Source organism: Miscanthus floridulus, chromosome 1, assembly GCF_019320115.1.
Source record: "Miscanthus floridulus cultivar M001 chromosome 1, ASM1932011v1, whole genome shotgun sequence".
Classification (NCBI taxonomy): domain Eukaryota; kingdom Viridiplantae; phylum Streptophyta; class Magnoliopsida; order Poales; family Poaceae; genus Miscanthus; species Miscanthus floridulus.
The window spans coordinates 2,552,278-2,624,366 of NC_089580.1; the positions used below are offsets into that span (position 1 = coordinate 2,552,278).

Consider the following 72,089-nt stretch of genomic DNA (forward strand, 5'->3'; position numbering starts at 1 on the left):
GACCAATAATTCCCTTCAGAGCCTCGGTAGTTAGCTTCAGGGGCTCGGCAGCCTGAGGATCCATGCCCGCCGAAGCCCCACGATGGCTCGGCCTCGGCATCTGCAGAGCCACGGCCCCCTACGACGTCATCACACGATGACCAGCACGTCGCCCGCCATGTCCTGCGTCAAGCTGTACGGGAGTCCCACTATGCACAAAACCGAGTACGACCGGCGCGTCACTTCTGCACGACAAGGACGGGGGCACTCCATCGACCATGCCACGAACAGTGGCCGGCTACAGGGCTCGGACACGCCAACCCTGTTAATAAAGTGCTAGGTAGTAATATGTGTACGTTCCGGCTTCTCCCTTAGAGTATAAAAGGGAGGGACTGGGGCCATTTCTAGGAGGGGGAGGAACGAGCAGAAAGACGAACACACCGATAGAACTACACACCTCTACGCTGCTTGGGAACAACGTCTCAAGCAGCCCGCACCACCCTCGCCGAGACCTGGGGCTAGCTCCCTCTCTCACCTAGCTTGTAACCCCCTACTACGAGCACTCCGGTGCAAGGAATACAAGATCGATCTCTCAGACTGGACGTAGGGCCTCGATTGCCCGAACCAGTATAAACCTTGTGTCTCTTTGCATCACCATCCGGGATTAGGGGCACGTAGCACAAATTCACTCGTTGGTTGAGGGACCCCCGGTTCCAAAACACCGACAGTTGGCGCGCCAGGTAGGGGACTCTGCGTGTCAGCTTTGTCATCCTAGCAAGTCCCGGATGGCAGACCCCGTACGACCATTGCGTCTCGGCACCGTAGTTTGGTTCGGGAGCCTGGAGTTCATGTCTCTAGGGCATGAATACGACATGGTGCTCCTCACTCCTCGAGCCCCACCGTCCAATGATGAAGTCACGCCCCGGCAGCCCAGGCGTAGGCGGCGTCCGGGCGGCCGCTCTCGCCGCGCTCGCCAGGCACGACGCGAGCAATGCCACCCCGACGCTACGCGAGCCTGGGGCGGCACGCCACTCCCCGCCGATACCCTACGACCAGCTGTTGGTACGGGGTCCCTGACTGGGGACCTGCCTGGCCTGAGCATGGACGAAGGAAAATCGCCGGTGGCTCGCGCCGATGCCCAGTCATCTAGCTCCGCTCCACCACTCTCTGAAAAGCCGACCCCGGCGGGGCAGAATATGGAGACGGCACCGTCCCCATACCCCTTTGGGTTGAGAAATGCCACCGCCTCTTACGCTTACGCTTACGCTGCTGCTCACGAGCACCCCTTGGAACGCTGCCAGCGCTTCACTCTCGACCTGAGCACCCACTCCGACCCCTCGGACGAGGACGAGGCGTGGCCCGGGGTGGATTTCTCCAAACTCCACAACCCTGGGGCTTTGCGCCAATTCTTGGCCGCAAGCGACTACTGCCTCGGCTATTCCGACTCCGACGACGAAGGGACTTACGATCCATCCCGTGAGTGCTTCCACGTCGGGCTCGGGATGCCAACGGCGGGCGAAGAGGAAGAAAGGACAGGCAACCATTCACCGCCCCGGGCGGGGGCGGGTGATGCCACACCTCCACGTCTCGAAGCCCCGGCAGCATGGAACGAGAATCCCGTTCACGGGGGGCATCGTCGCCCAGACCTGGAGCAGCTCCGCGAGCTTCAGGCCAAGGTCGAACAGGACCGACTCCTTCTGCAACAGCTCCGGGACACTCTCGAGCAGGAGCAGCGAGGGCGCGGTGAGGGCGGAGGAGCCCGAGGGAGGGCCCGCGACGTCCATCACCGCATCAACGACAATGAGGGGGGAGAGCCACCCCCAATCTTTAACCGCGCTAGCCAGAATGTCACAGCTGCTGCGATGCTGGTCCGAGCGATGCCCGAGCCCTCCACCACCGAAGGGCGACGGGTCCGTAGAGAGCTCCACGACCTCCTCGAGACCGCAGCAGTGCAGCAGGCTGAGAGTTCCGCCTCCCGCCGGCGCGGAGGCACTTCGGAGCAACCCACAGCGCAACCTCGCCGGGGCCAGGATGCCTCGGTCCGTCCCGAGGCCGCTCGCGCACCGACGGTCGATAGGGCCCCCTCGGTGCGCGACCGACTTAGGGACCAACGCGAGGCACAGGGCAACCACGAAGTAGTTGGCAAGCGATGGTGCCACGACGACGGAGCCGCCCGAGGCTACCACCCACACCGAGGCGGTCGCTACGATAGTGGAGAGGACCGCAGTCCTTCCCCTGAGCCGCCAGGACCTCGGGTCTTCAGCAGGGCCATCCGCGTTGCTCCTTTCCCCGCCTGGTTCCGACAGCCGGCCAACCACAAGCTAACCCCACCCTGGGAAGGGCCCGGCGCGTCCAAAGCCGGGACCTGAAGGTGGGCGACCTGGTGCTGAGACTAAGGCAGAGCAACAAGGGCCGCCACAAGCTGACCCCACCCTGGGAAGGGCCGTATATCGTCGCTCAAGTGCTGAAGCTCGGGACCTACAAGTTAGCCAACGAGAAGGGCGAAATCTTCACCAACGCTTGGAACATAGAACAGCTACGTCGTTTCTACCCTTAAATTTCCAAACGTTGTTTACATTGTTTCTCGAAATACAATAAAGAAGCGTTCTTTAGTTGTTATAATCTTTCGAGGAACCCCCTTATAGACAAATCGATTGTATAGAACCTAAGGACCGAAAGATCGTCTCAAAGGCGAAAAGGCCGGCCGAGCCGTGAGAACGGCCTATGCCTCTGGGCTACGGTAGCTCCCTCACCACCGTTTCGCCCAAAGGACAGCTTAGGCTCCGAGGAAGTTCTTTGCAGAGAGGTTGTCTATCGATAGGGGCTCGACGTCACTATAACGCAATAAGGGAGACTTGGCTCTGCCTCTGCAAAGTCGAGCCTCCCTCGGGGGCTAAAAAGGGGGAACCCCCCTAAGTCCCGGACACCATTTCTCAACCGTTTTCCGAAAATTTCCACGCCAAACTCTCTCGCGCTCCGACGGGACCTTCGCAAGAAACCCAGAGACCAAAAGCTTGTCTGGAGGCCAAAGGGCCGGCCGAGTCGTGAGAACGGCCTACGCCTCTAGGCTACGGCAGCTCCCTCACCACCCTTCGCCGAAGGACGGCTTAGGTTCCGAGGGATTTCTTCGCGATCGAGACAGAGGGCACAGACTTAGAAATAGAATGGAAAACGGTTAAGAAACACACATACGCAAATACTTTAAGGGCCTCGACGGCCACAAAAAACGTCACGATTCGGCAACTAACTCAATCCGGTTACATGGCCCCTTTTGGCCCAGGTCAAAGCTCAAGGATCGGCGGCTGGCGCGGGAGGGACCACCTCTTCTTTGAACAGCTTGGCCAACGCAGTGCCAGGCGCCTCGGCCGCCTCCAACAGCCTCACGACCTCTGCATCAGCTTCCTCGTCATCTTCTGGCAACACATAGCCATCGCTGACAGCCTCGAGGTTGATGGCGTAGTGCGAGGAGACGACGGCCAGGGCGCGCTTGACACCCATGTGCAACACCCCTCGGAGTCTCTCGCGGACGTGGCCGCTCAACGCGATTAGGCGGCTCCCAAGGGAGCTAGCTGATTGGACCTCCTCGACGTCCAGAGCCTCGCAGGCGGTCCGGACAGCGCTGCGCAGCGCCTCGTGCTCTCGGACCTCGACATCCAGCGCTGCTTGCGCTGCGACGGAGGCCTCAGCCGCCTGGGAGGCCTCTTTCTCCAGATCTACGTCGCGACGAGGGGTCAGGAGTCAAACGCGAACCAGAGCAAATGGAGCGAGGAACATGGTTCAGCGGAACTTACCCTCGGCCTTGCTCTTCCAGGCTAAGACCTCGACCCGAGAGGCCTCGGCCGCCTTGGTAGCCTCTGCCAAGGCGACTTTCGTCGCCTGATGCTCGCTCTGCTCCGCACCCAGCTGCCCGGCTGTGACCTTAGCAGAGGCCGTCGCTTCTTGGGCCCAAAGCCTGAAGGAGTCTCGCTCCTCCTCCAGTTCCTTGATCTTGGCCACCAGAGGGGCGGACTGCTCCTTAGCCATGGCCAACTCCGCCTGAATATCAGCACAACGAAGGCGGAGGTCCTCCACTTCCGCACTCCGCGCCGACAATAGCCCCTGGGCATCGGCAAGCAGGCCCTTTTGGCGCCGGAGCTGGTCCCAGATATCCCTCTCATTTCGCAGGAACACCGATTTCCCAAGGGATCGGGTCTCGAGCTCCTAAGGAGGCAAAACAAAAAACGCACGTTAAACACTGCGAGGGGGCTCGGAAAGAAAACAACGCGGCACGAAGGAGGAAAGCACTTACCTGTGTGACACCGGGCAAGTCCCGCCCCATAATAGTCATCGCTGTCTCCAGCGACCGCACTGCCAATTGGCGGTACTGCTCGAGGGTGTCCCAATGCCCCCCCTCTGCGACATCTTCAAGGGCGAACACGGGCTCCCCCTCGGGGTCAGCCCGGTTCCGCCAGAAAACCCGCGGGAAGTTCCACCCACGGGGCTCGGGCCGTAGCCGGGCAAGGGCCGAACTCCCCTCAGCGGGATCCGGGACTGGCTGCTCCACGGTACTAGCCGCCTCGACGTCCGCCGCCTCCTTCCCATGGGTGGAATCATCAGACGAGATTGCCTGAACCAGGGGCGGCGCCAAAACTTGCTCCGTCTCCATCTCCATCGCCTCGGTCTCGACGGACCCGGGGGCTCTGGCCTCCGCCATCTCTACCTCGATGGCCCCGGCGTCCACCGCCCTGACGTTGGAGGTCTCGGGGGCTCCGGCCTCGCCCTCAAATGGCCTCGGCAATAGCAGACGCCCCAGCCTCCTTCGCCCCAAGACCCACAACATCGCGAGGCATGGGCTCCTCCTCCTCCACTCGCTCCGCGGCCGCCTCGGCCCCCTTTTCCTAGGCAGCCGCCTCCCCCGAAACGGCTTCGCCCGACGCCGCGCCGCGTCGCACGCCAGCCTGCGCCTCCGCTGCCTGATGGGCGGAGGAGCTAACGTTCACCTTGAGCGCCTTACGGGGCGCCAAGGGAGGATCTTCCACCAGAAGCGTCTGGCTGGAAGAAAAGACACTCCCAAGGTCAGCATGCAACCAAGGGGCAAACAAGAAGTACTACGGAAGACGCTTACCGCGAACGGGGATGCAGCCGCTTCGACACCGCCAGTCTCCTCTGCAACGGCGGCGGTGGTGGTAGCAGCGCGGCCTCAGTGTCCACCAGTGCCAGCTGGCCTCCGTCGGACCCCGGCACCTCCTCGACCCTTCGCGGAGACAATGGGGTCGCCCCCACCGTCGCCCGCTCCACCGCCACCGACGAACCCATCGGGCTGACGGCACGCTCCTCCGACACCCGCACCTCGGGTGTGTCGGCCCCGGCCCCGGGACGGGCCGCCACTGGCCCCAGGACATCTCCTCCTCCTCCTAGGGGCGTCAGGCTCCTTGCCGGCGCCCCAGGCAACAGCTCCCTAATGTCGGGGAGGTGTTCCAGACAGGCCGTCCCCACCTCACGCCCGCCGCCGTCGCTCGAAGAATCTGACACCGACGACGAGGGAGACGGCTCCAACGGGAGACCGTCGAGACTCTGACGCCGGCGACGGGCGTCCAACTTTTCGCGCGCGAGGAGCTTCTTCGTGCGCTTTGCCTCCTTGGCATCTTTCTTCTTCTTCGCCTCCTCGGCGCGCGCCCTGTTCACGGATCGCCGCCGGGCGTCCTCGGGAATGGGCGGCGGGGAGCCTCGCACGTCTCTTATCCCCTGTGGGAACGACGAAGTAAGCCGACAGTCAAAAAAGGCGAAAAACAAGAAGGCCGCGAGAGCCTCGACAACATCCAACTTACCAGCGAGACATACCCCCGCGACGGGCGCATCGGAAACGGCACCAAATCGTCAATCTTCGGCTTCCCGTCTATCGCCTCTCTCACCCGACGCAGGGTCTCGTCGTCGAAAAGAGCGAAGGCGGACATCTTGACACCGGCGATCGAATCGCCCGGGGTCATCTCGAACAGCCACCGCCGCCGGGCCATCAGAGGCAACACCCTCCGGCGGTGAAAAGCCACCACAACCACGGCCGCCGAAAGGCCGTGGTCACGCAGCTTCCCCAAGGCCCTCAAGAGCGGTTCCAGCCTAGGCTGATCGGCCTTGACAACGCCGTATCCCCATTTTTCCGGTTGACTCTCTACAACCCGCCCGGTATAAGGGGGAAGTCCTCCGCCGTCGTTGCGGAGGTAGAACCAGCCGTCATACCAACGACGGTTGGACGTTGACAGCTGGGCCGGGATATAGAGGGACTGCCGGTCTTGGCGCACGTGAAGGGTGCAGCCGCCGGCCCTCTGCGCCTTCCGGGCCCCCCTCGTGCCCCCCGGCTTGGTGGTGAACGTCGCCCGGAACAAATGGAGCCACAACTCCCAGTGGGGAGCGATCCCCAAGTACCCCTCACAGACGGCGACAAAGATGGCCGCCTGCGCGATGGAGTTGGGACTGAAATTCTGGAGCTCCACGCCATAGTAGTGCGGGAGCGCCCGCATGAAGCTATCCGCCGGCGACCTGAGGCCTCGCTCGTGGAAGACGGTGAAGCTCACCACGTAGCCGTCGCGCGGCCTCGGCTCTGACTCGCTCCCCGGAGCAATCCACTCCGGCTCGTCAGGATCGGTGATCGGACGAAGAAGACCGGCCTCCACGAGCAACTGCAGCTTCTCCTCGGTGACATCAGACCGCTCCCAGGGATCCGCCGGAAGGATGATGGGACCACCTGCCATTGCGCGGTGGGGGACGCTGCTACAGCGGTAATCTCTCTCTCTCTCTTTCGTTCGCTCTCTCTCTCTCGCCCTTCTCCTCCCCGCTCTATGCTCTCAACGATGGCACGGAGGCAGCAAAAGCGAACGCAGAAAAGGTAAGGAGGGGGAGGGCGAGGCTGTTTGCGCATTTATGCAGGGACGAGTCGAAACCGACGAGCGACGAAATCGGGGAAGTTTTCCCAAAAAATCCGCTGCGGTTACCCAGATCCGGTCTTACCGCCCACACGCCCACTCCCTCCTCATTAATTGCGCGTGCAGTTACGTCCCGTCGACTGACGCCACGTCGCGCCCAACCGCAGCAGCAGCAGGCGCCGTTTCACCTCCCCGAAAAAGCTACCTCAAAAGGCGCGCCTACCGTTGCTAACCGCAGGGAGAGAGGTAACCCCCACCCGATTCCTTTCAGGCAAAGGAACTGGGCACCGAGCCTACTACGGTCCAGGGGTTCGAAGGCTGGGCCCTCAGGGGTTTCGACAGCCGCCCCAGGGCAATAGAGTCAGGGGCGACTACGGGCGAGCCTATGCGAGGCCGAGGCCCAAGCAAGCGAAACGCTTGGGACGCCCTGTGTCGTGTCCGAGACCGGCAGGGAAGTCTCCAAATGGGATCCCACCGTAGGGAGGCACCGAGCCACCGAGGCCCAGCGAACGGCCTTGGCACCCACTAGAGAAACCCTCCGGTACTCTTGGAGCGCGTCTCTGGACCGCTAGCCGACCCCCAGCGAACGGGGTACGGGCCTCCACTCGGACTTACCCGATAACAGCTCACCGGAAATGCCGTCGCTCGCGCCCACCGAGGGTAGCGTGGCATCTTCCACCCCTCCTTCCGAGCGAAAAGGAAGCGTGAGGGTCGAACAAAAAGTCAGGAGAATCCCTGACGGCCCTCTTGCTCCGCGTAGAGGCTAAGGGACTCTTCCTGCGAAACATTGCCGAGTCCCAGCGACTTGGGCTCGCACACGAGGGGGCTCGGCAATACAAACCCTCCTTCCGAGCGAAAAGGAAGCGCGAGGGTCGTTCAAAAAGCCGGAAGAACTCCTGACGGTCCTCTCGCTCCGTGCAGAGGATAGGGAGCTCCTTCCGCAAAGGACGCCGAGACCCCGCGACCTAGGATCGCACCCGAGGGGGCCTCGGCCGACAGACCCTCACGCGCGAGGGGCGAACCAAAAGCCAGGGGGACCTCTGACCGCTCTCTCGCTCCGTGCGAGAGACTTGGGGGCTCCTCCTGCAACTTTGCCGAGACCCAGCGGCTCAGGCTCGCACACGAGTGGGCTCGGCAAACAGCCCCCGTCCGAGCGAAAAGGACGTGAGGGAGACGGACAAAAAAGCCAGGAAGACCCCTGACCGCCCTCTCGCTCCGTGCGGAGGCTCGGGGGCTCTTCCTGCACCCGAGATAAAGACAAGCGACCCAAGCCCGTTACGGTCCAGGGGTTCGAAGGCTGGGCCCCCAGGGGTTTCGACAGCCGCCCCAGGGCAAAAGAGTCAGGGACGACTACGGGCGAGCCTGTATGAGCGCGCCCTGTGTCGTGTCCGAGACCGGCAGGGAGGTCTCCGAATGGGATCCCACCGTAGGGAGGCACCGAGCCACCGAGGCCCAGCGAACGGCCTTGGCACCCACTAGAGAAACCCTCCAGTACTCTTGGAGCGCGTCTCCGGACCGCTAGCCGACCCCCAGCGAACGGGGTACGGGCCTCCACTCGAACTTACCCGATAACAGCTCACCGGAAATGCCGTCGCTCGCGCCCACCGAGGGTAGCGTGGCATCTTCCACCCCTCCTTCCGAGCGAAAAGGAAGCGCGAGGGTTGAACAAAAAGTCAGGAGAATCCCTGACGGCCCTCTTGCTCCACGCAGAGGCTAAGGGACTCTTCCTGCGAAACATTGCCGAGTCCCAGCGACTTGGGCTCACACACGAGGGGGCTCGGCAATACAAACCCTCCTTCCGAGCGAAAAGGAAGCGCGAGGGTCATTCAAAAAGCCAGAAGAACTCCTGACGGTCCTCTCGCTCCGTGCAGAGGATAGGGAGCTCCTTCCGCAAAGGACGCCGAGACCCCGCGACCTAGGATCGCACCCGAGGGGGCCTCGGCCGACAGACCCTCACGCGCGAGGGGTGAACCAAAAGCCAGGGGGACCTCTGACCGCTCTCTCGCTCCGTGCGAGAGACTCGGGGGCTCCTCCTGCAACTTTGCCGAGACCCAGCGGCTCAGGCTCGCACACGAGTGGGCTCGGCAAACAGCCCCCGTCCGAGCGAAAAGGACGTGAGGGAGACGGACAAAAAAGCCAGGAAGACCCCTAACCACCCTCTCGCTCCGTGCGGAGGCTCGGGGGCTCTTCCTGCACTCGAGATAAAGACAAGCGACCCAAGCCCGTTACGGTCCAGGGGTTCGAAGGCTGGGCCCCCAGGGGTTTCGACAGCAGCCCCAGGGCAAAAGAGTCAGGGACGACTACGGGCGAGCCTGTATGAGCGCGCCCTGTGTCGTGTCCGAGATCGGCAGGGAGGTCTCCGAATGGGATCCCACCGTAGGGAGGCACCGAGCCACCGAGGCCCAGCGAACGGCCTCGGCACCCACTAGAGAAACCCTCCGGTACTCTTGGAGCGCGTCTCCGGACCGCTAGCCGACCCCCAGCGAACGGGGTATGGGCCTCCACTCGGACTTACCCGATAACAGCTCACCGGAAATGCCGTCGCTCGCGCCCACCGAGGGTAGCGTGGCATCTTCCACCCCTCCTTCCGAGCGAAAAGGAAGCGCGAGGGTCGAACAAAAAGTCAGGAGAATCCCTGACGGCCCTCTTGCTCCACGCAGAGGCTAAGGGACTCTTCCTGCGACACATTGCCGAGTCCCAGCGACTTGGGCTCGCACACGAGGGGGCTCGGCAATACAAACCCTCCTTCCGAGCGAAAAGGAAGCGCGAGGGTCGTTCAAAAAGCCGGAAGAACTCCTGACGGTCCTCTCGCTCCGTGCAGAGGATAGGGAGCTCCTTCCGCAAAAGACGCCGAGACCCCACGACCTAGGCTCGCACCCGAGGGGGCCTCGGCCGACAAACCCTCACGCGCGAGGGGCGAACCAAAAGCCAGGGGGACCTCTGACCGCACTCTCGCTCCGTGCGAGAGACTCGGGGGCTCCTCCTGCAACTTTGCCGAGACCCAGCGGCTCAGGCTCGCACACGAGTGGGCTCGGCAAACAGCCCCCGTCCGAGCGAAAAGGACGTGAGGGAGACGGACAAAAAAGCCGGGAAGACCCCTGACCGCCCTCTCGCTCCGTGCGGAGGCTCGGGGGCTCTTCCTGCACCCGAGATAAAGACAAGCGACCCAAGCCCGTTACGGTCCAGGGGTTCGAAGGCTGGGCCCCCAGGGGTTTCGACAGCCGCCCCAGGGCAAAAGAGTCAGGGACGACTATGGGCAAGCCTGTATGAGCGCGCCCTGTGTCGTGTCCGAGATCGGCAGGGAGGTCTCCGAATGGGATCCCACCGTAGGGAGGCACCGAGCCACCGAGGCCCAGCGAACGGCCTCGGCACCCACTAGAGAAACCCTCCGGTACTTTTGGAGCGCGTCCCCGGACCGCTAGCCGACCCCCAGCGACCGGGGTACGGGCCTCCACTCGGACTTACCCGATAACAGCTCACCGAAAATGCCGTCGCTCGCGCCCACCGAGGGTAGCATGGCATCTTCCACCCCTCCTTCCGAGCGAAAAGGAAGCACGAGGGTCGTACAAAAAGCTGGGGGAACCCCTGACGGCCCTCTCGCTCCAGGCGGAGGCTAAGGGGCTCTTCCCGCAGCATCGTCGAGGCCCTGCGATCCGAACTCGCACCCACGGGCCCGGCAAACACAATGTAAACCCCTCACTCAAAAGAGAAAAAAACCCTGGAGAAGTGAAATCACTCCTCCAGGGCCTCGGGGGCTACACCCGGTGGGTGCGCTCGCGCGCACCCACCAAAACCTCGAGTATGAAACACCATCCCGACAGGAACTATCAAGGGCCGATTCTCGTCAGAACCTCAGGGGGAGTGCCTCCACTCCCCCCAAGGCTCGGGGGCTACTGTCGGATACCATAAAAAGGGGTACCCTAAGCAGAAACCAAAAAGACAAACGGGGTCTCAGCCAAAATCTCCGATTCGCCCGAGGCCCCCTCGCCGAGGCCCCTTCGCCCGAGGCCCCCTCGCCGAGGCCTCAGAAGTAGTACCTATTCTCCGATTCGCCCGAGGCCTCCTCGCCGAGGTCTGCAATTCTCCGGTTCGCCCGAGGCCTCCTCGCCGAGGTCTGCAATTCTCCGACTCGCCCGAGGCCCCCTCGCCGCTGACCTCAGGCGACCCCTTACCAAAGGCCTCGGCCGACCCCCTCTCTCGTCGCAGGCCTCGGCCGGGCCACCGATCCTCCGTCTCGCGCGAGGCGGGCACGGTAGCACTCCGCTGCCTCTTCCTCCTCCCGTCCCTCTGACAAAACGTCGTGTCGTATTAACTCAGCCAACTGCTGCCCCTGACATCAGCCGCATGCTCGGCACAGTACAGCAGAACGACTGACGGGATAGGAGGCAGGACTGGGCAGGGGTTACCCGCCACTGTGCTAACCACCATGCACATGATTGATGCCCGTACCTCACTGTGCTGCCAACTCCCGCTCCGAGAACAACGCGGCGTGGGGAACCACATCTGGGATACTGTGGCCTCGGAATCAGTACCTAGGACCTATAATTCTCTCCAGGGCCTCGGCAGTTTGCTGCGGGGGCTCGGCAGCCTGAGGATCCATGTCCGTCGGGCCCCCCCGCGATGGCTCGGCCTCGGCACTTGCAGAGCCGCAGCCCCCTACGACGTCATCACACGATGACCTGCACGTCGCCCGTACTGGGCAGGGGTTACCCGCCACTGTGCCAACCACTATGCGCGTGGTTGACGCCCATACCTCACTGTGCTGCCAACTCCTGCTCCGAGAACAACGCGGCGTGGGGAGCCACGTCTGGGCTACTGTGGCCTCGGAATCAGTACCCAGGACCAATAATTCCCTTCAGAGCCTCGGTAGTTAGCTTCAGGGGCTCGGCAGCCTGAGGATCCATGCCCGCCAAAGCCCCACGATGGCTCGGCCTCAGCATCTGCAGAGCCACGGCCCCCTACGACGTCATCACACGATGACCAGCACGTCGCCCGCCATGTCCTGCGTCAAGCTGTACGGGAGTCCCACTATGCACAAAACCGAGTACGACCGGCGCGTCACTTCTGCACGACAAGGACGGGGGCACTCCATCGACCATGCCACGAACAGTGGCCGGCTACAGGGCTCGGACACGCCAACCCTGTTAATAAAGCGCTAGGTAGTAATATGTGTACGTTCCGGTTTCTCCCTTAGAGTATAAAAGGGAGGGACTGGGGCCATTTCTAGGAGGGGAGGAATGAGCAGAAAGACAAACACACCGATAGAACTACACACCTCTACGCTGCTTGGGAATAACGTCTCAAGCAGCCCGCACCACCCTCGTCGAGACCTGGGGCTAGCTCCCTCTCTCACCTAGCTTGTAACCCCCTACTACGAGCACTCCGGTGCAAGGAATACAAGATCGATCTCTCAGACTGGACGTAGGGCCTCGATTGCCCGAACCAGTATAAACCTTGTGTCTCTTTGCATCACCATCCGGGATTAGGGGCACGCAGCACAAATTCACTTGTTGGTTGAGGGACCCCCGGTTCCAAAACACCGACACTAGGAAAGGTCCATAGCCGACAAGTCGACACATGTATCGATCGATCAACCATACACTCTGCAGAGGTTTTACATAACCACAAGATCTGCCTTCCTCGCTGGCCGTCGTCAACTGGGCTGATTCCGGCCGCTTGCTAGCCTAGGATAATGCCACTCTACCATTCAGCCCTAGTACACCCCAAGTCTAGTCTAGGGTGGCTGAAACTGTGAGTCATGAGCCGGGTCCACAAGGTCTCCATGAAGTCTCGAAAGGGTGTGGGGGAAATCCTCCGCACCCCGTACCTCCCTCGCACTATCCGCTATCAACCTAGCAGTAGTGGCAATATCCTACCAAGTAGTCCGGCTGTCCCGCACCATATAGGGTGAGTGGTACGTAAGGCTTCCCGATGAATCTAAGTACTAGTAAGTCCTTAGGGTTGACTAAGCCAGAATGTCTTCATCAGGGTTTCCATTTACCGTGCCACCACAGCATCTCCATCCTAGGCTCCCCCCATCATAGGTTCACACCCAGGACCACCTCATATACCCTTTACCCACCACAGGTATCCATTATAGGGGTGCCCAGGTAGCACCCCATGGCAAGACTTGCCCCAGGCTCATCGTATACTCCAACTTGGTCGACACAACCCTCACCCTCCACGCACCCAAGTCACACATGCAGCACTCTCCTCATAGTTCAATTATCACTAGTTTTCAACACGCATCAATGTAGTGTAAGCGTTGTAAAAGTAATAAGCAAGCATGTGACTAGCCTAACAGCAGGGTGAGCAGGGGTAAGGTTGCGTCAAGGTAAAGGCCATTAAGAAAGCATACTACCATGCAAGTCCTACCATAGTGTGATCATAACAACAAAGTAAAGCACTAGCCTTTCTATTTTAGCCATGCGTAATAGGTACTATGAGATTGGGTGGGATGTGGCACCTTCAGTGTAGTCATCTCCATACTCCTCACGGTACTCATGATGCTCGTCTATCTGATTCTCCTCTGAGTCTACAAACGATCGCATTATAGTCGCGTTAGCGACGTCTATAGAATAGCACAAAGAAGCAATGAAAATTCAAAAGAGCCAAATGCACTCAAACATGAGTTCATTGTGTATAGCTTGATTTTAGATGAATTTTGGTCCTAGTTTCGTATTTTTCTGAGGTCATATGAATTAGTTATGAATTTCCGAAGTTTAAATCTATTTCTAAAAATGGAAAAAGGCTGAATTAATCCTGGGCTGACACGTGTCACGCAGCGACTGGTCCACGTGGCATGCTGACGTCATCATCTCGGTTCTGAGTTGATAGGTGGGGTCCGGCTGACGTCAGCATGACGTCAGTGTGATGTCATCAACGTCGTCAGTTCCGACAGGTGGGGCCAGAGGCTATTGGGTCACTGACAGGTGGGTCCGGTCAAAGTCAACGTCAGTCAACAGTGGGTCAACAGTCAACGGTCAATGGTCATTGGTCAGGGTCTCTGACATGTGGGCCCGGGCTGCTGACATGTGGGTCCCATGTGACGTCAGCGCCTGACGTGTGGGTCCAAAGTGTCCGTGTCACTGACATGTGGGCCTAGGTCAACGGTCAACATTGACCAGTCAACGGTCAATACGGCCGGTTCTCAAATGGGCTTCAGGTTGGGCCGGTCTGGGCTGGGCTGGGCCGAACACGTGGCGTGCTGTGGCGCAGCCACGTCACGGCCATGGGCCTCCACTGAGCCGTGGTCCACGGTCCACGGTGGATGGATGCACCGGTCTACGGTGGACCGCGTCTTCTTCCGGTGAGCCGCGTCCACCCCTCTCTTCCTCTGTCTGTGGTTCACATGCACCAGGTTTACGTGCAGGTGGCCGGCGAGGGGGTGTTCCCCTGTTTTTCTCCCGCGGTGGTGCTCCTGCCGGCGGCAAGCTGGCTGTGAGCCTTCGTGGTGGTGCTGGTGCCCAATTGGGGAGGGGAAAGGCTACCCCAGGCTACGATGACTGCGATGGTGGGGGCTAGGTGGCGGCCAGGGCTCACCAAGGCACTAGCCACAGCGAACGGTGGCTCGGTAGTGCTCACCGGTGGCGAGGTCGCATTTGCAGGCTCTCCGGTGGCTCGACTAGGCAGATGTGGGCGTCAGCGGATCCGTGGGTGCATGGCGAAAGCGTCCAGGGCTCAAGGTGGGGCTTCAGTTTCAAGGTGGCCATTAGGGGCTCCCCGGTGGCCACGGCGACCATGAAGATGACAGCGAGGCACGCGGGTGCGCTATGGGGCTCCGGTGGGGTGGTCACGGTGTGGTCTCGGGTGTGCGCGTGGGTGCATGAGTTCCTACAGACCAGAGACGGCCCTGGCCTTTGCGCTCTCGGGGTGGAGCGCCATGGCAGACAAGGTAATGTCCGGCGGCGGCAAGGGGGAGACCGGGAGGCTCACCGTTGGTGGTGTGGAAGAGTGGATGGTGACGCGGTGGAGAGTCACTGCCGTGTAGCTCCGGAAGCCATGTAGTGCCGCGTTGCCCGCGTCAGTGATGAAGACGATGGCGTCATCTTCGGCTCCGGTGATCTCCTCCCCCCCCCACAGCGGCTTCGGCGCTTCCCCCTCTCCTTCCCCTTTCTCCCTCCACCCTTGGTTCGGGTGAGCAGTGAATGGCCACCAAGTGGCGGTGGGCAATGGGACGATCGCTAGGGCAACCGAGGCCGTGGCTTTATAGCCGGAGCTCCGAGCTCCAAGGCGGACGGCTGGGGATTGCGTCGAGTGCATTGAGCGGCATTGCGGGGCGTGGGTGGTTGGCACAGAGTTTGCGTGGGCGCGGCGCCAAGGGGGGCAAGGCCATGGTCCAGGCGTGACCCCCTGGCCCGCTCTGCCATCGCTATTGGCCTCCGGTCGGCTAGCGGTTGAGCGTGAGTGTGAGGAAGATGAGCAGGGGACGGCTGTCATGCGGGGTCCGTTGGCAATGACTGCGGGCGAAGAGAAAGGGGCGCGCGGGTGAGCAGCGCTCGGCTGACGTGCGGGGCCCAGTGGCAGCGATAGCGAGTGAAGGCGGGGAGGCACGGGGCGTGAGCGGTGTGCGGGGCTGGCCGCTGGGCCTACGCGTGTTGGGCCGGCTTGCTGCGCGCTAGTGGGGCTATGCTGGCGGGCCGAGAAGCTGGGCTGCGAGGCCTGAGCTGCGTGTCCTTCTCCCCTTTTTCTTTTCTTTACTATTTTCTATTTTCTTTTTCCTCTCCTTTGTTTGAATTTAAATTTGGTTTGAAATTTGAATTCTAATTTGGTGCACCTTATTCATTGGAGTCTTTGGATATGTGGCCCACTTCATTCTCTTTCATATATTAGGAATTTATTTAGCTATTTTGTATAACAAGAATGTGGTGGTTTTGTTATACAATAAATAGGATTAGTTTTTCCTTTTTAAATATTTATCCTTTGGTTTGAGTCATAATTTCTTCATGGTGTTTTCTTTAAAGGAGTTTTTAGACATGACATAAAATAAATGAAAATCCAAATCACTATTTGAGTTGACAATGTGAGCTATGTTTCATTTGTCAGTAATTAAATACACTTGATAACAAATGACATGCCATGCTCATGAAATTGTCTAGTTGGGTTACTTCTAAGCCAACACTTAGGGTTGGCTCCTACAATGTCACTCATCACCACATGGGGGTTTTTAAGAAAAATTTTGTAGTTGTGATTTTTGGTGTGTGCATTTTTGGGTTGTTACAGTCCTACCCCCTTAACAGAATCTCATCCCCGAGATTATAGTGTAACATACTCTTTGAAAAGATAAGGATAGTGTAGCCGGAGGTCAGACTCTTTTTCCCATGTTGCTTCTCTCTCTGTGTGATTGCTCCATTAGATCTTGCACATAGGAATAGTCTTGCTACGGGTCTCTTTGGTATCTCTGCCCAAAATTCTGATAGGATGTTCTTTATACTCAAGTGTATCTTGAATGTCAAGTGTATCAGTTGGAACTACTTCATCGGGTACTCTTAAACACTTGCGTAGCTGTGAGACATGGAATACGGGATGTACACCCATCAATTCCTCGGGTAGCTCAAGTTCATAGGCGAGCTTTCCAATCCTCTTGCAAATCTTGTATGGGCCAACAAATCTAGGGGCAAGCTTTCCCTTCACATGGAATCTGACAGTTCCACGTAGTGGGGACACCTTGAGATAGACGAAGTCCCCCATATTGAACTCAAGTTCTCTTCTCCTTTTGTCAGCATAGCTCTTGTATCGACTTTGAGCAATTCTCAAGTTCTCCTTCACTTGAGCAACTCCTTCTTCGGCATCTTGAATCTTGGCGGAGTCAAAGAACGATCTTTCTCCCGGTTGAGACCACATCAAAGGTGTCTTACAAGGTCTGCCATACAGAGCTTCAAACGGCGACATCTTGATACTGGCTTGGTAGCTATTGTTGTAAGAGAACTCAGCATAGTGTAAGCACTTCTCCCAATCAGAGCCATAGTTCAGTACACTAGCGCGAAGCATGTCTTCTAAGATCTGATTTACTCATTTTGTCTGTCCATCTGTCTGTGGGTGGTAAGCGGTACTGAAATCAAGTTTGGTTCCAATGGACTTGTGCAGAGCTTCCCAGAATCGGGACACAAATTGAGGACCACGATCAGATACAATACTAGAGGGAGCTCCATGCAGTCTGAGAATATGCTCAATATATAGATCTGCTAATTTTTCGGCATTGGTCTTGGTCTTTACTCATACAAAGTGAGCAATCTTGGTCAAGCGATCAACAATCACTCAGATGGAATCATTGCCTTTCTGTGAACGGGGCAATCCAACTATGAAATCCATGGATATGCTCTCCCACTTCCACTCGGGAATGTCAAGAGGCTTTAGCAAACCTGTAGGCCTTTGATGTTCAGCCTTGACTCTATTACGGGTGTCACATCGTGCCACATGTCCTGCAATGTTTGTCTTCATGCCTTTCCACCAAAAGTGTTTCTTCAAATCTTGATACATTTTTGAACCTCCAGGGTGGATACAGTACTTAGAATCATGAGCTTCTGACAGAATTTCCTCTCGTAGCACTGGGTCAGATGGAACACAGATTCTGTTCTTGAACCAGATGGTTCCTTGTTCATCTTCATGGTGGTTGGTCTTATAGCCTAGTTTCATCAGACCATAGAGATATTTGATTTCTTCACAATCTTTCTGAGCTTGACAGATGCGTTCTGTGAGATCATACTGTATGCGGAGCTCATTCAACAAGCCGTGTGGTAGTATCTCAAGTTGGAAATCATTAATCTCTTCCTTGAGCTCAGGTGGTACGGATTCAGTGATCAAAGTGTGACAGTAGCTCTTGCGACTAAGAGCATCTGTGACTACATTAGCTTTTCCTGGATGATAGTGAATTTCCAGGTCATAGTCCTTGATCAACTCTAGCCAACGGCGTTGCCTCATGTTCAAATCTTCTTGAGTGAAAAGTACTTCAAGCTCTTATGATCTGTATAGATACCACACTTGTTGCCTATCAAGTAGTGTCTCCAGATCTTCAGGGCATGCACAACTGCTGCTAACTCAAGATCATGAGTAGGGTAACAGTTCTCGTGTTCTTTCAACTGTCGAGATGCGTATGCTATCACTCTTCCATCTTGCATCAATACACAACCAAGTCCTTGACGGGATGCATCATAATAGACTACAAAATTTTTGCCGATATCAGGCAATGCTAGTATAGGAGTTGTGGTAAGCTTCTGTTTCAATTCTTGGAAGCTTTGTTCACACTCGAGCGTCCATTCAAACTCCTTGATCTTCTTTAGAAGATTGGTCATTGGACGGGCTATCTTGGAGAAGTTTTCGATGAATCGGCGATAATATCCAGCCAATCCCAAGAAACTTCTAACTTCTGTCACATTACGGGGTTGATCCTACTCTTTCACAGCTTCAATCTTGGCTAGGTCAACTGTGACACCTTCAGCTGATAGTACATGGCCTAGGAAGGCAACTTCCTGTAGCCAAAACTCACATTTGCTGAACTTTGCGTAGAGCTGATGTTGGGCTAATTTCTCAAGCACAGTTCTCATATGATGTTCATGTTCTTCAGCGGTGGGTGAATAGACAAGGATGTCATCAATGAATACCACCACGAACTTATCCAGTTCATCCATGAAAACCTTATTCATCATGTTCATGAAGTATGCGGGAGCATTCGTGAGTCCAAAGGACACCACAGTGAACTCAAACTGCCCATACCTAGTCACAAAAGCTGTCTTCGGGATATCACTTTCTCGAATCTTCATCTAATGATAACCAGATCTGAGATCAATCTTGGAGAAATATTTGGCACCTCGAAGCTGATCAAGCAGATCATCAATTCTTGGCAGGGGGTACTTGTTCTTGATGGTGACTGCGTTCAAGTTCCAGTAATCAATGCACATTCTCATTGAGCCATCCTTCTTCTTGACAAACAGAACATGGGATCCCCAGGGTGAAGCACTGGGTCTGATATATCCCTTTGAGATGAGCTCATCAAGCTATTTCTTGAGCTCCGCCAGTTCATCAACTGACATGCGATAGGGTCTCTTGGCAATGGGTCCCGTTCCCGACAATAGATCAATGATGAACTCTACATCACGGTCTGGTGGCATACCCGGTAATTCTTCAGGGAATACATCGGGATAGTCTCTGACTACTAGCACATCATGAACTGTCTTCTCCTCTTTTTGTGATTCTGAACTTGCTTTAAGGGCACATAGGATAGAGGTGGACTTTCCAGACTGGGGTTCACATCTAATGACTTGGCCTGATGGGTGGGTCACTTGGACATATCTAGGTGAACATGATATGATACCTTGGTGAATGGTTAACCAATCCATACCTAGGATGACATCTAGGCTAGTGGAAGGTAAAAGGGTTAGGTCGGCTTTAAAGACAAGACCCTCAATGGTAAGACTCACTCCCTTACAGATGTGGGTGCATTTTAGGTCTCCTAACGGTGAACTGGTGATGATAGGCTTTTCACGTGGGGTTACAGGCAGGTCATGCTCTCGTCCAAACTTGGATAATATGTATGAACAAGTTGCTCTAGAGTCGAATAGAACTGATGCAGTGTTGTCATTAACTAAAAACATACCATACACTACGTCAGGGGGCAGCTTGTGCTTCCTCAGCGTCCAGATGGTTGAGACGTCCACGAGTAGCAGATCCCTTGAGCTGAGACTTCTGAGCAGCTGAGTTCTAAGGGCACTCAGTGGCTTTGTGACCTGGTTGGCCACAAGCAAAATAGGTGAAGGGCGTACCGCCTGTAGGGGTTGGCGCAGGTGCCTTCCATTTTCCAGTGCCTGGTGCGGAGCGGTTCTATGCTGGGCGTTCATTCGCTGAGCGGGGACGGTTGAAACGGTTCTGAGCATAACGGTCCTGGGTGTAACGATCCTAAGTAGGGCGGGAGTATTTGGCGGTGTAGCCTCCACTACCCCTACTCAATCTAGGGTTGTCATCCCTATTGTGGCGAGAGCGTTCCCTGGATGGTGCATCTCTGTGGAACCTCTTGCGATCACGACCACGGAGAGACTCCTTAGGCTTACGCTTCCTCTCCCTATACTCTTCTCTAGCTTCAGCACGGTCCTTCTCGATCTAGATGCAGCGATCCACCAGAGCACTCAATGTGTTACTCTCAATACCGCCAAACTTCAGCTTGATGTGCGGGTTGAGTCCCTTGCGATAATAGTATAGCTTCTCCTTCTCAGAGTTCACAACGTAGGAAGGTGCATAGCACAGAAGATTGGTGAAACGAGTAGTGTACTTAGTCACCCTGTCCTTTCCCATCTTGATGTTGTGGAACTCCTCAGCTTTGGCCTCCATGACACCCTTGGGAATGTGATACTCAGTGAATGCTTTGGCGAACTCATCCCACGAGATGTTGGCAGGGTCCTCATGGGAATCACTGTAACTGTCCCACCAGGCACGTGCTGCACCTGTGAGCTGGTGTGTGGCTGCTCCAACACACTCATCATCAGTGAAAGTAGTGAGATCGAGCTTCTTCTCCATCTCCTTGAGCCAGTCATCGGCTACAAGCGGGTCAGGGTCGGTGCCATCATAGGTAGGTGGCCTTAGCTTCAGGAATCCCTCTAGCTTCCTTTGGAAGTCATTCTGCTAACCTCCCTAGTGACGGTTTGCTCCTTCAACAAGAGCTGCTAGAAGCTAGGTCTGTTGTGCCATCACTTCTGCCAGGTTTGGTGGTGGTGGTGGAGGAATGTTCTCCTCAGGCGGCGGAGTATTCTCCAGGTGGAAGGGTATCCCTCCACGTCCACGGCCATGGCCACGGCCACGGTTGTTGCCACCACATCCCCCCATTGGGTTCAACTGGTTCAGGGGTGGGCGCACATCCTCGATTCATTAGGCGATTAGAACGGCGGTTCAGCATCTGCAACACAGATCATAGAGAATTTTAGTGCTTGTGCCATTAGTGCTTATAATTTCATATGATTACATGATTTTGATGATTTAAAGAAAAACATTTATGCTATCCAACACTCATTACAAAGAAGCAATAAGATTCATAAAGATGCAATAAGATCCGAAACATTCATTACATGGGTTTTATTACATAGCATCATCTCCAGTAGCTACACTTGAAGATGTGCGAGAATCGTTCTACGCATAGTGTCTCATAATACATCTCATAAGGGGTACATCATGGGGTACAACTTACGGAAGCTACTGACATGACTCATGACCACGCAGGGTCATCTACTCTAACTCGTACACCGCAGCTGGGATACGACTGTTCTCGATCTTGATCTCCTCGTCAGACTTATGAAGTCGGGACACGTACTTTAAGGCCTCGGCGAGCTCCTCAGTAGGCTTGGCTCCAGGTAGGGTAGGGTAGGCATCTAGGTTGAGGTGAGTCAGGGCTAACTCAAACTCCTCTATCCTAGGCTTCGTCTTGCTGCGAATCTCCTTGGGTAGCTGATCCCACATACCCTTCATCTCCCTAAGGCGCTTCCTATCAGACTTCTGCCAGGCCTATCGAGTCCTCTCACACTTGTCCTATAGGTACTCGTTCTGCCTGAGTGCCTCGATCAGGTGACCCTGGTTGCGAACGACCTTCTTTCTAAACTCTTCTAGATCTTGAGTCATGGTCTTGTTTCGAGACTGGATCTTCAGCATGTCAATCCCCTTGGATCTCTCTCTGTCTCCTCTGCGGTTGAACTCGGCCTTCTTGTCGTCCAACTCTCTCTGCAACTCTAAGACCTTACTATCGAGGTAGCAGTTCCTGTTGCCTAGGTCAGCGGCTTTGTCCTGTAAGTCGTCGACCTTGGCTCTGTGGATTTCTTCATGGCGGTTGAGCTCATCCTGTAGCTTGGCAACTATCTCAAGTAGACTAGTTCGCTCCTGTGCTCTCTACGAGTCTCGCTCCTAGTACTCCCACTGGAGGGCCTGGTCCTGACGTCTCCTCTACTCTAGCTGGGTCACGTACCTGTCCTGCTCTAGCTGGTGGATAGCTGAGACGCGAAGGCATCTATCCTCCTCGGCAAGGATAACTCTGCCGGCTGCGAAACTCTACTCACTAGGGGTAAGGCTGAGGTCGAGGGCCTAGGGAAGTAGACGGAACTCTATCGTCTTTAGGTGCTCGTAGTGGTCCCTCATCACTCTGCGAAGTGCCTTGTGCGAGATAGCTCGCAGTCCCTCCTCGACGGTGTCCTCTATAGTCAACTCGGTGGAAGCTGGGACAGAAGGTAAGGTAGTGCTAGCTGGGAACTCCACTGAGGTGACAATTGGTCCTTCGATTCCTCCTTCCTGAGCTGGCTTCCCGGTGCAGGTGACCTTGACAAGCTCGTTAGGGACACCTAACATGACGAGAACTCTGCAGAGGGTCTGTGCAAAACCCCCGAGCTCACGTAAGTCAAAGGTAAGCTTGGCGTGGTCCAGAGGTAGCAGTCCTAGAGGCGGCCAGTCGACGTTCGTTGCCATCTGCATGTTTTAAGGAACAGGTGTTAGCAGGTCATTAATAGATAAGCCTTGCATAAAAGTAAATGCAGGGTCGGTATATAACCGAAAGAAGGGCTGTTCATATCCTATTCTATCATCCATTTCTATGGGTTTCGTCCTATGGTCAAGTATGGCTCTGATACCAACTGAAACAACCCCAATTTCCGTGAAGAGAAATCCACAGAGTTGAAGTGTAATAAGACCATGGTAGATCATATTACCCAAATTCCAGTCGAATATCACATCCATACAATGATATTATCAGAGTACAAATAGTGCAGAATTATATAATTTATTACATCGCCGCATTGGCGGAATCAAAAGTAGCATTCATTCAGAACAGCTTGAAGATAAGATCGCCAAACTCGAGCGTAGGCACGAACCCCTCAACCATCAAACTCCTCGGAGCTATACTCCTCAGCAAAACATGTATGCCAAAATTTATCAGTACGATTTGTACTGGCCACTCCTAACCCTATGAGCATTGCTTTGTGGAAATTGGATGCAAGTTGGATATAGTCAAAAGGAACCTATAAGGCTGGGGTTTCCTATGTTATTTTAGCATATCAAGTATATAACAGTATAGTCAAGTTTTAACACCATTCCCACACATATTCCACCCATTCCCATTCCAGATCCAGGTTTTGATCCTGGGAATCAACATACCACCATCTCCACACCATCACCATACCATACCATCGCTCAGTCGACAGGCCAACTCCCTCTCAGCACTGTCTCAAGGCCCGTAGCCCCTGGCTATGACTGAACACTCACTTCCAGGGGAAAGAAAAGAAGGACTCATCTCTCTATCTAGTTTAAGCGAAACCTAGGAAAGGTCCATAGCCGACAAGTCAGCACATGTATCGATCGATCAACCATACACTCTGCAGAGGTTTTACATAACCACAAGATCCGCTTTCCTCGCTGACCGTCGTCAACTAGGCTGATTCTGGCCGCTTGCTAGCCTAGGATAATGCCACTCTACCATTCAGCCCTGGTACACCCCAAGTCTAGTCTGGGGTGGCTAAAACTGTGAGTCATGAGCCAGGTCCACAAGGTCTCCATGAAGTCTCGAAAGGGTGTGGGGGAAATCCTCCGCACCCCGTACCTCCCTCGCACTGTCCGCTATCAACCTAGCAGTAGTGGCAATATCCTACCAAGTAGTCCGGCTGTCCCGCACCATATAGGGCGAGTGGTACGTAAGGCTTCTCGGTGAATCTAAGTACTAGTAAGTCCTTAGGGTTGACCAAGCCATAATGTCTTCATCAGGGTTTCCATTTACCGTGCCACCACAGCACCTCCATCCTAGGCTCCTCCCATCACAGGTTCACACCCAGGACCACCTCATATACCCTTTACCCACCACAGGTATCCATTATAGGGGTGCCCAGGTAAGCACCCCACTGGCAAGACTTGCCCCAGGCTCGTCGTATACTCCAACTTGGTCGACACAACCCTCACCCTCCACGCACCCAAGTCACACATGCAGCACTCTCCTCATAGTTCAATTATCACCAGTTTTCAACACGCATCAATGTAGTGTAAGCGTTGTAGAAGTAATAAGCAAGCGTGTGACTAGCCTAACAGCAGGGTGAGCAGGGGTAAGGTTGCGTCAAGGTAAAGGCCATCAAGAAAGCATACTACCATGCAAGTCCTACCATAGTGTGATCATAACAACAAAGTAAAGCACTAGCCTTTCTATTTTAGCCATGCGTAATAGGTACTACGAGATTGGGTGGGATGTGGCACCTTCAGTGTAGTCGTCTCCGTACTCCTCACGGTACTCACAATCCTCGTCTGTCTGATTCTCCTCCGAATCTACAAACGATCGCATTATAGTCGCGTTAGCGACGTTTATAGAATAGCACAAAGAAGCAATGAAAATTCAAAAGAGTCAAATGCACTCAAACATGAGTTCGTTGCATAGAGCTTGATTTTAGATGAATTTTGGTCCTAGTTTCGTATTTTTCTGAGGTCATATGAATTAGTTATGAATTTCCGAAGTTTAAATCTATTTCTGAAAATGGAAAAAGGCTAAATTAATCCTGGGCTGACACGTGTCACGCAGCGACTGGTCCACGTGGCATGCTGACGTCAGCATGACGTCACCATGATGTCATCATCTCGGTTCCGAGTTGATAGGTGGGGTCCGGCTGACGTCAGCGTGACGTCATCAACGTCGTCAGTTCCGACAGGTGGGGCTAGAGGCTATTGGGTCACTGACAGGTGGGTCCAGTCAAAGTCAACGTCAGTCAACAATGGGTCAACGGTCAACGGTCAATGGTCATTGGTCAGGGTCTCTGACATGTGGGCCCGGGCTGCTGACATGTGGGTCCCGTGTGACGTCAGCGCCTGTCGTGTGGGTCCAAAGTGTCCGTGTCACTGACATGTGGGGCCAGGTCAATGGTCAACATTGACCAGTCAACGATCAATACGGCCGGGTCTCAAACGGGCTTTGGGTTGGGTCGGTCTGGGCCAGGCCGGGCCGAACACGTGGCGTGCTGTGGCGCAGCCACGTCACGGCCATGGGCCTCCACCGGGCCGTGGTCCACGGTTCACGGTCCACGGTGGACGGATGCGCCGGTCTACGGTGGACCGCGTCTTCTTCCCCCTCTCTTCCTCTGTTTGTGGTTCATGTGCACCAGGTTTACGTGCGGGTGGTCGGTGAGGGGGTGTTCCCTTGTTTTTCTCCCGCGGTGGTGCTCCTGCCGGTGGCGAGCTGGCTGTGAGCCTTCGTGGCGGTGCTGGTGCCCAATTGGGGAGGGGAAAGGCTACCCCAGGCTACGGCGACTGCGATGGTGGGGGCTAGGTGGCGGCCAGGGCTCACCAAGGCGCTGGCCACGGCAAACGGTGGCTCGGCAGTGCTCGCCGGTGGCGAGGTCGCATTTGTAGGCTCTCTGGTGGCTCGACTGGGCAGATGTGGGCGTCAGCGGATCCATGGGTGCATGGCGAAAGCGTCCAGGGCTCAAGGTGGGGCTTCGGTTTCAAGGTGGCCATTAGGGGCTCCCCGGTGGCCATGGCAACCATGAAGATGATGGCGAGGCACGCGGGTGCGCTACGGGGCTCCGGTGGGGTGGTCACGGTGTGGTCTCGGGTGTGCGCGTGGGTGCATGAGTTCCTACGGACCAGAGACGACCCTAGCCTTTGCGCTCTCGGGGTGGAGCGCCATGGCAGACAAGGTAATGTCCGGCGGTGGCAAGGGGGAGACTGGGAGGCTCACCATTGGTGGTGTGGAAGAGTGGATGGTGATGCAGTGGAGAGTCGCTGCCGTGTAGCTTCGGAAGTCATGTAGTGCCGCGTTGCCCATGTCAGTGATGAAGACGACGGCGTCGTCTTCGGCTCCGGTGATCTCCTCCCCCCCCCCCGCAGCGGCTTCGGCGCTTCCCCCTCTCCTTCCCCTTTCTCCCTCCTCCCTTGGTTCGGGTGCGCAGTGGATGGCCACCAAGTGGCAGCGGGTGATGGGACAATCGCTAGGGCAACCGAGGCCGTGGCTTTATAGCTGGAGCTCCGAGCTCCAAGGCGGACGGCTGGGGATTGCGTCGAGTGCATCGAGCGGCATTGCGGGGCGTGGGTGGTTGGCACGGAGTTTGTGTGGGCGCGGCGCCAAGGGGGGCAAGGCCATGGTTCGGGCGTGACCCCCTGGCCCGCTTTGCCATCGCTGTCGGCCTCCGGTCGGCTGGCAGTTGAGCATGAGCGCGAGGAAGATGAGCCGGGAGGGCTGTCATGCGGGGTCCGTTGGCAGCGACTGCGGGCGAAGAGAAAGGGGCGCGCGGGTGAGCAACGCTCGGCTGACGTGCGGGGCCCAGTGGCAGCGACAGCGAGCGAAGGCGGGGAGGCGTGGGGCGTGAGCGGCGTGCGGGGCTGGCCGCTGGGCCTACGCGTTTTGGGCCGGCTTGCTGCGCGCTAGCGGGGCTGTGCTGGCGGGCCGAGAAGCTGGGTTGCGAGGCCTGAGCTGCGTGTCCTTCTCCCCTTTTTCTTTTCTTTACTGTTTTCTATTTTCTTTTTCCTCTCCTTTGTTTGAATTTAAATTTGGTTTGAAATTTGAATTCTAATTTGGTGCACCTTATTCATTGGAGTCTTTGGATATGTGGCCCACTTCATTCTCTTTCATATATTAGGAATTTATTTAGTTATTTTATATAACAAAAATGGGGTGGTTTTGTTATACAATAAATAGGATTAGTTTTTCCTTTTTAAATATTTATCCTTTGGTTTGAGTCATAATTTCTTCATGGTGTTTTCTTTAAAGGAGTTTTTAGACATGACATAAAATAAATGAAAATCCAAATCACTATTTGAGTTGACAATGTGAGCTATGTTTCATTTGTCAGTAATTAAATACACTTGATAACAAATGACATGCCATGCTCATGAAATTGTCTAGTTGGGTTACTTCTAAGCCAACACTTAGGGTTGGCTCCTACAATGTCACTCATCATCACATGGGGGTTTTTAAGAAAAATTTTGTAGTTGTGATTTTTGGTGTGTGCATTTTTGGGTTGTTACAGTGAGCGGTTATGGGTGATTCACCGCGACGGAGTATCGATGAATGAACCCGTAGAGAGCACTTGATCCTTGCACGGATCAACGGGGAGCTACACCCTTGTGTGGGTGCTCCAACGAGGACTAGTGGAGAGTGATGACTCTCCGATACCTCAGCAAAATATCGCTGTGTTCCTTCTTCTCTCTTTACTTTGAGCATTTATATTTGAGCAATTCAATTCTTGTCTTTACATTCTTAGAATTGCCATGCTAGAGTAGGATTGGAACTTAGGGTGCCAAACTTTTGTGCAGTAGATCATTAGAATCACATTCTAGGCACAAGGGGTGAAGTGGGCTAAGTATATGGTTTAATTATTGCAAAGAATTTTAGAATTAGCCCAATTCACCCCCCCCTCTGGGGCATCTTGATCCTTTCAGCCGGCAAGCTAGTCCCCATTATGGTGATTCACTCACTTGGAGGTTCACGCACTAATTGGCATCACACGCCAAACCCTCAATAGGGTGCAGCACAACCAACACAAGATGAGGATCACACAAGCCACGAGCAATTCACTAGAGTACCTTTTGGCTCTCCGTCGTGGAAAGATCAAGAACCCCTCACAATCACCACGATCAGAGCCAGAGACAATCACCAACCTCCGCTTGATGATCCTTGCTGCTCCAAGCCGTCTAGGTGGTGGCAACCACCAAGAGTAACAAGCGAATCCCACAGCGAAACATGAACACTAAGTGCCTCTAGATACAGACACTCAAGCAATGCACTTGGATTCTCTCCCAATCTCACAAAGATGATGAATCAATGATGGAGATGAGTGGGAGGGCTTTGGCTATGCTCACAAGGTTGCTATATCAATGCTATGGCCAAGAGAGTGAGCTAGAGCTGGCCAAACGATATTTATAGGTACCCCAAACAATAGAGTCATTGGCTCAGTTATTGGGCTGACTGCGGGACGACCGGACGCGTAGGTCATGTGCACCAAACACGTTTGGTCACTTCGTCCAGTCACTGCTTGACCGTCATGTGTCCTATTCAAACGAAGTAACCGTTGCCGCCCAACGGTCCTCTCAACACGCTTTGACGCGACACATCGGACGTGGGAGGGGCAGCGTTCGGTCAAGTCCAGAGAGCTCCTAGAGCCACTCAACTATGACCGGACGCGTCCAGTGTGGCCGACCGAACGTAGGAGGGGCAGTGTCCGGTCAAGTCCAGAGAGCTCCTAGAACCGGATGCGTCTGGTGTGGCTAACCGAACACGCCTCTGCGTCTGGTCCCCTCTGGACCAACACCCGCACCCCATGTCACCACGACCTGACGCTAAACATTGATTGCTCAGCGTCTGGTCTCTGCTACGAGCTAGAGTCCGTTCACCTCGGCAACTCTGCCCACACCGGACGCGTCTAGTCATCTCATGACCAGCACATTCAACTCCTTTTCAACTCTATCTTCTTTACCCTTACTCAAATGTGCCAACCACTAAGTGTATCACCTTGTGCACCTGTGTTAGCATATTTTTACAAATGTTTTCAAGGGTGTTAGCACTCCACTAGATCCTAAATGCATATGCAGTTAGTTAGAGCATCTAGTGGCACTTTGATAACCGTATTTTGATACGAGTTTCACCCTTCTTAATAGTACGGCTATCGATCCTAAATATGATCATACTCACTAAGTGTCTCGATCACCAAAACAAAAAAGCACCTATCAAGTTTCACCTTTGTCTTGAGCCTTTTGTTTTCCTTTCTTCTTTTCCAAGTCCAAGCATTTGATCATCACCATGTCATCACCATCATCATGTCATGATCTTCATTTGCTTCATCACTTGAAGTAGTGCTACCTATCTCATAATTACTTTGATAAACTAGGTTAGCACTTAGGGTTTCATCAATTCACCAAAACCAAACTAGAGCTTTCACCCATACGGCATATTGACTAGATACTGACTTGACTTATATGTGCGAGTTGTGTCTGCCTACATTGGATGGTTGAGTGGAGGCATGGCCGTGCCGTGCCATGGCCAACGCGACGCATGCGGTGCAGAACATGAAAAGTTTTGCCACTCAAGCCATTTATGGGCAGGAGTTACGGGGGTTACTAAGTGACGGGAGTTTCTGCCCCAATTGGGAAAGTTAATGCAGTAATGATGAGAGTTTGGGAGTTTCTGCACCCAAAGTGGAAATTGATGAGGAAGGTTACGGGAGTTTTTCTCCCGTAGCGTCGCGCCCTCTCCGCTCCCTGTTGGCCCGAGATAAAAGAAAGACACACTTCAACAATTAGTTGGCTTAGTCTTTAATGCACACAAGTCTCTACACTTCCGCTACATCCAAGGCTTCTCCGTCTCGGTTCCTGTGAGCATGGGAATATGGAGAGCAAGCATTCGAAACCGGGTCATCTTCGTGTTCATCTGCTCGGGTGAAAGGCGGCCATCAAGTTTTTGGGGAGCGACCACGCGACTGCTCGATCGTTCATCAACTTCATCTTCTTCCCGGCGTTCGTGGCGGCAGCGGGAGATTGACACTACACCCTCTCTGCACTGCATCGAGCGGGACGACTACTCCAACAGGCGCTATGTCGACTAGCGCAACCGGCTCTGGTGCCGCTGGGTATGTTCTAATTCATCCCCTATCGTCAATGATTAAAATCATAATTATTAGTATCATCTACATATTCATGTCACTTAGATCACACGTGCACATATATGAGGCCACAAACATGTTCTTAATCTTTTTCTGGATTAAATTAATACTGAAATTGCCTAAATCTCTAATGTGTGGAGCACATCTTTAGGTGTTCTCACAACTCTACCACCTTTCCTCGATCAGAGTGCGTGGAGCTAAAATCGTTTCGCTAAAAACATGGAGCGGAGTTGAAAAAACGTGAAGCGGAGTAGTCCCAAATACTCCCTAAATCCGATTGTACGTAGATGCGGAGTAGGATAGAATATTGACAAAATATGATGGATACAGATTATCTGATAATTAAAAGCAGATTATTTGAGTCTTATAATAGGATTGTCCGACTATTTAAAGTCCAACAAATCTGGAAACTAAAAATTTATAAATAAAATTTTAAGTTCTTACAATAAGATTGTTGCATTAGAAGAGAGGTTTGGCAGCCTTGTTATTAGTTTACTACTACTGCTTTAGCACTTAAATATGTTTTTGTTGCTATGTAAGCTTTGTTTGTATAGTTACATATAGTCCGTTAGTCGGAATGCTAAAGAACGTGAATAATTTGTGTTCAGCTGACATTTTATGGCTTTATTCTGTGACTTGTTAATTTGACAAGACTACCAGTATTTGCGTCTAGTACTAGAAATTTTAGGACCAGTTTCATATAAGTACAAACTTACAACATTCTTTGTGGATCTACATGTCATCCGCACGAGCATGCGCCAAGTAATTGTGGTTTTGTGAACCTATTTACAGAAATTGGCATGCAGTTCTGTTTTAAGAGATTAGCGTAATTCTATTGGTTGTCACGTGGTTGTAGACAAATGCGTGCGTGTGTGGTTGCCGCTCAGGCTCACGGTTCACCTCCGCGTCCTTGGCCACCATATTTACCCGCGGCATGAGCGAGCATGCCTACTCCTGCCTCCTGCCACGGGCATGTGCCTGCCATGAAAAGCACAGCGCCAGCGCCACCAACGACACACCTCCCCAAGCCGAAAACAAAACAAAATGGACATCCTCCGTAAGAGAGAATGTGCCTGTTCATTTGGATTTGTTTAGTTTATAAACCATATTTTTTCAATCATAAATAATGTTTTTTTATACCTAATCAGTCAACACTATTTTTAGTCTTGCCAGGGCGAATATTTGTCCGTCCAATTTCACGACCACACACACACAACGCGTCAGTCTTGGCCATGGGGCCTGGGCGCTGGATTTGGGTCCACAATGTTTAAATTTTTATTTATTGCTGGCCATAGAATATGCACACATTTTGAGTAAATGTCGTACGTACTGTAGCTCAGTTTTTTTCCCCCGTGAACCAACCTTTCCTGCCAGTGGGCATGGATGCTTCTTCCATTGAACTCTATCACGAATGTAAGTAGAGCTTTTACCCAAATCTCGTGTATCAGATTTTGTGGTATGATAATAAAAGAGTCTTATATCATTATATGAGCCAAGATAACACACCTCCCGATTGGAGCATTACTGGCAGCCGGACGTCCGGACAGACGCCCGCGGTTGCTTGTTTCCCGCGCGCAGCGAGCGGACGGTGCGGACCTCAGCTTACTCCGGGGCCACTATACGAGCATCGCGCTGCCGTCGGCCCACAGGGGCCACCACCTCCACGGGCGTTTTGCGTGCTCGGTGGGAAAGCGTTTGCGTGCTCGTTGGATAGGGTTTCCCGCAGAGCACAAACTACCGCGACGAGATGGAGGGAGGGAAAGGGAGGGGAGGGAGAGGAGAGGGCGAGGCGCGAGGTAGGAGCCGAAGTCCTGCGGCAGGCCGCTGTCCGCCAGCCACCAGCGCCATTGCAGCATGTGCAACACCCGATCTACTTTTGAAACATATAAATAAAACATTTGCAACATATGGTTGAAGACAGGTGAAACATTTGAAACATGCGTATGAAAACACTTATGAAACACTTGAAAACCTTTACCACACGTACGCAACATCCAGATAAAACATTTGCAACATATACGTGAAATATATGCAACTTCCAGATAAACACACTTGCAACATACATCTAAAAAACAGATGAAACATTGAGGATAGTTGTTTACAACATAAGTGTACAACCATTGCAACATATGCAACATCTCGATCTACTTTTGCAACATCCATATGAAACCCTTGCAATATACCTTAAAACAACTGAAACACTCGAATTATACGATTGCAATGTCACCTTGCTACTTGGATGAATTGAGCTCGTCCTTGCGGAGCTTGATGTCGGTGCGGAGCTTAATGCTACGGAGTGCTCGGAGGTCGCCAGTGCGGAGCTCGTCGACGACACAGACCTCGGCAGTGGCCGCGGCTGGCGGATGGAGCGCGGCCGTGATGGGAGGCGCGAGTCCAGACGGCAGGCGGGCGGGGGCGGCGCCAACGAGCGGCACAGGTAGAGTCTTTCCTGCGAGAGGGGGCGGCACGGGCGCGGGCGACGCCCGCGGTGTCCGTCCGAGCAGGGCGGCACGGGCGAGTGGAGTCATCCTGTGAGCGGGGGCACGCGGTGCAGAGCGGGTGTGCGACACGTGCTAGGTCCATGAATGAGTGGATGAGGATGGGTCCGTGAATAAGTGAATGAGGCTCGTCCGAATGAGAGTCACAGGACGGACACACGAATACAAGCATTACCGCAATATATAAGGTCCTATTTTTCAGCGGCATGTTCGCTTGCTCGTAAACGATCGTAAATTTCCAGCCGGGAACAGTGTTTTTCTCTCACACCAAACCAGCCAGCAGTAAATAATGCACGATCGTTTACGGCCTCCCGAACAGGCCGCAGATGTTTATCGAAAAAGGATCCGTGGATAATTGATCTATCTTTCATGGACTCATTGTCTTTATTGGGAATTTTTTCAACTTAAACTTTGCTCTTCATAGCATGTCTCTTTTCTCTTGCATGATTATCCCGGACTAAAATGTTCTTGAGATCTAAACAACCTAACTTGGTAGGGACATGGAGGAGCTTCTCCCTATCTAAGCTCCCTACGTGGCTACTATTCGCATTGCATACCTATATGCTAAGCGACTTAGCACCTCCAATGAAACCTTGCCACATCATATATTCCTCCGGTGCGTAATTTTATCCTACCTAATCATTTTTCTGAAGGCAGGGCCATGAAACCATGAGCAGCCAGTTTGTTTTATGCCTATGTTTTGATAGAATGGGTGTTAATATTGCTTAATGTATACATGGATTTACTTGAGACACACAAACTAAGACGCTCTTTGGTGGAGCTTGTTACCACTCTGGTGGTCTCATCTACATGGTTTACCACTGCGTGGGGACAGATAAAGCTGACAAAGCTTGTTTTTTTTTTCTTCTTTTACTTCACCGACTCTACACCCACAATAGTTTTTTTTTTAAGAAAAAGTCTATATAACCTCCTAACTATTCAGGTGGACTACTTCACCTTTCAATCTATAAAACCGGATTTTCTACCCCCTAAACTTTCCAAAACTGGTCAAATAACCCTCTCAAGCGGTTTTGGACGGTGGTTTTGCTACAGTGACAATTGTTTTGTCTTTTCTAAATCTTTGAAAAGTCATAGTAAATCACAGAAAAATCATAAAATAGAAAATCCAATTTTATTAGACTCTACATGAGTACATCTACATAGTAAATATATAACATGGCATGCTTTAGTACAAAGTTTTTGTTGTAGCTTTAGATCTATGTTTTTTATAATTAAATGGAATAATTCATACCTGCAGCTTCTATGGTCCGATTGTGGTGAAATTTTTATGGTGGGCTAATTATTATATGCTTAAATTATAGTAAAAATTTTATACTCATCGGATCATGTATAACTTAGTTATAGATAAAGAATAGATTTAACAAGCATAAACCTAAATAAATCTATAACTAAGTTATACATGATCCAATGAGTATAAAATTTTTACTACAGTTGAAGCATACACTAATTAGCCCACCATAAAAATTCACCATAATTGGACCATAGAAGCTGCAACTACGAATTATTCCAATTAATTACAGAAAAGCATAGATCTAAAGGTACAACAAAAATTTTATACTAAAGTATACCATATTATATATTCACTGTGTAGATCTACTCATGTGGACTCCAACAAAATTAAATTTTCTATTTCATAATTTTTCTGTGATTTACTATGATTTTTCAAAAATTCAGCGGAAATAAATAAAAAATAAAAAAGACAAAACCACCATCACGGTAGCAAAACCATCATCCAAAACCGCTTGGGGGTTATTTGACCGGTTTTAAAAAGTTTATGGGTAGAAAATCCGGTTTTATTGTTTAGGAGTAAAGTAGCTCACCCTTAATAGTTTAAGGGTTATGTAGATTTTTTCATCGTTTTTTCACGGCTCCAACTCAACCCAACATGACCATAGCATGTGGAGTCGAACCCGGCAGAAGCTTCACTAAACAGCACTAAGGGCCCTTATGTTTGCCTTATTTGTGATCCTTGTTAAACTCTATTAAACTATATGTATGTAGATCTAATAGTAATGCTCGAGAAGTCAACTTTTTGAACGTTGACTAATTATATATTAAATAATACTAATAATTATAATATATAATTAGTATCATTAAATAGATCGTTGTATATATTTTTATAATAAAATTATTTAAAAATATAAATATTATACGTATGTTTTATAAATCTAGTCAAAGTTAAAAAAATTTGACCTACACGTCTTCTTAGACGGAGGGAGCATGTTGAAAGGCCACCGATTTCTAGAAGACTAGGGCAACAGAAAGAAGAAATACTAGAGCTACATTTGCATCTGTGATGCGTGTCACCTTGTAACCGGACAAAAAGAAAAAGAAACTGATGAATTTCAGAAGGTCCCGTTTACTGGTCTGAAACTTAATTAAAATCGGCTAAAAAATACTATTCCGACTAAATTATTGTGTGAGAAAAATACAGTTTATGCGGAAAAAAAAAAGAAGCCGAACAAAGAAAATACGAGTACATTATTTGAAAAGACCCCTCCGTATGTATCTTTCCCTACCCTACCCCAGCTGAGCTGAGCATTTGCCGCTACTATTAAACCAACCCCCACTCGTCTCTCGCTCATTTCTCTCTCTCTCCCATCCCCGTCTCGCCGCTAGCTTTCCCTTTTCCCTTGCGCTCCTCCCTCCTCACCCTCCCCGCGGCTCGGCGAGCAAGCAACCACCACCACCCCCCACTACCACCGCCACTCCTCTCAGTCTCTCACCACCATGGCGTCGGGCGGCTGCGCTCTCGCCCCGAGGCTATGACTTGGCGCCGCCCGTGGCCGTGGCTCTCCGTCTTCTTCCGACAATCCCTCCTCCTCCTCCTTGGGCGGCGGTGCTAGCTACCTGGATGGCGATGGTGGTGGTCGGGGGCGGCAAGGACCGGTCGTCGCCTGGCGGCGGTGGGGCACCGCAGGTGGACACGGGCAAGTACGTGCGCTACACCCCCGAGCAGGTCGAGGAGCTCGAGCGGGTCTACGGCGAGTGCCCCAAGCCCAGCTCGCTGCGCAGGCAGCAGCTCATCAGGGAGTGCCCCATACTCAGCAACATCGAGCCCAAGCAGATCAAGGTCTGGTTCCAGAACCGCAGGTGCGTGCGTCGCCGGAACTACGAGCCCGTCTCTCCATCCATCATCTCATCTCTGTTCGTGCCTCCGCTTATTTGTTGACGAATTATGCGCTCCTCCTGCTGCTGAAATCTCTCTCTTTTTCTCCCACTTTTTTTTTGAGTTGTTGCTTTCTTAGGTTGGGTTATAAATTTATTATTAATGGAACGAGCTTCCTTGTTAGCCGCATATTCTTAGGATGTTTGCTTTCATGTAAGTAAGCCATCGAAATCACCTTGAGTACAAAGAGAAGAGGGGGGAAATGGTTTTGGTACTAAAGCTCTGGTTAGATTTCAAGGATGTTACGTTCTGTCTCTTGCATTGGACTGGCTGCCAGCATACAAGGCCCTCCCTTGGTCTGTTTTTGTTTGGACTCATCGGTTTCTATGATATGTTTTTTCTTTTAGTTTTTTGAGTTTTGAGGTCGGTCCATATTAGCTCAGGTTTTCAGCTGGAACTTGACATCGAGTACTCAGCTATAGGACTACAAATTCTCTTTGGTGAGATTTTGTTTTTCTCGTTTGTCTCGCGGTTAGGCGTAATGGATGCGTCTTTTGTTGCTCGCATGTGCTACTATTGTTTTCTCCGCATGTAGGAGTAGCAACATTTGCTTAGCATTTCTAAAAAAAAAAGCCGATGTCCCTGTATATGGACAAATAAATGGATCTAATTAGATACCCCGTGCCTATCACAATGTTGGGTAGTGTGGAAACAAAACATCATTTTCAGTTGGGCAACCAATTAACACGCCTGAGTTAGTGTGAGCCATTGCTTGCTTTACTGCCACACAGTCTTGTAGCTGGAATACGATGTTTAGAATGAGCAATTACATTTGAATACTGCGAGCCAGGAATCGTTGTCTTGCTTTCTGCATCTGCAAGTGACATCTGTAACTCCTGTGCGATGTGACTGCGATTCTGATGATTCTTGCGATTGATTGGTAGATGCCGCGAGAAGCAGCGGAAGGAGGCCTCGCGCCTGCAGACTGTGAACCGGAAGCTGACTGCGATGAACAAGCTGTTGATGGAGGAGAATGACAGGCTGCAGAAGCAGGTCTCCCGACTCGTCTACGAGAATGGGTACATGCGACAGCAGCTCCACAATGTGAGATCCATCTCCTTTGCTCGTTCCCCAGAACATCTTACTTGTATTTTTCTAGATAAATCAGCTGAATGCTACTAAGTATCATGTAGAAGTGAATGTGCTGTTTGAGGTAACTTTTGATGTGCACCTTGTTGCATGCTTCCACGTCTAATATTGTGTGTTATGATGTTTGCAGCCTTCTGCTGCGACCACAGACACGAGCTGTGAGTCTGTGGTCACAAGTGGTCAGCACCACCAACAGCAAAACCCAGCAGCTCCGCGTCCTCAACGGGACGCGAATAACCCAGCTGGGTAATTTCAGTCCCCAACATTTCTTAGACTGCTTTTGTGCTTGCATGCATGTAAATCTGATGGAGTTTTTTTTTTCATTATGGCAGTCTACTAGCTATCGCTGAGGAGACCTTGGCAGAGTTCCTGTCGAAAGCGACAGGAACTGCTGTCGATTGGGTGCAAATGGTTGGGATGAAGGTAATGCCCTTGTTGGGACAAAAAAGAAAGAATTGTGCCATGTGTTGCCTACTTCATTTGTGTTTTGGCAATTACTCAAAGCATGAATTCCTTTACAGCCTGGTCCGGATTCCATTGGAATCATCGCTGTTTCGCACAATTGTAGTGGCGTAGCAGCCCGAGCTTGCGGCCTAGTGAGCCTTGAGCCCACAAAGGTGTGTTTTTGTTCATTCTTCATCATCACATAGCTTTATGTTTCCATTCAGCAGACATGCCCTAATTGACTAGTCCATAGGTCGCAGAGATCCTCAAGGATCGCCCTTCTTGGTACCGCGACTGCCGGTGCGTGGATATCCTCCATGTTATCCCTACGGGTAACGGTGGAACTATCGAGCTTATCTACATGCAGGTAAGCATTGTCATACAAGTTACAGTGCTTTCCGCATTCTTGAATCATTGTCCTCCATGTTGCCCGTTAACATGACTGTTACTTTCATCACATTCTTTAGACTTACGCACCGACAACTTTGGCGGCACCGCGCGACTTTTGGACTCTCCGATACACTAGTGGTCTTGAGGATGGCAGTCTTGTGGTAATGCTTCTTCTTTTTTGTTGCTATGATGTTGTCATTTATGTTAGTCTTGTCAATTCTGTTTGCTTGTTCTGTTTGGATCAAACAACTGTGCTGCAACTTTGTATGCTTATGTTAGGTGCTACTTGATTGCCCTCTCAGGATATCTGTTGTGCTTACAGTTGGTAACTGTTGTTTCTTGTGTTGTTTTGTAGATCTGTGAGAGATCATTGACACAATCGACTGGAGGCCCATCAGGACCCAACACTCCAAATTTTGTCAGAGCCAATGTGCTTCCTAGTGGCTATTTAATTCGACCTTGTGAGGGAGGTGGCTCCATGATTCACATTGTGGATCATGTTGATTTGGATGTAAGTGGAATCAACATTGTCCTGTCCAATTTGGACGCTTTAACCAGATCTCTAGACTTGAATAAAAACTTTTGTGCTTGCATCTGATCAATCTTACCTTCTTGTAGGCTTGGAGTGTGCCTGAGGTCCTTAGACCACTTTATGAATCTCCGAAGATTCTTGCACAGAAAACAACTATTGCTGTATGTTTGCTTTCTCAGTAATTCATTGGTATCAAGTACTATTTGCCACTGATGTATGAATGACCGAGTCATGATTTCTTATTTCTATGATGCAGGCACTGCGTCACATTAGGCAAATTGCACATGAATCTAGTGGGGAAATGCCCTATGGAGGGGGCCGCCAGCCAGCAGTTTTGAGAACATTTAGCCAGAGGCTTAGCAGGTTTGTGGTTGGTGTTCTCATTTACCATTTGTGCCGATTTAATTTATCGCCAGGACCCATACACATGGCACTTCTGACTTCTTTAACGTAATTTACAGGGGTTTCAATGATGCTGTCAATGGGTTTCCAGATGATGGTTGGTCACTGATGAGCAGTGACGGTGCTGAGGATGTTACTATTGCTATCAACTCTTCTCCAAACAAACTTATTGGTTCTCATGTCAACTCCTCCCAGCTGTTTACTGCGATTGGAGGTGGCATCCTGTGTGCTAAGGCATCAATGCTACTTCAGGTTTGTACTCCTATCTGTCCAGTTCTAGCTACAGTGATGCACTTGTTTGATGTTATATAACATGATTATAACAAAGATGTTACGACTTTGTCTCAATGTAGAATGTGCCACCTGCCCTACTAGTACGATTTCTGAGGGAGCATCGCTCGGAATGGGCTGATCCTGGTGTTGATGCTTATTCTGCCGCTGCTCTGAGGGCTAGTCCATATGCAGTTCCTGGCTTGCGCGCTAGTGGGTTTATGGGCAGCCAGGTTATTCTGCCGCTTGCACATACCTTAGAGCATGAAGAGGTAATTTCTAGCTAATTTCAATTTAATAAATTCCTTACACCATTGATTGACTGATCATTTTCATCAAACTGACTTTTGTTTGCAGTTCTTGGAGGTTATTAGGCTTGAGGGACACAGCCTCTGCCATGATGAAGTTGTTCTGTCACGAGATATGTATCTTCTGCAGGTATACGATCAGATAGCATTTTCACTTTGTCTTCATTTCAGTTGTGTTGTTGCATCAGCCTCACAGCATTGTATATTCTTTTGCAGTTGTGCAGTGGCGCGGATGAAAATGCAGCTGGTGCATGTGCACAGCTTGTATTTGCACCCATTGATGAATCTTTTGCTGATGATGCACCACTGCTGCCCTCAGGCTTCCGTGTCATTCCACTGGATGCAAAGACAGTTAGTACTACTTTTTTGTGCTTGTAGTGTTACTGTTTGTGATGGGCTAAACTAACGATGTGTTGGTAACAATGAACTGGCAGGATCCACCATCAGGCACACGCACACTTGACCTAGCATCTACTCTTGAGGTTGGATCTGGTGGGACTACTCGTGCTTCAAGTGATGCCTCTAGCACCTGCAACACAAGATTAGTGCTGACCATTGCTTTCCAGTTCTCATATGAGAATCACCTACGGGAAAGCGTTGCAGCAATGGCCAGGCAATATGTCAGGACTGTGGTGGCATCGGTGCAGAGGGTGGCCATGGCAATAGCTCCTTCCCGTCTTGGTGGGCAGCTTGAAATGAAGCAATCTCCAGGATCTCCTGAGGCACACACGCTTGCGAGGTGGATTGGCAGGAGCTACAGGTAAAACTCTTTTGTTTCCTGAATCTGGTTATCAATTTTGTGAATTATTTAGAGAGGTGGGGCAGCATGGGCTGACCTATCAATTATTCTGTCTGAATCATATTATACTCTGTTCAATTGTGCAATGAGTTAGTAATCTCTGGTCGTGTTAAAATTTCAGGTTTCACACTGGAGCTGAACTTCTTCGCACAGACACCCAATGCACGGATGCTTCCTTGAAAGCACTGTGGCAGCACTCAGACTCGATCATGTGCTGTTCCCTGAAGGTAATTGGTTGTTCGTGCTTGTTTCGTGAATTCGTAACTTTGGCATTGTGTTGTCTGGTTGATGTTAAGTTTTGTGAAACCATAAATTCAGGCTGCTCCTGTGTTCACCTTTGGCAACCAAGCTGGCCTCGACATGCTGGAGACGACACTGATTGCTCTCCAGGACATCTCCCTTGAGAAGATCCTTGATGATGATGGCAGGAAGGCGCTCTGCACTGAGTACCCTAAGATTATGCAGCAGGTATGCGATAACCTCTCTTCCTTACAACCTCCTAGGTTCTACCAATGCCAACCATCTCTGAAATGCTAATGACACCATGAATCTGTGTGTACTCCAGGGCTTCGCGTACCTCCCCGGTGGCATGTGTGTATCGAGCATGGGGCGGCCGGTGTCCTACGAGCAGGCGGTGGCGTGGAAGGTCCTGAGCGACGACGACACCCCGCACTGCCTCGCCTTCATGTTCGTGAACTGGTCCTTCGTGTGAGAACCGGCCGGCCCCTAGTAGAGCCAGTCACCTAGCATTTGCAGCTGTTATTTGAACTCTGTATCCATGTACTGTCGCTTTTGCCTCTGTCCAGGCAACCTATGAAACGCACCTCTCCCCAGTTCATCCCGTGGAACAAACAGCTTTGTAGTTGTTCGTCTTTGCTTGCTTGCTTGCTATCTTATGATGGATCCTGGTTTGCTGCATTTTCTCCTGAAAATTGGTTGGACCATTGTGTCTCTGCTGCTGAATTCGTTGCTTCTTTGCTTAATTCGGGAAGCGTGATACATGATGTGGCCGCTTGCCGACCTCGGACGTGGGGTCCTGGATGGCGGCCGCTGTGGTGGTTAGACTCGCAACCGAACTGATTTTTGGTTAGGTCAGGTGCGTGGTCTTCTGGTAGAGGCCACCTGACCTGAGCTGGCGATGGACAGGAAGGAAGGAGAGGTGGAGAAAGCAATGGCTGAGGGCACCTGAGGACGGTGACGTGCCGCCTAACCTAACCCCGGACCCGGTCGCCACCGCGTGCGCTGGCGTCGGTCGTGTCGACCCAAACTCGCCGCGTTTCGGCAGAGGAATCTCGGCGTCTCGCATCCGCGGGCCGCGGCGCTGTCGAAGGTGTACGTGGGCGGTGGATGACTTCAGTGATGCGACTCGGATCGAAGGTATATGGATGTAAGAGTTTGTGGTTGGTTTGTTCCAACCATGACATGGAAATCGCTAACGTGTCGCGCGGGGCAACTGCAAGGGGCAGGTGTGATGTACTCGAAGTGGGAAATAACTGAAGAATTTTTGAAAAATAAAATGGCAATAAAGGTTCGGGTTTTTTTCGACAGTTGACGTGCTTGCTTGGCTGACTTTCAGTCGAGGGATAACAACAGAAATTATTTTTTAAAAATGTAGAGAACTACTCCAATATACTATACATTTTTGGATTTTTTTATATAAAAAATTTAAACCATATTATAACCGAGTATTTCATAGGGAGGTAACAACTGATTTTTTATTCTTTCTACTTTCGCCTTCTTTGTCTTTGTTTACTACTAAATTCGTTCTAAATTATAAGACGTTTTGACTTTTCTAGATACATTGCTTTTATTATGTATCTAGACATAGACATACAGCCTGTTCGGGAGGCCGTAAACGATCGTGGATTATTTACTGCTGGCTGGTTTGGTGTGAGAGAAAAACATTGTTTCTGGCTGAAAATTTACGATCGTTTACGAGCAAGCGAACAGGATAGTGTATATCTATGTGCATAGTAAATACAACGTATCTAAAAAAAAAAGCTAACATGTCTTATAATTTGGAATGAAAGCTAACACGTCTTATAATTTGGAAGGGAAGGAGTAGCTTTGTTGAGTTTTCGGGTTATGAATGAATTTAACAAGCCTAGAGAAGCCCATAATGACAAAAGTCGCCCAGTGGTGGTGCTGTGTGCAAGACATGCCATTTTATAAAGTGAGCCAGCTACAGGGACGGAGGGAGTGAGGGGCTGAGGAGGCCAAGATGCACATGACATTTTGCTATATAATTTAATAAAAAATATTAATTTGTCCTTCCTCCCTAATAATATATCTTTTAGCACTTGCCCATCAGTAATTTCTAGCTACGCCCCTGGTCAACTTGTCGTTGAATGTAAAAGATCAACTTGTGTTCTTTTATGGACGCAGGGAGTAAAATTTAAACGCCCTGTTTGTTTGGGCTTGTTTGGCTTATAAGCCATATTTTTTCAGTCAACGAACAATATTTTTTTCTCATATCAAATCAACCAACAGTACTTTCAGCCATGACTTATCAACCAAACAAGCCTAAAGTCTGGAATCCAGATTTTTCAGAATGTCTATCTAGGATCAAGATTTCCAAATTTCATAGGGTATCGAAACATGACCTTAACCAGGCCTGTATCTGGTGAGAGGATAGTTGCCAAAATAGCCGCGTGCGAGACGGGGTCGGCGTCGGCCTACTCCTCGTGCATATGGTCAGTACGGACGTCCCGGGTCCGTTGCCGTGGAACCAGCAGTCGGAGCGGTCTGCGGTTATCGGTAGCACGCGCCGCTGCGCCTGCGCGCGCATAGGCAATGCGGCTGTCCGGTTTGTACGCGGCAGCTGCAGCGCAGGCAGGGCCGGGGCCGGGGCCTCGGGGGCGTGGCACGCGAGGCGGCAGAAGAGGCGGGCAGCGGCGCAGGGCAGTGGGCACGGGCAGACAGGCCGCGTCTTGTCGATGGCAGATCTTCCCTCCGTTTTGTCTGCAGCCTGCCGGGCCAGCTTTCACTGTTCCATCGCATCGCATCGCATTCACTCCCTCCTGTCCTGTCCTGTTCCGTGTTCTCTCCTCCTCGTCTACTCCCTCTCTCATGTTTACTGCTCTGCTCCCCCCTTGGGGTAGTTGGCCACTTGGGTGGGCACGCAACAAGCGGGGCAACTGGGCATGCATCGCGAGGTTGCACGCGGTGCGGTGCCGTGACAGAGATCGAGCAGGGTCAGCGCCGAGATCCGCCGGTCGGGAGTAACCGGGAGCGGTGCCGGCGCTTTGGCAGCGCGCGGGCCACGCGGCGGTCGGTGAAGCTCGGTGACCTGGTGGTGGCCCGGGCCAGCACAACAACGCGGCTGCTCGCTTCTTTCTCCATCGGGCTCTGTCTGCGGCGCGGCCGGCGATGATAGGCGAGGAGGCATCATCACGCTGCGGATTCGACGTGCACGCGTGCGGACGGACGGCGGACGCGGCTGACGAGGGAGCTTGTCACTGCACGCCTGCACCTTGTTTGTTGCCAGTTGGACGGACGGGGGGTGCCGCCGGATGCCCGGAACCGGAAGCAGAACGCCGAACACGACGCGCCTAGCCTCTCGGCACAATGACCAAACTGCCATTGGCCTGCCGCGTGATATGGCGTGCGTACCGGCCGTCGTTGCAAAACACTGGGCGGCGCCGCTCCGATTCCGATAGTCCTACAACTACAAGATGCGGGGTGGGCAGCGCAGGATAGGATAAGATAGCACGCAGCACATTGCCCTAGTACTGTACTCTGCTCCGACGGTCTGACCATGATGGCACATTGGCTGCGTGCCTCTGGCCTCTGCACACTGCACTGCAGAGTGCATACTGCAGGACGTAGTACACCGTACTGCTACATGCTCCTTGCTGCAGCGAGCCAGCCAGCTAGTACCATGCCTAGCACGACTGGACGAGTCGTAGACGTGGTACGTGCGGCGCTGCTGTGTCGCAAGGGGTGCGTGCTGTGGCCAGTGGCTTCAAAGGCTTTGCAGTTTGACCTGCGATGTGATGTGACCAGCGCGGCGACGCCCGTGAATGTGCGATTTGATATGTCGCTGTGCCGCCGTCTGTGCGTGCAGCCTGCCGGCGACCACGCCGGCACGCAGCAGCTGCTACCTCTGCTAGGAGTCCTTCTACATGGGACATGGCTTTGATTCTCTTGGCTGGAATTAACCGTTTGGAGTATTATAATAACAATCTGGCAGGGGATGTCATTTGAGTGCAGCTACCTACAGTGACACTTGTTTTTTTTTCATATCAAATGGATTTATTCTTCTTCTCATGATGAGATACTTCTCCTTATGCCAGTCAAAGAAAAACATATACTAGTATATTCCTTGTTTCTTTAAACAAAAAACATATATAATCTGTGTCAGATATGTGTCTACAGTTATGTGAAAAAACCACTTTCAGTCCTATCTCTTACGATACTCCTATGTCCTAAAAAGAGTAAACTTTAGGACATTTTGTTTTTTTCTAGTATATATTGCTTTTACTATGTCTAGACATATAGTGTATATCTAAGTGCATATAATTACATATCTAGAGAGCGAAAACATCTTATAATTTGAAAACGAGGGAACATGTGGACAAATATTTGTCTAAATCCATAGCTGAAATGACAATTTTTGTAGGATGGAAGATGCACATTCATTGATTCCAATGGAACCGTGGCATTGGTGCTAATGTACTTTTGCTTCATGTTATGCTTCATCAGTTTTAACAAATACCCTATTTCTTATGGCAGCGAAAATGGATGGAGCCCGCATCGCCCTGCTTGCTTGAACTTATCAGCGTGGCTTTTTAGCCATGGTACAATGTTTTTCTCTCACAACAAAACAGCATCAGCCGGCTTATCAGCCGCAAAACCATCAGCTGAACAGTAGTTAGTTTCCTTTTGGTGAAAGCTATCTACTTGAATTCAATTCTTTGACTTTGATACGGATGCTCACATTTTTCTAGATTTATTTTAAGATTTAATGACGCTATTCTTTCCGTGATAGTAGATATGTCAGTCGACGTGTATGCTCATATTTTCTTAAATTTATTATATGATTTGACTATGCTATTCTTTTAGTGGTAGGAGATGTGTCCGTCCACGGTAAGTGTGCGTACATGTATATGAGAGGGCATGTGTTGAGTGTTGTACTGTAGTTCACACAAAAAAATGGAAGGAGCCTATTTATTTCCATGGGTCGATCAGTGTTTACGACGGGCCACTTTACAAGCCCAGAGGCTGGTTGCCAGATGGGCTGGACTCACAGTTCCATCCAGAAAAAGAAATCCGTTTTGGCCCAAGGGAAGCCGCACCACGAGGGTCCAACTGACGCTCGGGCTGTTTGTCAAAAAAACAAATGACGCTCGGGCTCCCCAATGCCCCACCCGGAAAATTTTTGATCTGTTTTGGCCCAATCGCTCGCAGGTTTTTTATGCTTCTTAAGCCATAGTCGCTATGCCATATTTTGATTTGATTTGGTCGCAGCATGGGACTGTGGCAAATGAAGAGCTAGCAATGCGAGCAAGCATGGTTTTCTATGCAGAATCGATGGTTCCATTTAGAGACAAATTGTTTCGGTGCTTGCATACATAAATTTCTATGCATAGTAATTATGATTTGGCAACCTGACTAAATAAAATATTTATTTATGATGGTCAGTGCAGGTTTTAAAAAACTAGATAAATAATGATTCTCATAGTTTGTTTTCATGTACTTTGATTTTTTATTTCTATGTTTCTTGTGCCAACCATGTAAGCAAGAAATCATTTGGAATTCTGTACATTGTTGGAGCACATTTTATACATAGTTGAAACACAATTTTATACCTTGTTACAGTTATCCATGCATTCCAGAAAGACTTCTATGCATCATTGGAGGTCGCGGTGCCGGCTCTCCAGCGCCTCTCCGGCCCTTCCCACGGTGGCACATTCCTCTCCCGACCTGTAGCGGATCCTATCCCCTCGACGGCATCGCGGCGGCCACGTGGACGACAGCGGCGGCGCATCGGCCGCAGGGACCACTACTGCGTCGTGCAAGCTGCTCGGACGGTGACTGCGTCGCGCTGGCTCGCTACCTGGCGGTCTGGACGACTTCAGGACAGGGTTGGGTGGCCAGGGCAGCATTGGTCATCTAGGATTTTTTTTGCAAGCATAGGTTTCTATGCATGGTGAAAATGTGATTTCGAAAATGTTGGGTGATTTCTATGCTTAGTTGCATAGGTTTCCACACTAGTTGAATTCATTTTCATTGTTTTGTTTGTTGATTTTGTGTTCCTATATGTTGTTTGTGCATAAGTTTCCATGCATGACTAAACTGTAACTTGTTATGTATTCGATACATTGTTGGTACACAATTCTATACATTGTGTGGAGCAGTTGTCTGTATATTTTTATACAATTGTGTACATTGCTGGAACACAATTCTATACATTGTTAGAGTATATTTCTATACATTGTAGGAACAAGTATCCATGCATTGTTAGAAGACTTCTATACATTTTTGGAAGACATTTCTATCTATGTAGCTTACATTAATTTCACAAATGGTTTTTGCGCATGCTAAAATATGTTTCTATGCTTTTCTTGCCATTGTAAGATTTCTGCTCCTACTAAAATATGTTTCTATGCCTTGCAGCGATCGCACAGTGTGATCCTGTAGTTGATGGGTTTCTTTAGTTGTTGACTGAGTTTTTATGCACTGTTTCTCTATTAATTAAACATCCTCCAGAGAGAAATTAAACAAGCACGGTGTTGGTTGTGACCATTACGGATAGCCCACTATAGTGAAAAGTGTTTATGCATTGTTCCAGGCCCCAAGCACCCAGAAGCCAGAACCCTTTCTATACACAAGGTACACAAATTAGTTTCTATGTACGATACTCTTTTTTTTTCTATGCATACAATACAAAGTGGAAACGCAAACCAACAACAGAAGTATTTTTTTTTCTTCATCCAACCACAATATTTTATGTAACCTCAGCGCAACAAACTTTTCTGCACATGTTGACCATTGATTCTATGCATCCAATCGGCCATCACGTGTCATGGTTTAAATTTTAAATTTTAGAGAAGACAAGATCGTCTCTATGGTTTACGCTTGCAGTTTCCATGTTCTATGCATTGTTCCTATGTTAATTATACATCCCCATAGTGGGATTCATGATGTTGGTGGAGGCAATTACAGTTGTGTCAGGTTGAATGTCCATCTCGCGGAGAGGTTTTTAGGAGATAACAAAATTAATTATTATTCATCCAACCACTAATTTCTATGCAACGTCGGCGTCAAAAACTTTTCTGCGCATCTTGACCATTGATTCTATGCATCCAATCGGCCATCACGTGCCATGATTCAAATTTCAAATTTTGGAGAAGATGAGATCGTCTCCATGTTTTATGTTTACGGTCTCCATGTTTTATGCATTGTTCCTATGTTAATTATACACCCCATAGTGGGAAGCATGATATTGGTGGAGGCAATCACGGTTGTGTCAGGTGGAATATCCATCTCGTGGAGAGGTTTTTACATGGTAACAAAATTAATATTTACACATCCAACTACTGTTTTCTATGTTACATCGGGGCAAAAAAACTTTTTTGCACATCTTAACCATTGATTCTATACATCCAATCGGCCATCACGTGCCATGATTCAAGTTTCAAATTTATGAATTTTAAATTTTTCAAAAAAATATTCACAATGGATCTTAAATCGTGCACAAAAATATCAGGAGTTCAATGGTGAAAGTCGTTTTTAAATCGGATGCTTTATTGATGAATTATGATGAAAAAATAAAAGAGATTGTATTAGATGCGTGCATGTATGCATGCGTCAATTTTGTCAGGTTATGTCAGCTGTAAGTCTGGCTCGCATGAGAGGTTTATACGCGGCAACGAGTTAATTTTAAAATAATCCAACTACTAATTTCTATACAACGTCGTGATAAAAAACTTTCCTGCGCAGCTTGACATGGGACTAGGTCCGCAGGGTCCCCCACCTGCATGTGCGCGTCAACTCCGCGGACCTGAATGGTTAGGCTGGTGGGGCTCTCCATTAGCTATTGTAAGCCCCGGGCTCCCAATGGTAAGACCATATATCTATATCTATATTTATATACCTATGGTGTAGAATAGCGTGTGTGTGAGTATATTCAATAGCTAACTATAAAATAAGTTATTCTGTAGCCACCTCCATTTACGATAATTTTATATACTAATTTACGATAGTTGGGTTACTATAACACATAAGGATATGTATCATAACGTTATAATAAATCACTTAGTAAGGAGTTACTATAATCTCATAAATTAATATAGTAATTATCATAACTCAAAGTGGCTACAAAATATATATATATATATATATATATATATATATATATATATATATATATATATATATATATATATATATATATATATATATATATATATATATATAATAATAATAATAAAGAGACAAAATTTTATCGAACAAATAGATCTCTCCACGTGAACGTTCCAATTTCTGTTAAGTGCAAGAGAGTTGTCCGTCACGCACACAGGTACCATACGTGAGTCCTCATCCATCTTGCACAAGGCTACTTTTTGAGGTAGACTAGATATCTAGAATTTTAATCCAAATAGATCACTTCGATGTTAAGGAAACTAGAGATAGGAATCCTGATTAAATATGTTTTTTCTTTAGATGCAACCGTCCGTTTTTTTTAAGATAAGTCCTATTCGGGTTCTTTTTGTTTATTTTTTTCGTTTCCCCTTCCCCACGTAAGGTTCTGTACGTGCCTCTCTTTTTTTCCATTTTTTGTCTCCCGTTTTTCATATAAACAAAAATAATTAATATAGTATATTAGGGGTTTAATTAACTCTTTGTCCTTCTCTAATCTAATAAATATTTCGTGACTAGAACTAAATAATTTGTTATCTAATCTAATATCTATATATCTATGGTTCCATGACTTTTTAATTTTTCTTTTTTTAACTTCTGTTTTTCTATAAACAGAAAAATAAATAATCCATGACTCAAATCATAAATAATTTGTCATCCAATCTAATCTATTCTATATACCCATGCTTCCATGTCTTTTTTGTTTTCTCTTTTTTGTCCTTTGCTTTTCTTTGTAAATAGAAAAATAATAACAAGTATAGCATTATGAATCTTTGAACTTTTTATCATTTCCTAATAATAAATAGATATCTTCATCACTAATCAACCTAGATCAACGGATGGTCCAACTAATTAATCTTAATTAGCTTGTTATTCGGTCCAATCTATATCTATATACCTATTCTTATTTATACCTTAATATTAAAGAGTCGTCCATCACCCTAACTACCTAGATAGTGGAAAGTTTGCTTCTGTCCTGCTTTTTTTTTACCTTTTTTACTTGACCTGGACTTATGACCTATGTTCATACGAGTTAGAACAACCCACATCTAATGATGATGAATATAGTGTCTGATTCCAATACTCGTAACCCCCGCTAACAACTTGTGCTGATACGGAGTCTGGTTTCTATGCGTATTGGGTTCCGTTGCAACACACTGACACTTTTGCTATTATATATGTATGTATGATCTGATGGCTGAAACTTGCTCTTTACGTTACTATATAGATATATTCCTATATATAAATCATGGGCTCTCAATCATGGAAAAGCTTGGAGGAATCATATTATGACACTGTTGCACATGAGAGCTATGTTTCCTCATATTTTGCACGTAAAAAGGTTAGCGAGTATATAAGCTTCCATATATATGATGTCGATCTAAGTTGTTGTGACACTTTCTGGCCTAATAAGCTAGTAAGGACCTCAACTCTTACTTGGGATGAACATATTTGGTATCATAAACATTAGTACTTTCTGAGAAAAATGTTATTCAACAACAGAGTGCTGGAACACTCGATTTCTCTCTTCTCTTTCTCTCACTCTTCTTCTCAAAACCCTACGACTCTCCCTCTCATCTTCTCCAAATCTAGTTGCCTTAGATGGGGAAATCGAGGGAGCCAGGCATGCCAAGTGGTGGGAACGACGGGAGGGCGGCGTTAGGGTTCTAGCGGTGGTGGAGGCGGTCGGGCCAGGTCAGGGCAGGGGCGCCTATGGCCATGACGGCGGTGGAGGGGGGGAGCTCGAAGGAGACTTGGGTAGCGCCTTTTGAAGAGCCCTTCGTAGGACTGACTCAAATAAAGCGTTAGAAGTACGATCTCCCCGCGAGCGCGGCGATGGAGCTTCGGCGAGACCCTACCGCGCGATAATGGAGCGTCAGAGGAGGAAGATGAATAGTGAAAAAATCGAGTGCTCCCCACCAGTAAAACACTCGAGAGCTGGCTAGACAGTCTCAAATTTTTATATAAATTTAGTTAAACTTGAAATAGCTTGACTTAGGACAAAACTAAAACAACACTTATTTTGAGGTGATGGGGGAGTAGTATATTGTGGGTTTTCCTATTTCTGTTTAGTGGGGTGTGCCTTGGGCACCTTTTGAACTCTATATGGTAAGCTGATTTCTCAGCATACTGTGGGGGGTATAACCCTAGGTACCCACGACAATAGACATGGGCTGCACCGTCAGGGGAGGTCCAACCCATAAGATTAAGGTCTATGGTGCCCAGTTCTGGTCGACGTGCACCGCAAGACAATCAGAAGACATCTTGATGATGAAGGAAGATCTTTTTGGATATGATAGATATCGTATTCCTTATAAATACTTACTCTATAACCAAATAGATCTAGGCATAAACTGACTTATAACCCTACCCCCAGACTATATAAGGTGGGTAGGGACCCCTCGAATTCATCTCATATTCAATACAATCCAACAAAGACATAGGACATAGGGTATTACGTCGATCAGACAGTCCGAACCTATCTAAATCACTATCTCTACGCCTTGTGTCACCATCTGGTTCCTATTACATGCACCTCCACCGATCATCTACTACCCGTTGGTATAACCCTCGGTAGACTGCCGACCAGATTTCGTCGACGGTGGCACGCCAGGCAGGGGGTGTGCATGCTGATTCCATGGCCAACCAGATGGTCACTTTTCTGAGCTCCATGGCCTTTCCTGAGCAGGGCCAGATCTACATGGTTAGATCCATGACTTGGATCATCGGCCTCGACGGCAACGGGGAGATCGTGGAAGTGGTGCATGATCACCCTACGCCGATTGTGCTAACACTTGCAACTACATCTTCGATCCCAACGCCCCGCCACTGGGTTAGGAGATCCATCAGCAATGATGATCTGATCGCATCCACCGATCGGGTCACAGACCGCTTAGCAGAATGCCAGCTCCTCGTGGGTTCGGTCTTATATCAATCCAGAGCGAGCGACGAATTTCTCATACTCCAAGATCACTAAGCCGCTACAACCGAGCGACCTGCTCGGCCACTTTGTTCAAGGTGGCTAAATTCTGATATGGTGATCACGGTAATTCTAGAAGGGCGTACCGTTCAACTCTGACCACTCCCCGCCCCGACAGAGAGCATGCCGAAGCCCTATTCTTTTGGGCTGGTGGGTGCGGGTCTAATCTATCAGGATGCCATGCACCATCTTTTTGCCGACCATGTCGAGCGCAGCCGCATCAACGACCTCTATCAGATCGACTTCCTTAAGGCCGACCAGCCCGCGCCAATGGTAAACATGGTGCAAATCCAAACAGACCTTCCAGATGACGTGCTCCAAACAATCCTAGAGGAAAGCCCTGAGCCATACTTTGAAGGCTCTACTAGCACCTGCCCACCTTTTCCTCTAGGCTTTGAGAGAGAGCTCTTCATGGTTAGCCATGATAGCATCACTATCAATGGAGAAACCAGTGTCTAGCGTCGTGAGCGCGAAGCCAGGAATGCTGATCGCCAGCGATGTCGCAACAAAGAAGCAGAAAATGTCATCCAAGCTGCTGGAGGTGGCCCACCGCCTCTCACCCATAATCTTCAACAAGAGTTCCTCATGGTGGACAACTAGCAAGTAGAGCAGGCGCCGAGCGCCAATCTAGCTATGGCTACCCACGAGTTGGCTAGACTCCTACCAACGCCGGAGGTACTCAAGATTCAAGCACTGCTTAAAGTAGCTCATGTTCAAGTCAATGACATCTGGAACCTAGCTCTGTCTTATTCGATAGCGACCGCACGCAGTCATAACCCCCATAGTTTTCACCGTAATGGGGGGAGTCATTACCATAGCGGTCAGATCGTCCAAGGGGGGTCTAGGGGCAATGTCGCTATCAATCCTGGATCACAAGGACCGCGAAATCAGCATGGCCAACCAGCTCATAACACCAACTAGGAGGTTAATCAACCCCTACGTGGTAACGCCCATGGCCGCATCAACGCCAATCTCGATGTCCATAATTGCATCGAGAACAATCATGACCAACACCATTAGGTAGAACTCCAACGTCGATAGGAGTACGACGACCAACACGGTGACCCTGTCAGCCTTCGACCACTCCCTGTTATTGAGTTGATGGGACCCCACCCCTTCATACCAAGGTTGCGAGCTGTATAGTGGCCCACATGCTTCAAGATCTTTGGGGTCGATCCCTATGACGGCAAGGCTAATCCCGAGCTGTGGATGCAACTCTACGAGATCACCATACGTGCCGCCGAGGGAAACAACGATGTAATGGCAAACTATTTGCCTATCATGCTCTCCTAGATAGCCAACAATTGGCTTATGGGCCTAAGGGAGGATTCCATTGAATCTTGGGATGATCTCAAGAAAATCTTCGTTGAGAATTACATGGCAACGTGCTAGCAGCCTGGCATGAAATATGATATGGAGAAACTCTATCAGACTTCTGGGAAACCTCTATGAAGCTACATTAGGTGCTTCTCTGAAATAAGGAACACCATCCCCAACATCAGGGACAGCGAGGCCATCTCCGCTTTCTCCAGAGGACTCCATCACCATCAGGAGCCATGCTCCAAACTTTACCGCAAGAGGCCCTAGACCATTGGCGAACTCCTCAAGGTTTCAAACTCATACGCAGATTCCAAAGAAGTTGATCGATAGTTCAAAGACAACATTGCTCGTGCTTCCCGCTCGCATCACCACCCACGTCGTGATGATGATCGCCACAAAGAACATCATTATGAAGATCATGACAGGTGTTATGATGATCGTGAACACTGGCATAATGATCGGCCAGAGGGATCGAGGACTGCACAGCCACATCGCCGCCAACCAGAAAACTTCATCAACAACATAGAGCAGCCACGTGCTAAGAGCAATTTTAATGCTGCCTATGAAAAGCTCCTTGACGGTCCATGCCCAATTCACAAGAATAACAAGCACACCATGCAGCAATGCTATGGCATGGCCAAAGCTTTTCGCAATGAACAACAGAAATGGCAGACGCACAAGGACAACGAGTCCGATGATGGCAAGGAGGAGGAGCATTCTAAGGATGCATGGCTTGCTTTCCAAGATGCCAACAAAATAGTTGCCACATCCTTTGGAGGATGTCCTGCCTCTGAGAGCAAACACTAGCACAAGCTCACCGCTCGGCAGGTCATGTCGATCACCAAGTACGACATGATCGCCAATCCCAAATATCAGGACTGGTCGGTGTAACACCCTAGTGTTAAGCTTTACATTTGGCACTTGCATTTCATGATCACAAGCATCATCCAAGCATTCATGAACATAAGCATATGAAATTTCATCTCATTCTTATACCTTATCACATGAAATGTTGATTTTATATATATGCTTATGCTTGCAATCATATATGACCAATGTATGAGATGGTTGTGAGGTCATGAAAACACCTTAGACACATTTAGAATGATAATTGGAACAATGTTTATATTCATGACATAGACCAAATTTGCTTCTAAGTGTTGGTTTCATTTGAAATGCTATTTTCATGATGCTAGTTTGACTAAAGTTGAATAGTAGCTTAGAGTGTTTGCATGGCTATGTGACCTAAATAAAAGTTGTAGTTCTTGTCATGTGTAACAAACTTTATTTAAAGGTCATGAGCTAATTTAGTGTCTAACATGGTCAAATAGAGCTCACAAGTATCAATAAAATGCTATTTTCAAAACTTGAAATTTTGTTGTTTTTAACTGAGTTTCAGTTTCAATGTAGTCCACTTTGGAGCTTTGTAGTTTGAAAACCATTGAGAATTAGATGATGGTTCCTAAAGCAAAGTTGGATATCTCACATAGCTCTACAACTTTCACTAATACCAATTTTGCTAACTCGAACTAGATTAGGAGATATAAAGGAACGAAATAGCGCTGTCAGTCAGCTGATCGGCACTTAGCCGATTTGAATTGGCTAGCCACCGTGGCCGACCGTGCTAGGCCGCGCACGCCGCATGGCGGCAGCACACCGGCGTTGGCCCAACTGGATAGGCCAATAGGGGGAGATGAAGGAGGCGAAGCTGCCGTGCTCACTCACTCTCACTCTCACTCTCTCACCCTCTCTCTACCTCTCCTTCACCCGTAGCAGCAAGCCGAGCGCCGCCGTAGCCATTGCCGAGCTTTGTTGTGCTCGCATGCCACCACCACCATGCAATTCTACGATTGCTTGTGCACACCGCTTGGCCATCACCTCCTCCACCTCGCTGACCCGCCATTGCCTTAGCTCAAGCCAAGCTAAAGGCCTATGGGCTATTGCTGGCGCTGCCATGGTCACAGAGTGCCGCTGAGCTCCGAGCTCACCGTGGCCAGCCTTATCCACTGCTCCTCCTACCTCCTTCTCCCTCGTTCCATCATCGACTTAGGTCATAGATGCTCACGTCATCGTTTATTTTACCACTACTACCGCCATCTTGTGGGAACGCGTGACGTCGCTGTGCGCGTCCTCCATGGCTGCAGCACGCGCTCGCCGTCGCCAACTTCACCGATCGCCCTTAGCCTGCTCTGGTACCCATTACTATGTCACCTAGAGGTGTTGCACCTTCCCTGATGATGGAGACATACCTTCAACCACTGTCTCATCAGAATGGTGACACCACCGCCGTGCTCTGTGCGCCGCCATGCCGCCATGCACATGGCCAGAGCTCACTGCCGCTTCACCGTGGCTCGATCCGCACCGTAGAGCTCTGCTAGGGTTCGTAGATGTCGTAGCCATGGTCGCCTAGGCATGTCATTGTTGGGGATGGCCAGAGCACCACTGCGCGCCGCCGCCGATCCGCCATGCTCGCTGGTGAGCTAGCTCTGGTGATCCTCCGAGCAAACCTAGGGTACTAGTAGGTGCGCAAGAGAGTGAGGAACACGATGCTGGTTACCTCGTCGCCGATGACCTCGTCATCGATGAGTTTGCCACTGGTCATGCCACGCCCCTGCTCTATGTGTCGCTGACATGTGGGTCCCGTTGACTCCCGGGTCCCAACTGTTAGTCAATTTTTGAAATGTTTTTCTTGATTTATTTTCATAGATTTTAATGCAAACTTCACAAATTCATATCTAGAGCTAGAAGTATCCAAATGGGGTGAACAAAATTTTGTTGGATTCATATTGAAGTGTAATATTTGATAAAAATATGAAATCTACAATTTAGTGTATTTTTCTAGGAGAATTAAATTGAGCAATATAAGTGCTTTTAAAATAGTTTCTATCTTGTAAATTGTATAACTTGAGCTACGAAGATGATAAAATTGTGATTCTAATTTTGCTAGTCTTGTGTTGATGTGATCTAGCTAGAAAAAATATTAAACCTACAGTAAGCATACTTGTAATATGGTCTTCATATTTAATCATAATTATTTGCTAGTTTCTAGTGAAATTAATTGGGGTAAAATACATAACATATGATCATACCAATTTTACACAGTATTATCATACTAGGAGGTAAGTAAGAAAATATTAAATCGATTGCTTGACACTTTTCACTATGCTAAACTATTTTTGCTAAAATAAGCATATGTAACTTGTCATTTTTGTAGATGTATCTATACTTATCTAAATGGCATGAAATTTGTACAGTAGACTATTAGGGTCATTTGTAGGCTACTCCAATTTTCTTAGAATTTATTAAGCACTAGAAATATTTATCCTTTAAATCACCTTATTATCTAAGAAATTGATAAATGAATATAAATAAATTAGTTAGGCTTAACCATGATGTTTTATGTGGTGTGTGTGATGCATATAATCTATTGATATTGTTAGTGAGGCTTAGAAGTATTTATTTATAGACAGCTAGTTAATTATTGCGTTATAATTCAACTAGATGACTGCATGTATAGTTTCTATTATGGTAATAATTTCATGATAATAATGACCTTTTCTATGAAACTTGTTAATAACAAAGTTGTAGATAACTTACTTATATACCTTGTGTTAAATTTCCATAATCATAGACCTTATGGTCTAAGAATTATAAATGTTAGAAGTTGCTGTCAGAAATGCTTACTCTCTAGACAGATCTTAATGATTGAATTATTTTACATAGATAACTGTTGAATCACATTAATATGATTAAAAGAAATTGTAGGAAATTTTATAAGATTTCTAGAATGTCCACAACCATATTATTTTGATGTGTATACCTCCAGTTATGGTCAAAACAAGTGGCTCCACTCTTGTAGTCCAGAAAATTGCTTAGGTGAGAATTTGTCTAGTTACTAGAGAAGAGATATACATCTACTCAGTAAAATAAGATGCAACTTGTTATCACCATAATGTAATGCTATTGAAAACACTTATGAAGATGCATTTCATCACACCATATCATATCATACATGTCATTATATATGCATTCATGATATCTTATTTCATGTTCATGCATATAGGATCGCCCGAAGGGATAACTCTTTTGGAGTTCAACGAAGAAGAAGAGGAGGAACAGCAGGAAACACCATAGGCCATAGCTCCAAAAGAAGAGGAGCAAACTCTTGATGACCTCCCTGAGTGTCTGGATCACAGGCCAACCTTCTTCCTCAAAGGCAAGCCCCAGAGTATTTTAAGCCTTCCATGCTTTACAAAATATCACTTGAGTCCTTTTATGTTTGATGCATTAGGTTATAAGAGTTGAATCAGAAACACTTGATGCATAGAACTACCTTGTCTAGATATATACACCTTTAACCCTATGTAGGTCTAGGATCGAATACATGCTTAGCCATGCTTAGATCAGTAGAAGTCGGTTGATTTTCTGTCACTTGCGAGATATAGGTGGATAGCGAAGCATGGTTGGCTATATTTGCTATCGTGGAAAAGAACCATGGGGTAATGTAAATGGAGACTAGGAGGAGTCTATGTGTAGGTTGACTCATGTGAATCCGTCTATGTCGATTAAGGATCGTACCGTTGTTGGGCACTTCTGACAAGATTGAATGCATGCCTCTCACTTAGCTAGCCGGATATCTCGTTCCGACCACAAAGCCAACTAGCTCAACTCAGGCCGGACCCCATTCTATAAAAGTGCGCACTCTGGATGATAGTAAGGATATGCGGGGAGCTAGACGTGAGCCCAAGGGTTGGGTAGTCCTTATCATCCTGGCAGCTGGTTGTCCCTGATTGTGCGGCGCTGGACAAACCCGTGAAATGTGGACCTGAGTTATACCAAAGGTGACATAAGGTGACTGTTGATCTGGTCTGCTTGGGTTTGTGTTAGGAATAAATTCCTAGCTGGTTGAAATTGATTCGAATCGCCGTCTCTCCCGGATAGTGAGAAACTTGGCTAGTACCAACATCGTAGTAACTGTGTTATGGAATATGATGGTTCGAATGAACATGGAATTAATACACCGGCTATGGTTACTGTTGTATGCTACTAAATGATATACTACATGTTTGGCATAGGTTAGTTGCTAATCTAGAGACGAATAACTATAATTAACTTGATGACCGAGTTATAATTGTACAACTGAATTAGTCACTTTTTATGCAAAATGTTGTCAAGCTAGCTCCACTTATAAAGCCTTGCATAATCCTTGGAGTCACTTTATTTTGGTTTATGACGGGTAAGTCTAGCTGAGTATCTCCTCGTACTCAGGGTTTTATTCTTATTGTTGTAGATGGTATAGTTTATCTTGGCTATTGCAAGAACTGCTTTTGTCCCGCCGTGGATGAGGAATAAGCCCTGGGCAGGCATCTCTTATTAATCCCTCTCTTATGCTTTTGTGGAAGTGTGATCGTGAGCTGGCACTATATTTAAACAATGTTGTAGATGTTGGTTTCAAACTTTTAATTTGCTTCCGCTACTATTTTACTGAACTTGGTTTGTAATAACCTAAATACATACTCTGATGGATGAACTATATTTGTGAACTTTATATAATGTGTGACATGTATGTTGAATCATGTACGATCTTGGATGTATGTTGATGGTTAATCGAGACCCTTTGTGGTACTCGACGGTCTATCGGGTTTATATGGGCTCAAGTATGACAGTACGACTGCTTGTGGGCTGCCATTGTACTTGTGCTCTTATAAATTGGTCGGTTCTACTATAGCTGGCATCAGAGCAAGATTCAACATTAATTGCCACATGTGTATTTAAAACAAAGGTTTTTGTTTTTCCAAAACTAGTTTCAGCAACTGATAGATATATATAGGTGTTTAAACCTAAAGTTTGAATCTAAAGTGTGTCTGTGATCACTTCCTTTATGCCTAGTTAAGGACTTCATGTGGCTAATTAAGTACTAACTTGGTGGTTTTCCATTTCATCGTTCATACGGCGTGCTATTGTATGGATGTCATTCATTTGAGTGGTAATGTATGAATCAAATGCCTCTATGCCCAAGGTAAGATGCCACTTATCATCACAGTGGCATGACCGCAAGATATGAGCGTGCGGTCTAATGGGGAGAGTTAGCTTTGATACTAAAGTATATATATGTCTCATATATATACAAAGGTATTTAATTATGGGTTAGCTTTGATATGACTGTGTATACATATTTATATGTATATATGAGACGTATTTACTCTCGGGTAGCTTTAATACAGAAGTATATATGGGTGTATATATATATGGAAGTATTTAGATTGCAACCTAGAGCCTAGATTTACATTCTGCATATATAATTGTGGAGTTGGGCTAAAATAAAATTCTTATGTAGGTACACTAATAGTGAAATGTGTAGCCCAACTAGTTACATTATATATGAGAGAATATATGTATGCCACCGTGTATGCCGTTAGAAGTTTTAATTTTCCTAAGTTTGTGAGGACGTACGGAACGTACATGCATCATGATAAATCATTATTACATACTTGCATTATTCCTCCCCTTATAAGTCTCTTCCTCGGTTATGTAACTCTTATCCATTATGACATTGTCTCATGAGAGTTGCACCATGTTGTTGGTACAGATGGCAGCACCAACTAGAAGTGAGAATTTCCTATTGATGTTTGGTACCCTTGCCCTACTTTAGGGAGTCTTGCATTATGCGGGATATTACAAACTGCCCCTCTATTACTAGAATGAAGTATACCTAGAGGGACAACCATGGTATGAAGTACAACTAACTATACTAGATCGTAACCAATCACCCTTCTAGCAGGAATGGAGGGCAGAATCTAAAGGAAGAACTCCTTAGGAGGCTGCCCGAGTAGTGGCTTTTGAGGTGCTGAGTCAGATATGTCAGTAGCATAGGGATGAGCTTACCGGCAGTGCCGCTGATACTTTTCCTTGGGTGGATCCATCCACAGTCGTTTAGGCATAGCGCAACCACAATGCGTTGATCCGAGACCGGGATGAGCGGGCAGACAGTTCTAATCCTGCTACGAGTGCAATCTTTGCTGTGATGAAGATGTTCTATACTCATCAGGACACCAGGGACTTCTGGCAAGTGTCCTATAGTACTTGCATGGATAGGCTCATGAGAGCCAAAGCTGCACAGCATAAGCTAAGGAAACGTGTGCTCAAGCGCAAAAAGGAAGCAAGTGAGGCTCGATGGGAAACTGATCAGGCATATGTAGCATTAGAAAATCTCCACACCCAAATGGAGCAAGTTGATCAGTAGAGAGCTGCCACCCAAGAGGCAAGAGCAAATGATCAGGCAGTGCTAGTAGGACTACGGGAGCAACTAGAGGCCACTCGTGCCGAGGCAGTCATAGCTACGTGCCAACGGATCCAAGCAAACAACCATGTAGCCCTGGCTAAAGCAGCACGAAACAGAGTTGAAGCCCTAACCATGCAGCAGGACCATGTCGATATGGACTTACACTAGCAGCTTGCACAGACCTAGAACATGGTGGTTGATCTTTAGCATGAGGTGTATTTTCTAAACAACCAACTGCACCCGATCCTCGATGAGGAAGAAGAAGATCTAGAAATGATGGTCGAAGATGATGGTTGGGAGGAAGAAAAAGTGGAGCTAGAGGATGAGGACGATGCTATCTCTGACCTTGACAGCGAGCACCCTAAAGTTTGGAGTTGCCTAGGGACTAGTTAAAGCGCTAGATGTATCCTTGTTATTCATGTAATGGACTTGTAGCTTGAAGTTTGGTATTCGTGACGTAACTTCGGTGTAATATTGGCACTTTGCATGTTGTCTCACTATGGGTTGAACTTTAATGAAATTCCATTTTTGTTTTACTAGTGAAATATGGCATGCATGTTAACATGTTGCGAGTATGATAAGTGATCTAATTGGTGATATCGTATTGCGAGAAAGGATGATTATGCCTCTGTTTTATTGGATGAATTTAAGATTCTCTCCGGTAATTTTAGTTTGGCATGATGACACAATTCATCTGCAATCACTTATTGTTGCAACTTTGCAGATGACTCACACTCATGCTGGAGTAGGCTCCAAGCGGATGAATGGCTTAACACCATAGAGCAGAAATTCTATCTGTTGAGGGTTACTAAGCATCAGAAGGCTGAATATGCATCCCATCAACTATAGGGACCGACCGAGATATGGTGGACCCATTTCATGTCCTCTCTACCTACCAACTCATAGGTCACATAAGAGTAGTTCAAGTTAGCCTTTAGGGGACATCACATTCCCCCGGGGCTAATGCACATGAAAGCCGCCGAGTTCATGCGACTCACACAAGGGACTAAGACCCTTACCGAGTACATGCATGCCTTCAACAATTTGTCCCAATACGTCGCAGGGTTCATCGATACGGAGAAAAAGAAGATAAAAAGCTTCAAGAGAGGCCTTGGCACCAAACTAATGAAGACCATAGCCAACTCAAGGTGTACCACATACAATGAGTTTGTCAGCGATCCCTTGACCAATGAGAACTAGAACAATTTGCACGCAGCAGCGAAGGGCCGCAAAAGAGCAGCTGAGGAAGGTGCATTAGGATCTTCCCAGTCCAAGGCTCTAGTGGTGGCTAGGCCATAGTTTCATCCACCAGCGCCTAAGTTTAGGCCTCCTCCACCAAAAGCTCAGGCCAATCACCCCCAGAAGACATTCCATAGGGTGTTCACCATTGCCCTACCCAAGGGAAATGGAGGGCAAGGAAGCTCAGTAGGACCAAGGAATAACCAGCCAGCTTCAACTGCAATCAGTTAGGCCATTGGTCCAAGGAGTGTCCCTATCCCAAGAAGAATAGCAATCAAAACCAGGGTAATCAGAAATAGGCAAATCCTAAAGCATGTCCGAGATACATGCATTGCACAGCTGTTGAAGAAGTTCCTGTGGGAGAAGTTGTCATCGCTGGTATGTTTCTTATTAACAAACATCGCACCATTGTTTTATTTGATTCTGGAGCTTCTCATTCATTTATGAGCCAAGCATTTGCATCTAAGTATGATTCAGAAAATAATTGAGGTAAACAAGGGTGGTTATAGTATAAGTTCAGCTAGGGCTACTATCTCTATAAATCAGATAGTCAGAGATGTGCTCATCTCTATACAAGTGAGGGAGTACACAGTGGATCTAATAGTATTGCCCGAATTAGCCATAGATGTGATCTTAGGCATGAAATGGATGTGTGATCATGGGGTTCTCATTAACACTAGCACTAAAACAATTATGTTGAGAGAACCAAAGGGAGGTAATGCTTTTCTAGTACCACTTCCCTGAAGTTTTGATCTCCAAAACTTGTCTTGTGCTATCCAAGCCACTACCCTCTATGATATTCCAGTGGTTTGTGAATTTCCTGATGTATTTCCAGATGAATTGTTAGGTTTATCACCGGATAGGGATGTGGAATTTAAGATTGAGTTAGTGCTAGGTACAACATATATCCCTATAGGATGCTACCAAATGAGTTAGCTAAACTTAAAATTCAGTTACAAGAACTGTTGGACAAAGGTCTCATTAAACCTAGTTTGTCTCCATGGTGATGTCTAGCTTTATTTGTAAAGAAGAAGGATAAGTCCTTGAGAATGTGTGTGGATTATAGGCCGCTTAATGCTGTGATTATTAAGAACAAGTATCATTTGCCTCATATCGATATCTTGTTTGATCAATTGGCAAAAGCAAAGGTATTCTCTAAGATTGACTTGAGGTCCGACTATCATCAGATTAAGATCAAGCCAGAGGATATACCTAAAATAACTTTGTCCATTAGGTATGGCTTGTACGAGTATTTGGTCATGTCTTTTGGACTGACAAATGCTCATGCCTACTTTATGTACTTGATGAATTCGGTATTCATACCCGAGCTCGACAAGTTCGTGGTTGTGTTTATCGATGATATCTTTATTTATTCGGAGAATGAGGTAGACCATGCAGAGCATCTGAGAGTTATTTTGTCTAGATTCAGGGAAGACAAGTTATATGCCAAATTTAGCAAGTGTGAATTCTGGTTGAGCAAAGTACCTTTCTTGGGTCACATCTTATCTAAAGATTGAATTTCTATAGACCCATCTAAAGTACAGGAAGTCATGGATTGGAAAGCCCCGACTTCGGTTCATGAAGTTCGGAGTTTTCTAGGGCTGGCAAGCTACTATCGTTGTTTCATTCCTGATTTCTCCAAGATAGCTAAGCCCATGACCAGACTACTTCAGAAGGATGAAAAGTTCAATTGGATGCCAGAGTGTGAAGCTGCTTTTCACACCCTAAGGACCTTGTTAACTACAGCTCCAGTTTTAGCACAACCCAACATTGAAAAGCCTTTCGATGTGTTCTGTGATGCATCGGGTACATGTTTAGGGTGTGTGCTCATGCAAGAAGGCCGAGTTATTGCCTATGCTTCTCGACAGTTGAGAAAGCATGAAGTCAATTATCATATGCATGATTTAGAGCTCATAACAGTTGTTCATGCGTTGAAGATATGGAGACATTACTTATTGGCAAACGTATGTCACATATATACTAACCACAAAAGTCTCAAATATATCTTCACTCAACCTGAGCTGAACATGAGGCAGCGAAGATGGTTAGAGCTGATCAAGGACTATAATTTGGAAGTGCACATCATCCAGGAAAAGCTAATGTTGTAGCAGATGCACTTAGTCAGAAATCTCATTGCAACACTTTGGAAGCCTTGTTGGAACATGGATTTAATTTGGTACATCCTATTGTGCTGCACAATATCACTGTCAGTTGCTCACTTGAGAGCAAAATCATAGAACTACAGAAGACAGATGTAGGTGTACTTCACATTAAGAGAAAGATGAAAGAACATGAAACCAAGCATTTTAGGTTGGATGAAAGAGGTGTGCTATGGTTTGAGGACCGACTTGTGGTACCGAATGACCGTGAGCTTAGAAATCAAATTTTAGATGAAGTTAATTCATCCAAGTTGTCTATCCATCTGGGTAGTAGCAAAATGTATCAAGATTTGAAAACCCATTTTTGGTGGACCATGATGAAGAAAGAGATCGCCGCCTATGTCGCTAGGTGTTATAATTGCAGTAGAGTCAAGGCCATTCATTTGAAATCTGCTAAATTACTTCAGTCATTGCCTATTCTAGGCTAGAAATAGGAGGAAATAAGTATGGACTTTATTACAAGCTTCCCGCTGGCACAACAAGGTCATGATTCCATATGAGTCATTGTAGATCGCCTTACCTAGTCAGCACATTTTGTACCAGTTAACACAACATATCTAGCCGGGAAGTACGCCGAACTGTATGTTTCCCAGATCGTGAGGCTACATGGAGTACCAAGGACCATAATCTCATATCGGGGATCATAGTTTATAGCTCATTTTTTGGAACACTTGTACCGAGTCTTGGGAACTGAACTAATCAGAAGTTCAGCATATCACCCACAAACATCTAGATAGACCGAGCGAGTGAACCAGATCCTAGAATACATGTTGAGAGATTGTGCTATATCTTCCAAGGGTTCATGGGAGAAATGGCTACCTTTAGCTGAGTTCTCCTACAACAACAGTTATCAAGCAAGCATCAAGATGGCTCCTTTTGAAGCCTTGTACGATCGAAGATGTAGAACTCCCTTGAATTGAATTGAGCCAGAGAAAGAAGATATTATGGCATTGACTTCGTCGCTGAAGCGGAAGAACAAGTACGTGTTATCCAATAGCACATGAAAGCAGCTCAGTCAAGACAAAAGAGTTATGTTGATAAAAGAATAAGACCATTAATTTTTGAAGTGGGAGATTATGTGTACTTAAAAGTGTCACCCATGAAAGGAGTGCAGAGATTTAGAGTAAAAAGGAAGCTTGCACCTAGGTATGTAGGGCCGTACTAGATTATTGAACGGAAAGGAAATGTCACCTACAAGTTACAACTTCCTCTAGAGATGAGTGCGATATTCGATGTCTTCCATATTTGTCAGTTGAAAAGTTGCCTTCGCATACCTGAGGAAGCCATTGCACCCACCAACATTAAGCTCCAATCGGATTTTACCTATGAAGAGAAACCAATCCATGTGCTAGAAGAAATGGAAAGAGTAACATAGAGCAAGGTCATTAAGTTCTACAAGGTGGTGTGGAATAACCACAGTGAACAAGATGCCACTTGGGAACATGAGGTTTATCCTGCCTTTTATGAGGAATGGTAGGTCTTTCAAATCTCGAGATAAGATTTCTATAAGGGGGAGGGGCTGTAACACCCCAATGTTAAGCTTTACATTTGGCACTTGCATTTCATGAGCACAAGCATCATCCAAGCATTCATGAACATGAGCATATGAAATTTCATCTCATTCTTATACCTTATCACATAAAATGTTGATTTTATATATATGCTTATGCTTGCAATCATGTATGACCAATGTATGAGATGGTTGTGAGGTCATGAAAACACCTTAGACACATTTAGAATGATAATTGGAACAATGTTTATATTCATGACATAGACCAAATTTGCTTCTAAGTGTTGGTTTTATTTGAAATGCCATTTTCATGATGCTAGTTTGACTAAAGTTGAACAGTAGCTTAGACTATTTGTATGGCTGTGTGACCTAAATAAAAGTTATAGTTCTTGTCATGTGTAACAAACTTTATTTAAAGGTCATGAGCTAATTCAGTGTCTAACATGGTCAAATAGAGCCCACAAATATCAACAAAATGTAGTTTTCAAAACGTGAAATTTCGCTCTTTAACTGAGTTTTAGTTTCAATGTAGTCCACTTTGGAGCTTTGTAGTTTGAAAACCATTGAGAATTAGATGATGGTTACTAAAGCAAAGTTGGAGATCTCACATAGCTCTACAACTTTCACTAATACCAATTTTGCTAACTCAAACTAGATTAGGAGATATAGAGGAACGAAGTAGCGTTGTTAGTCAGCTGATCGGCACTTAGCCGATTCAGGCTGGCCATCGTGGCCGACCGCGCCAGGCCATGCGCGCCGTGTGGTGGCAGCACACCGGCATTGGCCTAGCTGGTTGGGCCAATAGGGGGACATAAAGGAGGTGAAGCCGCCACACTCACTCACTCTCGCTCTCTCACCCTCTCTCTGTCTCTCCACCCGCAGCAGCAAGCTAAGCGCCGCCGTCGCCATTACCAAGCTCCACCATGCTCGCACGCCACTGCCACTAAACCATTGTGTGATTTCTCGGGCACACCGCTTGACCATCACCTCTTCCACCTCGTCGACCCGCCATTGCCTTAGCTCAAGCCAAGCTAAAGGCCTATGGGCCGTTACCGTCGCCGCCATGGTCATGGAGCGCCGCTGAGCTCCAAGCTTGCCATGGCCTGCCTTATCCACTGCTCCTTCTACCTCCTTATCCCTCATTCTATCATCGCCTTAGGTCAAACATGCTCACGTTGTCATTTATTTAACCGCTACCGCCACCGTGCGCGTCCTCCATGGCTGCAAGCACGCTCTCACCGTCGCCAACTTCACCGGTCGCCCTTAGCCTGCGCTGGTACCTGTTACCATGTTGTCTAGAGGTATTGAACCTTCCCTAATGATGGAGACCTACCTTCGATTGCTGTCTCATCAGAAGTTTGGAACAGTGACACCACCGTCGTGCTCTGAGCGCCGCCGTGTCGCCATGCACGTGGCCGGAGCTCACCGCTGCTTCACCATGGCTCAATCCACACCGTAGAGCTTTGCTAGGGTTCATAGATGTTGTAGCCACACTCGTCTGGCCATGCCATTGCCGAGGATGGCTAGAGCACCACCATGCGTCACCACCGATCCACCATGCTCGCCGGCGAGCTAGCTCTAGCTATCCTTCGAGCAAACCTAGGGTATTAGTAGGTGCGCAAGAGAGTGAGGAACATGACGTCGGTGACCTCATCATCAACGAGTTTGTCGCTGGTAAAGCCATGCCTCTGCTCTATGTGCCGCTGACATGTGGGCCCCGTTGACTCACGGGTCCCAGCTGTCAGTCAGTTTTTGAAATGTTTTTTCTTGATTTATTTTCATAGATTTGAATGCAAACTTCACAAATTCATATCTAGAGCTAGGAGTATCCAAATAGTGCAAACCAAATTTTGTTGAATTCATCTTGAAGTGTACTATTTGATAAAAATATGAAATCTACTGTTTAGGGTATTTTTCTTAGAGAATTAAATTGAGCAAGATAAGTGCTTTTAAAATAGTTTCTATCTTATAAATTGCATAACTTGATCTATGAAGGTGATAAAGTTGGGATTCCAATTTTGCTAGTCTTGTGTTGACGTGCTCTAGCTAGGAAAAATATTAAACCTACAGTAAGCATACTTATAATATGGTCTTCATATTTAATCCTAATTAATTGCTAGTTTCTAGTGAAATTAATTGGGATAAAAATACATAACATATGAGCATACCAATTTTTATATAGTATTCTCGTGCTAGGAGGAAAGTAGGAAAATATTAAATCTATTGCTTGACACTTTTCACTATGCTAAACTATTTTTGCTAAAATAAGCATATGTAACTTGTCATTTTTGTAAAGGTAGCTATACTTATCCAAATGGCATGAAATTTATATAGTAGACTACTAGGGTCATTTGTAGGATACTGTAATTTTCTCATTATTTATTAAGCAAAATAAATATTTATCCTTTAAATCATCTTATTATCTAAGAAAAATAATAAATGAATACAAATAAATTAGTTAGGCTTAACCATGATGTTTTCTGTGGTGTGTAATGCATATAATCTGTTGATACTGTTAGTGAGGCTTAGACGTATTTCTTTATAGGCAGCTAGTTAATTATTTTGTTATAATTCAACTAGATAGTTGCATGTATAGTTTTCTGTCATGGTAATAATTTCATGATGATAATGACAATTTCTGTGAAATGACGGGTAAGTCCAGCTGAATACCTCCTCATACTCAGGGTTTTATTCCCATTGTTGCAGATCGTATAGTTTATCATGGCTATTGCAAGATCTGCTTCTGTCCCGCCGTGGACAAGGAGTAAGCCCTGGGCAGGCATCTCTTATTAATCCCTCTCTTATGTTTTTTGTGGAAGTGTGATCGTGAGCTGGCACTATATTTAAAAATGTTGTAGATGTTGGTTTCAAATTTTTAATTTGCTTCCGCTACTATTTTACTGAACTTGGTTTGTAATAACCTAAATTCGTACTCTGATGGATGAAATGTATTTGTGAACTTTATGTAATGTGTGACATGTATGTTGAATCATGTATGATCTTGGTTGTATGTTGATGGTTAATCAAGACCCTTCATGGTACTCGACGGACTATCAGGTTTATATGGGCTTAATTATGATAGTGTGACCGCTTATGGGCTGCTATTGCACTTGTGCTCTTATAAATTAGATGGATCGCTATAGTCAAAGCATCCTATCACATTCAGTAGGGCCAACAAGTGGGCAGATATCCCATACCCTGGGTGTTTCCCACTCATGTTGGATCCAACCATTCGCAACGTGCGGTTCAAGAAGGTCCTTATCGATGGTGGGAGTGCCCTCAATATGCTCTTCGCCGGAGCCCTAACTAAGTTAGGCCTCACAAAGGATGATCTCGTCCATGTTGATTCTCCATTTTGGGGTATTATACCTGGCAGAGCATCCCAACCTTTGCTAGTCCAGTTTGGCAGTCCCAACCACTTCCGTACTGAGTACGTGAATTTCTTTGTGGTAGACTTCGACACCGCCTACCACTCCATCCTTGGCCGACTAGCTCTCGCCAAGTTCATGGCCGTGCCCCATTATGTATATCTGGTGTTGAAGATTCCAACAGAGTAGGGTGTCCTCACCCTGTGCGCCAACGTCTCCACCGCCTATGAATGCAAAAGAGAAGGACTCGCCATTGCTGAAGCGATAGACCTCTCGGCCAGAATGGAGGCTTGCATCACCGATGCTAAGAAGGTCCATACATATAAAAGCTGTGACCCGATTAGTGTCATATAGGCTCTGCGATCAAGACGGCATCAACACCCTAATTCATGGTGCATTAAACCCCTTAGGCGTTTCTATCCTTGAGACCTTATACTAAAGATATGTACCTTTTTTATGTATTTTAATATTAATTATATATGTGACATTTTCTCCATTTGTTTTCCATAATTTTTCTCAAGCTACTTATTTCTCCATACTAAACATCTTTAAGATGACATATACTATCACCCTTCGATTTGCTGACCAGCCATGTTTCTCCTTCGCATTATCCAGAAGAAGTCCTATTCTCGGTCTAGCACCTAAACGTGCAAGGGCAATAGTGCTCTATGTCATGGGTAGCCGACAGTGGCTCCTCGACGATACCTATATTCCTAAGCGTGCATAGGATCTAAGCTCTTAACGCCATGGGGTGTGGAATAGCTAGGGCAGATAACACGATAAAGGACTAACAATGCATTGTTAATATTAAATATTAACATTTCATACATCTTAAACATAATGTTTCATACATAGCTGTTTGGCATAACATAGATAAATTTGTTACATGTCATCATGGTTGAGGATCAGCATCGCCGAATAGATCCAAGTCGTCCGCTAGCTTGATTGCCAAATCAGACACCTCTTCCTCTAGCACGGTGATTTGCTCGTCACTTAGATTTTGGGCAAAGCCACCATCGATTCGTTCGAGCTTCACCGAGGGGTAAAACGACCAGACAACCGCTAGTGCATGGCCTACCATGGAACAAGCGATGCCACGAGCATAATGCTTGAAGTTCTCTAGTGCTGACCTACACCTCTCCACGATGACATCTGACTACGGTCGCCTATCGGGCTCCAGTAACTGTGGGTCGATGAGGTCTAGCCCAGGCTTTATCCTATCGATCATGGACTTCATCATCTCTTTACTAGCCTCCAGCCAGAGCGCGAAGTCATGGAATTGTGCCTGACTATTGGTTTGGATCACTGCAGACAAGGAGGGTAATCGTCTTAAAAAGATTCTCATAGCAAGATGAGTATTAACATGAAGAATAACTCACATTGTAGTTCATCGGTGAATCAATTTTCTGACGTCTGAGCTTCATCCCTTTGTTTCTCCACTAGCATTGTGGTTTCCCACGCTAGCAGAACTTGGGTCTCCACCTCTGCCTTGGCGTCATGCGCCAAGCACATTTTGGTTTCCGCCTCCACCTTGGCATCATGCGCCAACCCCGCTTCAGCCTCCTCCTGCCTTAGAGCTTCAACAAGCTCCACACCAATAAAAGATTTTGGTTAGCATGGGCAAACTGAAGATATGAAAGTAATACACCAAAGAGCCTAAGGCCATACTTTTTTCTCGACTTAAGCCATCGCCTAGCTAATTCTTCAGCTCCCAGTTCTCTACTTCAAGTTACGTCTTTTCTGCTCATAGCTTATCCTGGTTGGCGTGTGCCCTAGCTAGCATCTTTCCTAGAGTCTTCATAGACTCACGTAACCTCTGGTTTTCAACAACCGATGGAGCCACCCATTCTAGCTAGCATTTGTGGCTTTCAGAGATCTTCATTACCTCCTGCGGTGACCAGCAGTTAACAGTCATAATCTGTAATCTCAATTGGTTGCGCAGACCGACTTACTTCAATTTGGCTAGACACCAACGCTAGTCCAACCCTGAGCTTCTTCACCTCCTCGCTCACCTCCTCATCCTCCACCACTTCCATCATATCTCCACGACATATGAAGGCTTGCAAAAGCTGAGGAGGAAGATCCCGGGTATTTGGCGCTTCACGCTCAATTTCTTCAACCTCCTCGAGGGACTCCCTTGCCTACCTCGGCGTTCGGCTGGCTCATGGTCGGACGGAGGGGATAAGTTTCATCCTTGGCATCTGAGCCTAGGAACTAGCCCTTGGCTCTAGGTGACTGCTTGGCTCGGTAGAAACATCTTCGTTCATTTGCTCCGGGTGCGGGGCCAGCCTGATCTATAGGTGCCTCTCTTGTTTCTTCTGGATATCCAGCCTCAGCACCCTGAGTAGTGGCTGTCAAGGCACTTGGCTCGGCTGCCCACCAAGCAGCGTAGACGTCAATTGAGTGAAGCACCTCGACCAATGTTTCCCTACAACATGATGTCTTATCATCGATACACCATAATGGTTTTGCTTGGACTAAGTCTAGAGCAGAAACACTTACTCGTCGGACCACCTACGTGTAGCTCTGAATGGCCGAGGATTTTTGGAGCTCCCCTGCCTTCTAGATGCTTGTAAAAATCTTGAGAACACAGGAGGCGGCCAGTTCACCTCTGGTGCTTCTATCCTCGCCGCAGTGGCCTTCTCAGTCGAAGCCTCTTATCTAGGCTTGGGGACTTTGCCCTGAGTGGATCTCTGGCCGACGACGCCTTGGGCTAGCAGGTCGGAGGCTTTGGCGGTCGATGTCGGAGTGGCCATCCACGTAGCTTGTTGTTGTAGCATCTCGCCTGCGTCTTCATCATCGTTCGACCAGTCCATGATGATTTGTTGACTGGCCGGAGGCTCTCTCATTGAGATTACACCCTTGGGTACTGATGGATTGTTCGTTTTCTTCTTCTTCGTCGGCTCTTCTAGGGTCGGCTCTTTCCTGCGTGGCAGCTGCGGACGCCTAGGAGGCTTCTCCACCATGTCCTCGGATGAGGACAACGAACTGCTCTCTAATGGTGGAACGGTAGGAGCTTAGGTTGGATGGGCATCTATGCCCTTTGGCCAGGTGCCATCTGGCACGTCGGAGGCATACACAGCTCGATCTGGCCCACAAGTTTTCAAGAAGACATTTTAACATCATCAAGATTTGACATTATAAGTACTTCAACTAGTACACTCATACCCATGGTGGTGGATTCATGATGTTGTATGCCCTCTGCTGCCCCCACATTGTTTAGTTGGGTGTTAGTTGAAAGAAGCTCTAGGAGCCGAGCATAGGCGACTTCCGAACTTATCCTCTTGTGGGCTTCCCGTGTGGTATCTTCATCACCTGCGTATTCATACACAGGGTGGACTCTCTCCTTGCTTGGCTGAATCCGGTGACAAATGAAGTTGATGGCTACACCAACTTTGTTAAGATTGTTCCACATCTGACCTAGAATTTGCAGAAGCTTAGTGACCTAGGCCATCTCCTCACCATTCAGTCTTGCCAACTAGTTTGCACTTGACACTGCTAAGTGGTCTACATCGGCAGATAGGCTCGGTTCTGCATTTCTAATATAAAACCACTTAGCATTCCATCCTTTAATGACATGCTAAGAGGCACTTATATGTATTCTCTAACCATTCCATCCCTCAACTGCAGATAAACACCACCGACCACTTTGGAGGACCTAGATCTAGGAAAGGGTTTGAGGGAGAAGAAATAGTGAAAAAGATTGAAGTGTGGAGTGATTCCGATGAACGCTACGCACAGATTGATGAAGAGGGAGATATGAAGGATACTATTGGGAGTGAGATATGAAAGATTGAAGAAGTTTCCACAGGAAAGGATGTGCAGGAATCCCAAATCCATGAACAAAATAAGCCATGAATACAACGAGTTCGCTCATATCGGGGGTCGGGAACAGTTCACCTACAATGGGGCACCATCCAGCAATTGCTTGATCAAGCAAGACACCTTTGAACACCATTCCTTCTTGGATATTCTAGGTGGTCATAGATTTGACCCACTCTTGGTCACGACAGACCTCGTCGGTACTCTCCGCCACCTCCCTCCCTAGCTTCTTCAGGCTCGAGTGGCTGCGTTTCTCCCCGCCTTTCACTATGGATCGGATTTGATTCTATTTGGCTATGATTTTGATTGCAGAGATGCTACGGTTGCGGCTATAGCAGTGTGCCAGAAGGCAAAGCACCGAGTACTCTGCGGTTGCGAGGAAGGTGTGCTAATACGAAATGAGGAGAGTGCGCTGCCATGGGTGGATTGAAACAATTCAACCCCGACCCTTTATCTTTAGGGTTTTTGGGAAACCGCGCTGACCCCACCGCATTGTTTGCCCCCTCCGTAATATTTGCTCCACCTCCTTCATGCCCCTCCGACTTCTCCATCAATTGTTATTGGACCGGTATAATGGGCCTATGGGCATACTAAATGGCTGAGTCCGCTTTGTCGGTTTACCTCTCCAAATTTTGCCATGTTCACCACGGTATAGTGCTAAG

General features: G+C 48.4%; 1 protein-coding gene across 1 annotated transcript; it reads left to right on the forward strand.

The window, feature by feature from the left end:
• The first annotated feature begins 34,680 nt into the window (after positions 1-34,680).
• On the forward strand, positions 34,681-40,301 carry LOC136482687 (homeobox-leucine zipper protein HOX32). The gene is made up of 18 exons (XM_066480144.1): positions 34,681-35,073; positions 36,034-36,193; positions 36,369-36,484; positions 36,571-36,661; positions 36,760-36,855; positions 36,936-37,049; positions 37,150-37,233; positions 37,428-37,583; positions 37,691-37,765; positions 37,861-37,967; positions 38,066-38,258; positions 38,360-38,548; positions 38,634-38,714; positions 38,801-38,935; positions 39,019-39,344; positions 39,505-39,610; positions 39,702-39,851; positions 39,949-40,301. The coding sequence occupies exons 1-18, from the start codon at positions 34,835-34,837 to the stop codon at positions 40,093-40,095; spliced, it is 2,565 nt and encodes an 854-aa protein (XP_066336241.1). The 5' UTR covers positions 34,681-34,834; the 3' UTR covers positions 40,096-40,301.
• The last annotated feature ends 31,788 nt before the right edge of the window (positions 40,302-72,089 follow it).

Bases quoted from the DNA above. Each gene is read 5' to 3' on its own strand.
- LOC136482687 (XM_066480144.1), top strand. From the start codon at position 34,835: ATGGCGATGGTGGTGGTCGGGGGCGGCAAGGACCGGTCGTCGCCTGGC. The intron at 35,074-36,033 runs GTGCGTGCGTCG...ATTGATTGGTAG, and splicing joins GTCTGGTTCCAGAACCGCAG to ATGCCGCGAGAAGCAGCGGA. The intron at 37,968-38,065 runs GTTTGTGGTTGG...CGTAATTTACAG, and splicing joins TTTAGCCAGAGGCTTAGCAG to GGGTTTCAATGATGCTGTCA.